Genomic DNA, 71860 nt, shown 5'->3' with positions numbered 1-71860 from the left:
TTCCCTCTCTTGCTGTGTCTCTGTCTGTCAAGTAAATAAATAAAATCTTTAAAAAAAAAAAAGAAAATTATGTCATTCTTACTAGATCTCGTATTATACAGCCTTTATAAATAACATTTATATTCCCAGGACATGGAAAGACATTTGTTTTATACTGTCAGGTATAAAAAGCCAAAACCAAATCACTGAGTGAATATAACTACGTAAGAACATTATGCATAAGAAAGAAAGACTAAAAATACATCAAAAGTATATTAATGTGGGCCATGTATCGATAATGGGATTATAGGTAACTTTTTCCCATTTTACTTCTGTATTTTCAAATTACCTTTATTTTACCTTAAAGATTTTATTTTATTTTTTTAAAAGATTTTATTTGTTTATTTTAGAGAGAGAGAACATGAATGAGGGGGAGCAAAGGGAGAAGAAAGGGGAAAGAATCTCAAGCAGACTCCATGCCCAGTGCAGAGCCTGACTGGAGGCCCAGTTCCACAACCCCAAGATCACAATCTGAGCTAAAACCAAGAGTTAGGCACTCAACCTACTGAGTCATCCAGGCACCCCTAAAGATTTTATTTAAAAAAAATTTTTGGGGGGTGCCTGGGTGGCTTAGTCTGTTAAGCATCTGCCTTCCACTCAGGTCATGATTCCAGGGTCCTGGGATTGAGTCCCGCATTGGGCTCCCTGCTCTGCAGGGAGCCTGCTCCTCCCTCTGCCTCTGCTTTTCTCTCTCTCTCTCTCTGTCTCTCATGAATAAATAAAATCTTTTAGAAAAAATTTTTTTAAGATTTTATTTATTTATTTGACAGAGAGAGACACAGCGAGAGAGGGAACATAAGCAGAGGGAGTGGAAGAGGCAGAGAGAGAAGCAGGCTCCCCGCCAAGCAGGGAGCCCCACGTGGGGCTCAATCCCAGGACCCTGGGACCATGACCTAAGCTGAAGGCAAGACGCTTAACCGACTGAGCCACCCAGGCACCCCTAAAATCTTCTATTTTTAAAAAAGATTTAAAAATTAAAAAATAAATTAAGAAGATTTTATTTATTTATCTGTCAGAGAGAGAGAGAGTACAAGCTGGGGGAGCGGCAGGCAGAGGGAGAAGCACGCTCCCCCCTGAGCAAGGAGCCTGTCGTGGGACTCGATCCCAGGACCCTGGGATCATGACCCGAGCCCAAGGCAGACGCTTAACCATCTAAGCCACTCAGGCATCCCGTATTTTTTTTTTAAGATTTTATTTATTTTTATTTTTTTATTTTTTTTTTGATTTAATTTTTTTTTTTAAGATTTTTTATTTATTTATTTGAGAGAGAGAATGAGAGAGAGCACATGAGAGGGGGGAGGGCCAGAGGGAGAAGCAGACTCCCTGCCGAGCAGGGAGCCCGATGCGGGACTCGATCCAGGGACTCCAGGATCATGACCTGAGCCGAAGGCAGTCGCTTAACCAACTGAGCCACCCAGGCACCCTATTTTTATTTTTTTAAAAGATTTTATTTATTTATTTGGCAGAGAGAGACACAGCGAGAGAGGGAACACAAGCAGGGGGAGTGGGAGAGGGAGAAGCAGGCAGGCTTCCCGCAGAGCAGGGAGCCCGATGTGGGGCTCGATCCCAGGACCCTGGGATCACGACCCGAGCCGAAGGCAGATGCCCAACAACTGAGCCACCCAGGCGCCCCCAGGCACCCCGTGTTTTTTTTTTAATTTTAAAAGATTTATTTATTTTAGGGGCGCCTGAGTGGCTCAGTCATTAAGCGTCTGCCTTCGGCTCAGGTCATGATCCCAGGGTCCTGGGATTGAGTCCTGCATCAGGCTCCCTGCTCCTCGGGAAGCCTGCTTCTCCCTCTCCCACTCCCTCTGCTTGTGTTCCCTCTCTTGCTGTGTCTCTCTCTGTCAAATAAATAAATAAAATCTTTAAAAAAAAACATGTATTTATTTTAGAGAGAGAGCAGGGGGAAGGGTCAGAGGGAGAAGAGAGAGGAATCCCAAGTAGACTCCCTGCTGAGTGTGGAGACCCATGCAGGGCTCGATCCCATGATCCTGAGCCCAAACCGAGATTTGGACACTTAACTGACTGAGCCACTCAGGTGCCCAATAAAGATTTTATTTTATTTTTTTTGTTAATTTTTAAAAGATTTTATTCATTTATTTGACAGAGAGAGAGCACAAGCAGAGGGAGAGGGAGAAGCAGGCTCCCAAGGAGCAGGGAGCCTGATGTGGGGCTCGATCCCAGGACCCCAGGATCATGACCGGAGCAGAAGGCAGTCGCTTAACCAACTGAGCCACCCAGGTGCCCTAAAAATTTTTATTTATAAGTAATCTCTACAATGTGGGACTCAAAACCACAACCCTGAGGTCAAGCGTTGCATGCTCCACTGACTGAGCCAGCCAGATGCCCCTCAAATTAACTAATACTCAGGTTTTATATATGATTTAAAAATGTTTAAACGAAATATTTAGAGTGGTACTAAAAGTTGTATGCTCTTAGAGAGGAATCCAAGACATCTGATTATAGTAACTTATGAGATGAATTATGTCACCCTCAAATTCATATGCTGAAGTACTAACCTAGTACTACAGAATGTGACTGTGTTCGGAGATAGGGTCTTTAAAGAGGTACTTAAGGTTAAATGGCATCATTGGTGTGGACGGTAATCCATTATCAGTGAGGGAGAAAAAGGAAGGACCATGTGAAGACAAAGGGAGAAGATAGCCAACTACAAGCCAAGGAGAGAGGACTCAGAAAAACAATCCTGCCAACACCTTGATCTTGGACTTCGATCCTCCAGAACTGTCAGAAAATAGATGTCTATTATTTAAGTCACCTCGTCTGTGATTCATAGAGCAATGCTAACCAACTAATACAGATGAGATGTTAGGGTTCTACTAAGCAGGAAGAATAGGGGCTGGTGAAGAATTATCTTCCTTCCTCTTGGAAGACATTATTTTAGTTCTGGTAATTCCACAGTTTGGGAAGTAGAAAGACCTAGGGCATTACTGTCTGATTAAGAATAGAACACCCCTTGGGCGCCTGGGTGGCTCAGTTGGTTAAGCGACTGCCTTCAGCTCAGGTCATGATCCCAGGGTCCTGGGATCGAGTTCTGCATCGGGCTCCCTGCTCCGCGGGAAGCCTGCTTCTCCCTCTCCCACTCCCCCTGCTTGTGTTCCCTCTCTCGCTGTGTCTCTCTCTGTCGAATAAATAAATAAAATCTTAAAAAAAAAAAAAAGAATAGAACACCCCTTAAATAAATAAAATAAAATAAAATAACTTTTTAAAAAGACTAGAACACACTTACCCCTCCACTTTGTAACCAACCTTCAGTCGTCAAAGACCTCTTTTTTTAATATATTTTACTTATTTATTTGACAGAGAGAGACACAGCAAGAGAGGGAACACAAGCAGGGGGAGTGGGAGAGGGAGAAGCAGGCTTCCGCGGAGCAGGGAGCCTGATGTGGGGCTCATTCCAGGACCCTGCGACCATGACCTGGCCGAAGGCAGACACATAACAACTGAGCCACGCAGGCGCCCCCTAAAGACCTCTTTAAACACATGAATGTTTCCTTAAAAGATGTTAGCATATCTTTTTTTTTTTTTTTTTAGGTAGGCTCCATGCCCAGCGTGGAGCCCAACTTGGGGTTTGAACTCACTATCCTGAGCTCAGGACCTGAGCTGAGATCAAGAGTCAGACACTTGGTGTCCCCGGGTGGCTCAGATGGTTAAGCAGCTGCCTTCTGCTCAGGTCATGATCTCTGGGTCTTGGGATCAGGTTCTCAACTCGGCGGGGAGTCTGCTTCTCCCTCTCGCTTTGCTTCTCCCCCTGCTTGTGCTCTCTCTCAAATGAATAAATAAGATCTTAAAAAAAAAAAAAAAGTCAGACCCTTCACCAGCTGAGCCACCCAGGCACCCCAACCTATCTTTTATAGAGTAAGTGGATTTTTTTTTTAAGATTTTATTTATTGGGTGCCTGGGTGGCTCAGTTGGTTAAACGACTGCCTTCGGCTCAGGTCATGATCCTGGAGTCCCTGGATCGAGTCCCGCATCGGGCTCCCTGCTCGGCAGGGAGCCTGCTTCTGCCTCTGACCCTCCCCCCTCTCATGTGCTCTCTCTCATTCTCTCTGTCTCAAATAAATAAATAAAATCTTAAAAAAAAAAAGATTTTATTTATTTATTAGAGAGAGAGTATGGGGGGGGGGCGTGCAGTGGGAGAGGGAGAAGCATTCCCCTGCTCAGCAGGAAGCCTTAGGTGGGGCTAGATCCAAGACCCTGGGATCATGACCCCAGCCAAAGGCAGATGCTTAACCAACTGAGCCATCCAGCCTCCCCAAGTAAGTGCATTTTTAAGATGTTTACAAAAATTGGGGCGCCTGGGTGGCTTAGTCGTTAAGCGTCTGCCTTCGGCTCAGGTCATGATCCCAGAGTCCTGGGATCCAGCCCCACATCGGGCTCCCGCTCAGCGGGAAGCCTGCTTCTTCTCCCTCTGACCCTCCCCCCTCCCATGCTGTTTCTCACTCTCTCTCAAATAAAGACAAAAAATCTTTAAAATGCTTTTAAAAAATTTATTTTTGGGGGCGCCTGGGTGGCTCAGTCGTTAAGCATCTGTCTTCGGTTCAGGTCATGATCTCAGGGTGCTGGGATCGAGCCCCGCATCGGGCTCCCTGCTCCACGGGAAGCCTGCTTCTCCCTCTCCCTGTCCCCTGCTTGTGTTCCTTCTCTCGCTATCTCTCTCTGTCAAATAAATAAATATATTTTTAAAAATTTATTTTTAAGTAATCTCTACACCCAACATGGGGTTTGAACTCACAATCTAGAAATCAAGAGTCACATGCTCTCCCAACTGAGCCAGCCAGGCACCCCCTGAAGTATTATTTTTATAATCATCATCACCCTCAGAAAGACTTAATTCAAAAATCCTAATGCTACCAAGTTGCAGAGTTAGGGGGTCAAGTCCAGGTCTCCCTAATTCTAAACACAGTGTTTTATTTTCTCCAGCATCATTGGTGTCTTTGCTTGTCTCTTCCCACTGGACTATAAGCTTCTTGAGACAGGGACTGTGTCTTTTCATGTATGTATTTCTAGCACTTAGCATAGTATCTAACAAATAATAAGCATACTCAATAAATACTTTTAAAAGGAAGAGTGATGGGACGCCTGGGTGGCTCAGTCAGTTAAGCGCCTGCTCAGGTCATGATGCCAGGATCCTGGGATCAAGCCCGCATCAGGCTCCTTGCTCAGCGGGGAGCCTGCTTCTCCCTCTGCCTCCCACTCCCCCTGCTTGTGCGCTCTCTCTCTCTCTCTGGCAAATAAATAAATAAAATCTTTTTTAAAAAATTAAAAAATTAAAATTAAAGAATAAAATGAAGAGTGATGCTTTCACATAATTATCTCATAAAATTCTGTTTTTCATTTCTACGTTTTGATTACAAAGGAGATACAGAAACCTCTACACACTCACCTGTATATTCAAATTAGAATTTAGCAAATTCTAGAGATGAGAGGAGTAAGAGGCAAATTTTATTGGATGCCTACTATGTGCCCAGCTCTATTCTGGGTGTTGTGAATAATTACAAAAAAAAAAAAAAAAAAATCCCTGACACAGTGCTTCACTACAGTAGGTGATAAATAAACATCTACTAAGAAAAGGAAAAGAGACAGGCTAGAGGGTGAGTGGCCAGATATTCCAGAAAGGCAGGAATTCCAGGCAGGGGAAACTGTGTGAACAACAGGCAGAGGGAAACAAATGCAAGGTAGGCTCAAAGACCAGGTTGGATGAAGGGAAAGTTCTTTGGAGATCAATGTAGCAGAACATAAAGTTATCAAGGTAAGTAGCATCTGGTTGTATAATGTCTTGCATGTTAGGCTAAAGAATTTTATTTCCTCCCGTTACTCATCCCTCCTAAAATGTTCTTTCCTGAGGAACTGGAATGTCAGTAGGGTTTCTAGAAGCAGAAAACCCTCCTCAGAGACACTGAGGAATTAAGCTCTCATGGTGGAATGACAGGTGGAGGGGTGGATATTTTAGATGAGGAGGCCACCCCCTCAGATCCTCTGCTGATGTCGTGCCAGTTCTGCCAACTTGAGGGTGGGCCAGCTGTGGTCACTAAATAAAGAGTATTTTCACTGAGCTCTCACTTGCATGTCAGTATTTTTTTTTTTTTTTAAGTACGCTCTATGCACAACATAGGGCTTGAACTCACAACCCGGATATGAAGAATCTCATGCTCTACCGACTGAACTAGCCAGGGATCACACATGTCAATTAAAAAAAAAAAAAGATTTATTTATTCATTTGAGAGAGAGAGCGCGCACGAGCGGGAGGGGCAGAGAAAGAGGGAGAGAGAATCCCAAGCTGACTGCACTGATTCCAGAGCTCCATGCAGGGCTCAATCCCAGGACCCTGAGATCATGACCCCAGCCAAAACCAAGAATAGGGAGCTTAACCAACTATGCCACCCAGGTGCCCCACCCACGTGCCATTTTTTAATTACCAAGTGAACTTAAGCAAAACTTTCCTGTTGAGCTTCCAAGAACATACACATGGTAGTCACCAGGACAAATCTGCTCAGATAAACATGAGTACAATTCCCGGCCTGGCTATGGAAGAAAATGCACCTCCCACAACATGCCAGAGGAGGGAAGGAGGGGGCTTAACAACGTGTTCAGCCCAGACCTTCCCTGACATTCCCTCAGCCAAATGCTAATCTCCCAGCAGCTTGGGCCACGTTCCTGCCAAAGATAGTTCGCTACGGCCTTCTGCAGGGATAGAATGGCTACACCTGTTGGCTTCTCCCCACACGCCCCCCACCCCGTTGGCTTCTTAAAGTAAGATCAAATGCCTTTTGGTTGAAGGATAAAACTGCAGTGCTTCTCAACATTTCTGATACCAGGCTCTGCCCTAGGGAAAATTGTGAAGTAGGTCATGTATCTGGGAAATGACTATGAGCTCATCAACTTCAACTTCCTGGCAGGCAAGGAAACATTAGCCTTATTTTAAAGAGGAGCTCTGAGGCCCAGAGAAATTGGCTGCTAAGCTTTCCTCTCCCTAAGCCACCCCTTAAATGAATAAAAAAAAAATTGTTGCCTACTAGATAAATGCTTGAGACTATATTAAGTGATGGGAGACAATGAATCAGATTCTATCTTCAAGGCTTTCATAATCTAGCCAGGTGACAGATATGCCAATGATTTCAAACCACCCCCCCCCCAGCTTTACTGAGATGTAGCTGACATATAACATTGTGCAAATTTAAGACATACAATATGATGATTTGATTTTTTTTATTTTCTTTATTTGACGGAGAATGACACAACGAGAGAGGGAACACAAGCAAGGGGAGTGGGAGAGGGAGAAGCAGGCTTCCCGCCGAGCTGGGAGCCCGATGTGGGGCTCGATCCCAGGACCCTGGGATCATGACCTGAGCCAAAGGCAGACACTTAACGACTGAGTCACCCAGGCGCCCCACAATATGATGATTTGATACACATACATTGCTAAATGTTTACCACAATAAGGTTAGTCAACAAATCGTTCATCTCATGTAATTACCCTTTTGTTGTCATGGTGAGAACATCAAAGCTTTATTCTCACAGCAACTTTCAGGTATACGATACGCTGTTAACGGTGCTCACCATGCTGTACCTTAGATCCTTGGTATTTATTCACCTTATGACTGGAAGTTCGTACCCTTTGACCAACATCTCCCCAGTGTAAATTCATTAAGTGTATGGAGATGGAGAATTAGTTATGCCAGAGGGGGTGAGGCACCAGCTAAGACATCAGAGAAAGAAACTATACAAGCAGGATGTGAAAAGATAGACATTTCTCTGGGTTAGAAAAGAATAGAAGGGCCTTCCTGGTAGGGACTGTAGCATAGGCAAGGTCTGCAGACGGGACAGTGTAGCGCGAGTTCAGGGAACGGGTAACTGGCCTGGTAAGGTTGGGTATGGGGGTAAGAATGGAGTGATAAAGATTAAGCTGGAAACATGAAAGGCCTAGATAAAATTTAGCATTTTATCTTGAGAGGCGCCTGGGTGGCTCAGTCGGTTAAGGGTTAAGCATCTGCCTTCCGCTCAGGTCATGATCTCAGGGTCCTGGGATTGAGCTCCCTGCTCAGTGGGGAGTCTGCTTCTCCCTCTGTCCCTCCCCCTACTCCTACTTACACTCGCTCTCTCTCTCTCAAATAAATAAGTAAAATATTTTTTTAAAAGTAGAATTTTATCTTGAAGGCTGGGAGACATGTCAGAGATGTAAGCTGAAATGTGTTTTTTAAAAATAATGATGACAGGGGCGCCTGGGTGGCTCAGTTGGTTAAGCGACTGCCTTCGGCTCAGGTCATGATCCTGGAGTCCCTGGATTGAGTCCCGCATCGGGCTCCCTGCTCGGCGGGGAGTCTGCTTCTCCCTCTGACCTTCCTCCCTCTCATGTGCTCTCTCTCTCTCTCACTCTCTCAAATAAATGAATAAATAAAATCTTTAAAAAAAATTAATAAATAAAAATAATGATGACAGGGCGCCTGGGTGGCTCAGTCGTTAAGCATCTGCCTTCGGCTCAGGTCATGATCCCAGGGTCCTGGGATCAAGTCCCATATCGGGCTCCTTGCTCCACGGGAAGCCTGCTTCTCCCTCTCCCACTCCCCCTGCTTGTGTTCCCTCTCTCGCTGTGACTCTGTCAAATAAATAAAATCTTAAAAAAAATAAAATAAAATAAAAATAAAAATAATGATGACGGTGGCACTGTGAAGGATGACTGAAGGGACAGTGTTACGGACATTCCCACTCTCCTCATCCCCAATTGGGAGATTTCAGGCCTCCCCGACCAATTTACCCCCTTCATCCAAACTTCTTCCAGATTTCTTTAGACAAGGATAAGAGTCTGACAACAGTTAAAATAGTGCTCACCCCCTACTTCGCCTTACCAAAATTTAATCAGGCTCTTTAGGTGTCAGGGAACTAAATACCAGTAAAATCACCTTCATTCATTTATTGAAGAAGCATTTATTGAGTTTGTTACATGTTATCTTCATAGAGCTTACAGTCCAGTCAGGAAACCAGGGTGTGCTGGAGCTGGCTCCTGTGGGCTCATGAGAGCCAACTGCTAAATTTTCAGGAATTTTGCAGGTTGTCAAAAATTAAATTACATACTAAAAATAAAGGTGAAAAATACTCAAATTCATTCTATTCTACTAATTTCACTATTACCTAGGCTATTGTATCTGTATAGTGGAAAACTATATACTGTGCATTCCTTCCTAACTTGTGTTCAGTGACATCATGTTGGTAGCTTGAAATAGGCTATGCTGGGATTATTTACACTACAGTAATCAGCAAATGCTACAAATCAGGGCTTGTTTCATTCATTGTCTGGACTTGGGAAAGTGAGAGAAAATACGTTAATAATGCAAATTAAACTTAAAAGTGTGTATGTCTGTAGTTATTACACTGTGAATACAGCAAACATTAAATATTTTCTTCCCAGTATTCCAAAGCTATTATTCAATTCACCAAGGAAGTTGCTCACTTAACTGATGAGTAAGTCAAGTTCTGCACTTTCGCCTCACTCTACTGTGTAATAAGGTATGTATTTGGTCCCTGGTTCCTGGCACAGAGCTCTAAAACCGTTGTCATTTCCCAGGTGATAGGAATAGTCTTTTGTTATTCATAACAAGCCTTTTCTCTTTCAACTGAGTTTATGCTAATGCTGAGTTAGGGTGGGGTCCCTACGTAGCCTCAGGATGGGGCTGGTTACCAGAAAAGACCCAGTGATTAGAGGGCTGGAACTTTCAGCTCCACCCACCGACCAGAGGGCCAAAGGGAAGATGTGATGAGCTTCATCCATCGGCCAGGAAAGGTAGTGCACTCCAGTTCACCCTTCTGGACCTCACACTGTGTACCTCTTCATCTGGCTATTCATCTGTATCCTTTAAAATATCCTTTCTACACAATAAACTGATAAACGCAAGTAAATGTTTCCCTGAGCTTTGTGAGCTATTCTAACAGAACACCGAACCCAAGGAGGAGGTCCTGGGAACCTCTGATATACAGCAGGTCCGTAAAAAGCAGAGGTGAGGGGCGCCTGGGTGGCTCAGATGGTTAAGCGTCTGCCTTCGGCTCAGGTCATGATCCCAGCGTCCTGGGATCGAGCCCCACGTCGGGCTCCCTGCTCAGTGAGGACCCTGCTTCTCCCTCTCCCTCTGCCTCTCCCCTGCTCATGCTCGCTCTCTCTCTGTATCTCTCTGTCTCAAATGAATAAATAAAATCTTTAAAAAAAAAAAAAAAGTAGAGGTGATAACCTGGACTTGCAGTTGGCATCTGAAGTGGCGGCAGTCTTGTGGGACTGACACAGGTAGATAGTGTTAACGTTGTGTTAAATTGTAGGATACCCAGCCTGTATACACCTGAAAATTAGGGAATTGCTTGGTGGTGTATGTTGGAACTACACTTACTTACTTAGTTGCAGAGATAGATGGGCTATGCTTACAAGAATATGGCAAATAACAAAAGCATTCAGTGAAAATATGGAATTTACAATAAATAGTATGTTTTGCGATTATTTGCAAATTGTGTTGTAGACATCTTTATATCAGTGAAATTTATAAATACAATTATGTGTGTATATCTATGCATTAATACTTTTCAGAGAGCTAGTTGCTAAACATTTAAACAGCACAACCTGGAAGAAACAGACAATAAACAAACAATATAATGTGAGGTGTTAAGGACTAGGAAGAAATCATAAAGCCTTCTGGGGTCAGAGTGTCAGAAGAATATGTTATTTTGCATGGGCAGTCAGGGAAGATCTCTGTAATAAGATAGCAACTGGGCAGAAACCTGAATGAACTGAGCCACATGCAGTGTCTTAAGTAGAGGAACTAGCAAGGACAAAGGCAGTGAGGTAGGAATGTTCCTGTGTTTTCAGGCGAACAGCAAGAGTCTGGTTGGGACGCCTGGGTGGCTCAGTTGGTTAAGCATCTGCCTTCAGCTCAGGTCATGATCCCAGGGTCCTGGGATCAAGTCCCGCATCGGGCTCCCTGCTCCGAGGGGAGCCTGCTTCTCCCTCTGCCTCTGTCTCTCTCTCTGTCTCTCATGAATAAAAAAAAAAAAAAAGAGTGGTTTAGCTAGAGCCTAGTAAGCCAGTGAAAAGGAGTAGATTGAGATCCAAAAGGTGGAGAGGGCCATGTAGGCCAATAGTAGAGACTTTGAGGTCAATTTTACTCTAAGAGACAGCACTGAAGAGTTTTACACGGTTGTATCATGACCTGAACTTTACTTTTTTTTTTTTTTTAAGAGAGAGAGCGAGCACACGTCACTGGGGAGAGGCAGAGAGAGAAGAAGAGAGAATCCTAAGCAGGCTCCATCTCAGGACCCTGAGATCATGACCTGAACCGAAATCAAGAGTCAGACGCTTAACTGACTGAGCCACACAGGTGCCCCTGAACTTTACAGTTTTAAAAGGGAGAGCATGTGAGTGTGAGGAAGCTGGAGACCAGTCAGGTGAGAGATGATGTGGCTTGGACCATGGAAGACAGCAGTGGAGTTGATGAGAAGCAGATTTTTAAATTTTATTTTATATATTATATACATTATATATATTTTTAGCAGTTAGATTTTTTATTTTATTTATTCTTTTATTATTATTATTTTTTTAAGATTTTATTTATTTATTTGAGAGGGAGAGAATGAGAGACAGAGAGCACGAGAGGGAAGAGGGCAGAGGGAGAAGCAGACCCCCTGCCGAGCAGGGAGCCTGATGTGGGACTCGATCCCGGGACTCCAGGATCATGACCTGAGCCGAAGGCAGTCGCTTAACCAACTGAGCCACCCAGGCGCCCTATTATTATTATTTTTAAAGATTTTATTTATTTATTTGACAGAGACACAGCGAGAGAGGGAACACAAGCAGGGGGAGTGCGAGAGGGAGAAGCAGGCCTCCCGCAGAGCAGGGAGCCTGATGCGGGGCCCGATCCCAGGACCCTGAGATCACGACCCGAGGCAGACACCCAACCGACTGAGCCACCCAGGCGCCCTTTATTTTATTTTTAAAGGTTTATTTATTTGACAGAGAGACAGCAAGAGAGGGAACATAGGCAGGGGGAGTGGGAGAGGGAGAAGCAGGCTTCCCGCTGAGCAGGGAGCCCAATGTGGGTCTCGATCCCAGGACCCAGGGATCATGACCTGAGCTGAAGGCAGACACTTAATGACTGAGCCACCCAGGCGCCCCAGCAGTTAGATTTTAGATATATTTTGAAATCTATCTGACAGAAAATGCTGATGGGTTGGATGTGGGATGTGAGAGAAAAAGGTGAGTTAAGGATGACTCCAAGGTTTTTGGTCTGACCAACTGGAAGACTGCAACACCATTTACTTGAAAGAAATCAGAAAGTGGTTGGGGAAGGGCAGGTTGGGAGCCATGATGGAAATTTATTGGTTAGAGGCTTCAATGAACTTTCTGTGGTAAAGGAAATGTTCTATGCCTTATCTGGAGAGGTGGTTGTCTGGGTGTATACACTGTGAAAACACAACGAACTGAATATTTAATAACTGCATTTTATTTTACATAAATGATGCCTAAGCAGAGCCCCCCACTGGAATTTACCATTTATTGATAATGAGGAAGCCTTAAGATAAAGGGGGTTTACTTTATTTTTTTGTTTTTTTTTTAATATTCTCCACATCCAACATGCGGCTTGAATTCATGACACTGAGATCAAGAGTTGGCATGTTCTTGGCCGCCTGGGTGGCTCAGTCGGTTAAGCATCTGCTGTTGGCTCAGGTCATGATCCCAGGGTCCTGGGATCGAGCCCCACATCGGGCTCCCTGCTCAGCGGAAAGCCTGCTTCTCCCTCTCCCACTCCCCCTGCTTGTGTTCCCTCTCTCATTGTGTCTCTCTCTGTCAAATAAATAAATAAAATCTTGAAAAAATAAACAAATAAATAAATAAATAAATAAAATCTTAAAAAAAAAGAGTTTCATGTTCTTCCAACTGAGCCAGCCAGGCACCCTGAACGGATTTTACTTTAAAGGTTACACATGGATGGAATGTCATCCATCTGGAAGCTATTGAGATCCGAGGCTGTTTTGGGGGTGATCTTCCCATCTCTTTCATGGGGTCTCTGCATCTTCCTAAGCCTCTGCATCTATATAACTTTTTTTTAAATGATTTTATTCATTTATTTGAGAGAAAGAGAGAGAAGGAGCCAGGGGAGGGGCAGAAGAAGAGGGAGAAGCAGACTCCCTGCTGGAGTGCGGAGCCCAACTTGGGGCTCGATCCCAGGACCCTGAGGTCATGACCTGGGCCAAAATCAAGAGTCAGACGCTTAACTGGCAGATCCACCCAGGCACCCCTACATCACTTTCTTAAGGCTTGATAATCAAGAAAACAAGCTCTGGGCGCTTGAGTGGCTCAGTCGTTGGGCATCTGCCTTTGGCTCAGGTCATGATCCCAGGGTCCTGGGATCGAGCCCCGCATCGGGCTCCCTGCTCCGCGGGAGGCCTACTTCTCCCTCTCCCACTCCCCCTGTTTGTGTTCCCTCTCTCGCTGTGTGTCTCTCTGTCAAATAAATAAATAAAATCTTTAAAAAATAAGAAAAAGAAAACAAACCCTGATTTGTAGCATTTGCTGATTTCTGTGACATAAATATTCCCACCATACCTATTTCAAGCTACATCAAGTTACAATATAATCCTGGTAAAGTGAGGTAATGGAGAACACAGACTCCAGTGCAGGCAAGTTTCTTTGCCCAGTGAGTTTCCTCATCTGTAAAATGAAATGGTAGTAACTAATGCTTCCTCTATAGGGCTGTTGTGAAGATTTAATGAGTTGATATATGAAAAGCACTCAGAGCAGAGCCCAACATTATGTACCTTTTAACTGTTATTAGCTCTGCTCTTAATTTATTTGTGTGATGTTGGGCAAAACCCTTCCTCTCTCTGGATCTTAGCTCCTTTATTTTAAAACAAAGAGGTTTATTATATTTAATCTTTGAAGTCCTTCCAGTTCTAGAAATCTTGGGACCATCAATGACTCCAGTTAAAGAGAAATCTCAGCCTCCCTTTCTGTTTCTTGTTTTGTTTTTGTTTTTGTTTTTGAGATCTTATTTATTTGAGACAGAAAGAGTGAGCGACAGAGAGAGAGCATGAGCGGGGTGGAGGGGCAGAGGGAAAGGGAGAAGCAGACTCCCCACTGAGCGGAGAGGCTGATGCAGGGCTCAATTCCAGGACCCTGGAACCACAAGTAGAACCAAAGGCGGACGCCTAATCGACTGAGCCACCCAGGCGCCCCACCTGGTTAAGCACTTTTCCTGAAATCACAGGTATAAGGCCCCTGAGTGGTGCAAGAGACAGCTAGGTGAATTCTATCCAAAATAAAACCAGCCCAATGTGTAGAGTTAAAATTAATGGTCAGCTTTGGTCTCAGCCTGGGAAAACTTCAGGACCAAAACTTTCCGGCAGCTGGGACTTCTTCACTCTATCTGGCAGCTCCAGGTGCTGGTCAGTTCTGGCTGCCTCATTTGTATGCCTGCCAGGTGCCTTTGTTTAAGAACTTCCTGATTCTCCCCTGCTAAGGAGGTGCGAGGGAAATGTCTTTTTTTCTTTTCTTTTCTTTGTTTTAATGGAAAGAAACAGAAATAAAAAGAAGGAAACAAATACAGAGAGACACTAGATATATAGAAATAGATTAAAAGAAATAGAGAAGTTGAGAAAAAAGCACTAGGAGAAAAAAAATTTTTTTTTAAAGACTATTTTGACAGAGAGGGACTGGGGGGGAGGGGCAGAGGGAGAGGAAGAGAGAGAATCTCAAGCCGACTCCATGCTGAGCACAGAGCCCCATGCGGGGCTCAATCCCACAACCCCGAGATCAGGATCTGAGCCAAAATCAAGAGTTGGGTGCTCAACTAAGTGACCCACCCAAGCACCCCTTTCCTACGTTTTCTAACAAAAGACGACAAATAGAGCTAAAGATAAAAGCTGATTCCTACCACAACTCTAGAGAATTTTTTGGAAACACTGTGTTCAAAATAAATATATGCAAGGGGCGCCTGGGTGGCTCAGGCATTAAGCGTCTGCCTTTGGTCATGACCCCAGGGTCCTGGGATCGAGCCCCGTATCGGGCTCCCTGCTCGGTGGGAGGCCTGCTTCTCCCTCTCCCACTCCCCCTGCTTGTGTTCCCTCTCTCACTGTGTCTCTCTCTGTCAAATAAAATCTTTAAAAAAAAAGAAAGAAAGAAAGCTACAAGTTGGGCTCCCAGCTCAGCGGGGAGTCATGCTGCTCTCCCCACTGGTGCTCTTGCTCTCTCAAATACATACATACATACATACATACATACATACATACATACATACATACATGCTTCTCCTCCCTCACCCTCAACCCGTTGTGATCTCTCTCTCAAATAAATAAATAAATTAAAAAAAAAAAAGCTCAGTTCCTGACCTTAAGGAGCCTGAGTCCAGTGTTGCGGAGAGTGAGTCTTGACCATGGACAACTGCTCCTGGAGAGCTGTGAAATGGTGACAGGCAGGGAAGACTTCTCTCTAAGAGCACAACTTCCCGGAGAATCAAAAGTGATGCAAACTATAGGAGAGACTGGAGTCTCTGTTCTGGGACCTGTGAGGAGATACGTTGGTGGAACCTCAGGGAAGTCTGGGGGACCCCCTTGTCAGAGTAAAGTTACCTGTCCAGAGATTTCCTGACTTCATGGTTCCCTTTGGCTGTATCTTGTCTCCTCCTCCCCCACCCCTCCAACTCCCTACCCTGAAGCTAAAGGAGTCTGGGGTGGAGTCAAGACTCTCAGAAGCCAGTTAAACCAGTTCCTGCAGGCCTGAACACTGCCCTGCTGAGGAATAGCCCCTGCAGAAAACTACTGTCCCCAACTGTAGCCACAGCCAGCGACAGAAGGTGCAGAGACCAGGGATGGGGAAAGAACTCAGGGAAAACACAAATCAGCACCTACTCCAAATACAGGTGGACCCAACCTGGACTTGTAGATGCCCAGTGGGGCCAAGCTGATGCTGGTCACCCCCTCACTCTGGTCAGCAATGGCAGAAGTAGGAGTATGAGAAGTATGGCACCAATGTCTTTCTCCAATTCTCCCAGCTCAGCTCTTAGCAGATTTCTTAGTGTTATCTGAGAAGCTGCCCCTCAATGTCTCAGCCCAGAGCTCTCTCCAGCGTTGCTTAGCCCCCTGTGTCTTGGGGGAAGGGCCACACATGGATTCTTAACTCCAGCATGGGCAGCCTGGCTAAGCCTCTCACCTCTCTGTGGTTAAAAGTGGAGGCTGTAACCAGGAGGGATATAGAGAGGCTCATGGTTCCTGCTTAGGTAAAAGCCTGGCTGGACGCTTGAGGACTTGAAGCTTTTTGTCAAAGTGAACACCAGCTAGTGCCCATGCTCCTGGCTGCCCCATAGTCACAATTATTTGGACTGAGCTTAAGTGAGGGAGATCTGCCATATCCCTGGGACTGTGAAATCTCAACAGATGGCTCAGGCTGTTGGGAGCCGTGGGAATGCTTTACAGTTGTGCTCTATTTCAAAGCACCTTCATATCCCTTATCGCTTTAGTTCACAATCAGCCCAGAGAGATTCAAACAGCTTACAGCCAAAGAGCTGGTTAATCATTAGAGACAGGATTTAACTAAGAACATCAGCCTCAGATCCAGCACTCCTAGCTGCCTCCTACCCAACCCTCCTTCAAGATTGATATTAAAGCTCTGCCTGTCCCTTCTCTTTCCTTCCTTAGAAAAAATGTGTATTGTGCGTATCTTTGCTCACACTCTATACTGAGTTTAGGCAGGGTTGATATCTCCGGAGTTTGGGAACTAAGTTATGGCTCCCCCTACTGGGTGGATGATGGATTCATTGGCCCAAAGGAGAATTTACCCAGTCTCCCCAGAAGTTTCTGGGTCTCTTAGGAAAATCCTGTATTTGCCTGTGCTTGGAAAGACCCCCCAAAACAAGGATCCCTGTAGAGGAGTGTGATCATGGAAGATTTTCTAGAAGATTAGGACCTGAGCTTGAAGGATTTTGACAGGAGTTTGTTGTAATTTCTTTTTTGATTGAGAGCAGTTTTGACAAGGAAAGTGCCCTATGAGTTGAGAGAATGAATGAGCTAGCTGGTTTAAGCAGAAAGTTCATATACCAAAGGAAAGGGAAGTGAGGAATTTTTGTTTTAGGTTTTTGTTTTGTCTTGTTTTAAGTAGGCTCTATGCCTGAAGTGGGGCTCAAACTCTTGACCTTGAAATCAATAGTCGTGTGTTTTATGGACTGAGCCAGCTAGATGAGTGAGTGAATGAATGAATGAATTAATAAAAACATAGCTACAATATCATTATTATACCCAGAAAAAGTAACAATCGTTACTTAAAAAAAATTTTTTTTTTTAAAGTAATCTATATGCCCAGAATGGGGCTTGAACTCACGACCTCGAGATCAAGAGTTGCATGCTGTACTGAGCCAGCCAGGTGCCCCAACAATCACTACTATTACCCAATATCCAGTCAGTGTTGATTTTCTTTTTACAGTAGCATTGTTTTGAATCAGGATGTAAACACCATCTATGCATTACATTTGCTTGATGTCTGTCTCAAATCTCAATCTATTACAGTTCTCTTTCTTCTTGCTATTTGTTGGAAAAAAAACAGGTCATTTCCCCTACATCCTGGATTTGATTGCTTGCATCCCCATTATACCATTAATATGTTCCTCTAGCCACTGTATTTTCTTAGAACTGATAGATCTGTGCTTGTTTAGATCAAGTTTGATTTTCTGGCAGGAACGCTTCTTAGGTAATGCTGTTAACTTCCTATCACAGAGGCCCCTGGCTGGCTCAGCTGGTGGAGCATGTGACTCTTGATCTCAGGGTCCTAGGTTCAAGCCCCATATGGGATATAGAGACTACTTAAAAATAAAATCTTAAAGGGGCGCCTGGGTGGCTCAGTCATTAAGCGTCTGCCTTCGGCTCAGGTCATGATCCCAGGGTCCTGGGATCGAGCCCCGCATCGGGCTCCCTGCTCGGCCAGGAGCCTGCTTCTCCCTCTCCCACTCTGCCTGCTGTGTTCCCTCTCTAGCTGTCTCTCTCTCTCTGTCAAATAAATAAAATAAAATCTTTAAAAAAAATAAAAAATAAAAAATGAATAAAATCTTAAAAACAAAAACAAAACTTCTATTGCAACCCATCAGGAGGCACAAATATCTGGTGGTCTCTCTTTTTGTGATGAGATTGACCTGCAAATTTTTTTTAAAAAATTTTATTTATTGGGGCACCTGGGTGGCTTAGTTGTTAAGCGTCTGCCTTCGGCTCAGGTCATGATCCCAGGGTCCTGGGATCGAGCCCCACATTGGGCTTCCTGCTCCACGGGAAGCCTGTTTCTCCCTCTCCCACTCCCCCTGCTTGTGTTCCCTTTCTCGCTGTGTCTGTCTCTGTCAAATAAATAAATAAAATCTTTTTTAAAAATTTATCTATCTATCTATCTATTTATTTATTTATTTATTTATTTATTTATTTATTTGTCAGAGAGAGAGAGAGAGCATGAGAGCAAGCACAAGCAGGGGAAGCAGCAGGCAGAGGGAGAAGCAGGCTTCCCGCTGAGCAAGGAGCCCTACTCGATCCTGCGACCCCAGGAACATGACCTGAGCTGAAGGCAGACGCCTAGCCAACTGAGCTACCCAGGTATCCCGACCTGCAAATATTTTAAGTAGGCTCCACACCCAGCGTGGAGCCCCACGTGGGGTTTTAACTCACGACCCTAAGTTAAAGACCTGAGCTGAGATCAAGAGTCGGATGCTTGGGGTGCCTTGGTGGCTCGGTCCATTAAACAACCAACCCTTGATTTTGGCTCAGGTCATGATCTTAGGGTTGTGTGATTGAGCCCTGCATCGGGCTCCCCGCTCGGTGAGCAGTCTCTGCTGGAGATTCTCTCCGTCTCACTCTACCCCTTCCCCTGCTCGCATGTGTGTGTGTTCTCTCTCTCAAATAAATAAATCTTAAAAAAAAGAAAACAAGTTGGAGGCTTAACCAACTGAGTCACCCAGGCACCCCATGACCTGCAAATACTTTGCATTTTCTCTTCCTTTTTCTTTTAAATTTTCCTTTAACCTTTTCCTTATCAATAGACTTAGGATACTTCCAGGTGTTTTTGTTTTTTGTAATTAATGCTATGGCAAACCATCCTTATACATCTATCTTTGGCAAAACAAATTGCCTAGAACATTTCCTAAAATTCCCAGAAGTGAAACTACTGGGTCAATGGATATAATCAACAGTTTTTCAACATAATAAATCCATTTTGACAGGCTAAGCATTCCTAATCAAGACCACAGCCACCACTTAGATTAACCAGTAGCCTAGAAACAATGAAGTCAATGCTAACTTTATCTAATGACTCATGCATCTTCCATCCTGACTCATGCATTCTCTATCCTTGACTCATGCGTGCATCCTTGATCCTTGGGGATCTTTCTCACATTCTGGCTGGTAACTCCAGCTCTGCACAGGCAGGCACAAGGCAGATCCTCTAGTAGAGCAAGTTCAGGTATGACAGGCCTTAGTTAGATCTATTATTTCCTGCTATCAAGGGGGAGTGCATTAGCTGCATGGGTTATTGGCCAATAGATTCAGGATGGGAAAACATCCTGCCTCTATAATCTGCACCGTGAAAAGATGACCTTGAGTAAAAATTAAAAATACAGACAGTTTCAGATAGGAAAAGGCAACCAGGGGTGAGCAGTTTGGGGATTACTGCCTTGGCCCTAGAAGGAACGAATCTTCCAGGCAGAATCAATTCAAGTGTGGTTCTGGGCTTTAATTTTTCTTTTAACAAGTCTTAGCTCTATTATGTGAGTACCGTTCATCTTTGTATTATCAAAAAAGAAAAATTTTCTTATATCTCAAATGTGGTTTTATAAAAATTGGTATCTGAAAATTCCTCAGAGTATTCCTATATTAGTTTGCTAAGGCTGTCAAAACAAATTGCCACAAATTTGGTGGTGTTAAAATGACAGAAATCCATTCTTTTACATTTTGGGAGGCCAGAAGTCCAGAATCAAGGCATTAGCATGGCTATGCTCCTTCCCAAGTCTCTAGGGGAGAATCTTTTCCTTGCCTCTTCCAGCTTCTGGTGGCTGTTTTATTTATTGGGGCACCTGGGTGGCTCAGTCGTTAAGCGTCTGCCTTCGGCTCAGGTCATGATCCCAGGGTCCTGAGATTGAGCCCCGCATCGGGCTCCTGGCTCAGCGGGAAGCCTGCTTCTCCCTCTCCCACTCCCCCTGCTTGTGTTCCCTTTCTCGCTGTGTCTCTCTGTCGAATAAATAAAATCTTTAAAAATGATTTTGTAGATCTTTTGCTTAGAGATAGATTTTTTAGACCTTTGCTTAGAGATACATCACTCCAATCTCTGCTTTTTTCTCTTCACATTGTCTTCTCTGTATGTTCCTGTATGTGCTTTCCTATCTTTTTTTTTTTTTTTTTAAGATTTTATTTATTTATTTGAGATAGAGAGCGAGAGTGTACGCAAGAGACACTCTCATGGCAGTTAGGGCCTACTCTAACCCAGTACGATTTCATCTTGAACCTTACCGTAGTTATATCTGCAAAGACCCTAATTCCAAATAAAGTCATGTTCTGAGGTTCCAGGTAGACTTGAATTTTGGGGAGACACTAGTTGACCCACAATTCTCAATGTTTTATTGGAAGCCATTAGAAAAATAAGACACATAACAAAATTTAACAAGCCCTGCTATAATATTTACCTACTTTGAGGACAAATTGCTTGAGGGGAGGGATTGCTTCCTATTCTTCTTAGACTTGCCTGCACTAGAATAGTTGTGGATGTTAAGGACCTCGGAAATCATCTAATGTCTAGTCTGAACTCCTCTCCTCATTGTGGAAGATGAAAAAACAACCTAAAGAGAGGAAAAGACTTGTTCAGCCATGGCCACAAGCAGCTGCAGAACTAGAAAAGAACCCATACTCTCCCCTTTTGGTCCACACTTAACCCTGAGTGATTGGTCAGCACTTGGGGGATGGCATGGATCCCCCTTGAGGGAATAGCAACAGTATCTCTCGTGATAGACTACTCCTCTCCCCTAATATGGGAAAAAGATCTAATGGGGGAGACTTAAACATGGTGGTTGGGGCAATAATTGTGTTTTTAGCAAAAGAGCCTAGAGGAGCAGAGTGTGGTGGTGGTGAAGATGAGGGATGTTTCTTACATAAGCAGTACATTACCACCACACCTCAGGCCATGGTACCCAGCACAGTGTTAATCTGCAATGGGCAAATGGCCTTGACCCTGGATCCTCATTATTATTTCCAGTCCTCTGTTTAGGCTGTCACCAGTTAAGGAAAAAGGTAGCTACAAGTGAGGGAAGTTTATTTTCTTTAAGACAGAAGTTGATCATTTGTTTTCTTCCTGTCCATAGCACTAGGGATGTTAATTACAGCTCTGAATGGTGCTTAACAAGAAATGCAGTAAACATGTGACTCTGAGCTCAGTTAATGAGTATTATTATCCTTTAAAAATTCTGACTTCAGCAATTACACACTAATCAAGAGGAGTGTTCAGATGTTAGGCTCAACCCAGCAGGAATTTGAGAGGACAGCTCACAGCCCAGTCTTGGAAAGCTGAATCATAAAAGGGCTCACAACCCCTCTGGAGTGTCTTGGTTCACACCTCTCTCTCTAGTGGTAGAATAGAAACAAATTTCTCACGTTTCTCTGGATTATTCCTTGGAGGAGTTGAATTAAGGGCAGAAGAACCAAGCTAAGAAATCCAAACTTTCTTGTCTTCATTGGTGGTTCTAGACTTAGCCTATGTCTCTACCCTTCCAAAGCTTCAAGCCGTCTCAGCACACTAGCATGAAATGAGATGTGGCTAATAGCAAGTAACACTGAGTGATTCCTCCCCAACCCCCATCCATTGTTGACTCCCAGACATCAGCCAATTGGGAAGGAATGAAAAAGCACTTGGGTCATAGGCTGACTCTTACAATTGACCCCAATGCTAAGCCAAGAGTCTTGACACCCTGACTTTTATTTTCTATGTGGTAGCTGGATCAGAGAAACCTAGATTGGGAGTCTTTATTAGAAACACTGAAGGCCAGGGCGCCTGGGTGGCTCAGTTGGTTAAGCGACTGCCTTCGGCTCAGGTCATGATCCTGGAGTCCGGAGATCGAGTCCCACATCAGGCTCCCTGCTCAGTGGGGAGTCTACTTCTCCCTCTGACCCTCTTCCCTCGCGTGCTCTGTCTCTTATTCTCTCTCAAATAAATAAATAAAATCTTAAAAAAAAACAAAAACAAACACTGAAGGCCAGATTAATATTAATCAACTCCTGGAGTGGCAAGGGTAGGGAACTCAGAGCACAAATTAGTTTCCAAAGCCTTCTGCAAAAGGATCCAAAAGAGGATGGGAGGAGCCAGTAGACCATTTGGAATGAGGTATGTGGCCTGAGGGAGAACAAGGAAGTTCTTTCATGGCCTGGGAATAGGGACTGAGGGCAGGAAAGGGAGGGACCTTATAAAGTCCACAAAGCTTTTCTGTGAGATACATACTTTGCTGGAAAACAGGAACAGGGCCAAGATTCCATGGAAAACAGCAGCCTAGGCCAGGGGCCCCCCTCCCCCATATCCCCTGTCACCTTTCTCAGAGCATGTTCCATGAACATGAGTCCCCTAGTAACCACAACCTGATTGTTGGGAAGTAAAGAAGCAGGTCTTCGTTTAAATTTACATTTCCCAGAAATAATTTGACCAAGGCACATTCTGTAAACACCCATCACTATTCCATGGATTGGGTATGCTAAAAACCTCATTTTGGGAAAGGCTCTTCTCCTCTAGGAAGCCCTCTTAATTGCTTCAACCAATTCACTTCCCCCTTCCTGTTTTACGGCCTTTGATCATACAGGTAGATAACTATATGAGTCATTCTGAACTAGTCAGCCTCTAAGGCAGGTGCAAAGGGCAGCTACATCTAGCTTGCCTCGAAAGGAACAAGTACCATGTGAGAGAGAAATATAGCACCTTGCCTGGCTCTGTGGCCCAGCCCTGATGGGTCTTCCAGAATCAGCTGTGAGGAAGATGGTATGATTCAGCAGTCTTTTTCTCAGCTACAGCCCCAAACAAGCTCTGGGAAGCGCATCACTCACTATGGTCACTGTTTCCTCCTCTTATAAAGGGCAGCTAGGAGCTATGGTGCCAACTTAAAAAAAAGATATCCTATTCCCTGGGCCCTGTGCAGCCACTTTCAGTCATTCTCAGTGAACCCTCCACTGAAGCAGACAGAGCCTATCACCGACCCTTTTGGGTGAGAGGAGCTGGTCACCTTGCTCAAATCCATAGTCATTCAGAGCAAGGACTAGCAGCTTTCCTGCTCATCTTCAGCTCGGGCATATTCGTCCTCCACTGGACCCCAGAGCAACTGATCTTGGGCCAGGGCTGGGAACCAAGAACAAGTAGGTTTTAGTGTTTGTGTGTTTGCACTTGACCTGTCTTTAACTGTGAGGGAACTCTTGTGTTCCTCTTTTGCTCCAAGCAATCCGAGCCCCCCAAGGTAACCCTCCAACCAGTCATTTGGGGCTTTTTCTCCTGCTGTCTCTTGACTATACATACTCACTCAAACCACTTTGCAACTGGAATAATATTTATTTATTTTTTTTACTTGGCAAAAAGTCAAGTGCTACATTTTTAAAAACAAAATCTCAAACAATCAAACATATTACCCATCACAGAAGAGGGTCTGGCAACAGTACAAAACATCCTACTTAAGATCTTTTTTTTTTTAATATACAAGTTGGTTTAAAATGATAGAAGTTCTGTGAGAACTAAGAAATCTACAGCTTGTAGTTTAATAATAGAAAAAAAATTAAGACAATTAAAAGATCTATAGTATCCAGCATTTTACTTAATTCCCTGTTTATAGCACCTATTTCTCTAGGTTAGAAGATGAGAATTCTAGAACCTGTGGTGTGCACCTGGTGTATCACCAAGATAGGGTGGGTTGCTGTCTCCCTTCCCCACCAGCCCCCATTATCAAGGAGAAGGCACTCTTTTTTTCAATCTCCCCACTTAGACCCAGAGCAGAGGGGGATAACTGGGCGAGCAATTTAGAAACTAGAGTGCAAGAATAATATGACTTTTCCTTTCCCCGGGATGGGCTGTTGACAGAAGCAGAGTATCTGCTTAGAATGGAGGAGGAATCTGGGGGTGGGAGCAGCTGCTATCTGCAACATGATGCGTAAAAAGCAAGGAATAACTGGACGTCATGGTCAATCAGTTGCCTGCAAGTTTCAAAACCTCAGACTAAACACAGTTCGAGGGAGGAACAAATTACTAGTCACATCAATGCCTTTACATGCGCAGTGCTGCTGGCTATAGGCCGCCCATCACCATCCCAGGGCTGAGCCAACAAAACGGGAGGCGGCTTCAACTCCAGCCCCACTAGGAAGGAAACGAACAGTCCACACACGAAGCACTCGCGACACACAGATAAACCCCCTGCTAAAAACCCCCCCCCCCCCCCCCCAACCCCCCCCCCCCCCCAAAAAAACCCCCCCCTTCCCCCCCCCCCCCCCCCGGACTGAAGCCAATTTAGAAAAGCAAAGCAAAACCCACTGGGGAGATGAGAAGGAAGGCAGAGGAGAAGTTTCTCCCCAAAGCCAAGGGGACTGAGTATGTGGATCTTAGCAGACTTAAGGCCCCCCTGCTCCGGGCCCCTGAGATACCAGACCAGGTCTTGTTTGAAGAAGGAAAAGGAAGGCTGGGATGGGGATTCTCGGTATACCAAGCTCTACCAAGCCTTCTGCAGCCTCCAGAACTGCATCCGGATGGAGACCCTGATATTTTAAGGGAGTGGCCACTGGCTAAGCAGATGGGAAATTAAAGTGGAAATGACACACAGAAGTATTCTCACCTGGGGAACACAAAGTTGGGAAGTTGGGTAGGGGACGGATCATTCCGGAGTCCTGGGATGAGCGTCACTAGGAAGCCTGCAATCTGATTCAAAGGGTTTTCCTGGTGGTGATTGTTTTTCTTTCTGTTTTTACTTCCTATAATCAGTGCTGTTAGACTTTTAAAAAACAAGATAAAGACTAGTCCCAAAGCTGACTCTGTGAATAAAGTTGTTTTTTTTATATAAATATTTTAATTACAAGTAATTCTTACTCCAGGTAATTTCAGCGACACACGGTGTTTGCAGGCACCCAAGTTCTCTCTCTCTCTCTCTCTCTCTCTCTCTCACACACACACACACACACACACACACACACACAGCCCCCAAACTTTCACAGAAAGTCTGACAGCAACCACATAATTATAAAGGAGCCCTACCTCTCAAGAATGAAGTAAGGGTGAGAATGAGTATGCCAGCCTAAAGAAGCGAAAGGGGAGAGTGTGTGTCACTTAAAGAAAAAATAAGAATTAACAATGTTTGGTTGAGAAGCCAGAAAGAAAAAAGACAGGAAAATTCGGATTACCAAAAGCAAAAGAAAAAAACCAACAACAAAACACTTCAGATTTCTGTACAGGGCTTCCTGTCAAGTGCCTAAGCCATAGGCAAACTCTCGTGTTCCCACTAAAATGAGGGCCTCACACAGTTGGAAGAAATCAAAAGAAACAAGAAAACGAAGGATGGAAGTTAGTGTAAATCTCTGCATTTTGGGAGTGAGTTAGTTGTCATTAACTCCAGAGCCCGGCATAGTTTCCATGGAGCCCTGAAGGGAGCGGTCCTCCTGCCACAAAGAGTTTCGTTCCGGACGAGTCATAGCAGTGGGTGTAAACAGCATTGGGGAAGAAATCAATGTCCGAAAAGTAATTCCTCCAGGTTTCATCATGATTCTACGGGAAGAAAACGAGACTCTGTTAGCGCCTCTAGGCCATGGGGCAGAGAAAAGGAAAGAAAGGGACAGGAATGCCTTCTGGTCTTAAGAGGAGAGGATCCTGCGTCTAATCTGATGTCAGGAGACTCTGACTGGTGCTCATGGGACTTGGAGCCTCATTTTTCCAAATGAACATTAGGGAGGAACTGAACAGGCTGAAGAACCGCTATATCAACCTAAGGTCTCAGGACGGCCAGAACCAAACTTTTTAGTAATTCAATGGCAGCCACAATGGGTGGATCCTTCACCTTCCTGCTCCATTATCACCTGCGGGGAATCCCAGTTAGCTTATCTTACTGGGCTTCAAGTTTTCCCATGGACATGTAGACACAGAAGCAAAATCAAGGGAAAGTGCCTTTCTCTGCTCTAAGGAGTGCCTCTTACCATTGAAAAATTATGTGGGTAGCTGATTTATCAGTGGGGGTGGGAGCAGGTGGGTAGACTGAAGAAAATTTTTCTGTCACTATTCAGTAACCATGTCAGGCAGGGGCTTACTCACCAGCCAGCCTCTGCCAGTAGTTAATTTAAGATTCTCCCCTGCTAGTCTGGGCTTGGACCCGTAACAAGCTGAGAGCCTCTCTTCCAGGAATCTCTGAGCTCGGATGTCATAGAACAGCAGGGAACCCTGCCCTGTGCCCACAGTGATGATGTGCTCATAAAAGCTCACTGACCGGATCCCTGAGAGAAAAGTAAACGGCAATGAGTAGGGAGAGCACACACTGACAGTCTGCTAACCTGTATTTCTCTGGCACTGAGTTCACATGGCACCTCCAAATACCAGACAGCCTTTCCCAGGTCTACGTGGCAAGTTAAGCTCATGTGAAAGCCTGAGAACCCTGGTGCCACAATGCCCATTCATACACTAACAGGAACCCTTCCATAAGCCCTAGAGAAGTACCTGAGGCCTGGTGATTCCTAAGATGCCTTTGGCCTAAGACCTTAAGTGTACCTGGAACCTTCCTCCCCTAGACTCACTAGGGAGTCATCTTTCATAACTCTAAACTCTCCTTCAGTATGTTTTCAACCTATACTGAAACAGGGTAATCTGCATATTTACAAATCATTGTATTAAAAAGGACTTCTTCCCATCTGACCTAAAACCACTACCATGGCACTGCAAGAGGTCTTTATCTGGTATTGCATCTGTGGATCAAATAAGTGCATGGGATACAAAGATGTCTCTTGGCACATAAGAGGTGCTTGATAATATCTGTGGAATCAGTATTTCCTTATTAGGCTACTCCTGTAATAATAACCAAATCTCATAAAGCTTTTTTTTTTTAAGATTTTATTTTAGGGGTGCCTGGGTGGCTCAGTTGGTTAAATATCAGACTCTTGATCTCAGCTCAGGTCCTGATCTCAGGGCTTTAAGTTCAGGCCCTGCATTGGGCTCCATGTTGGGCATGGAGCCTACTTTAAAAAAAAATCTTTAATTTTTAATTTTTTAAGATTTTTAAATTTTTTTTAAAGATTTTATTTATTTATTTGAAAAGAGAATGAGAGAGAGCGAGAGCGCACGTGCACACGAGAGGGGGGAGGGAGGGTCAGAGGGAGAAGCAGCCTCCCTGCTGAGCAGGGAGCCCAATGCCGGACTCGATCCCGGGACTCCAGGATCATGACCTGAGCCGAAGGCAGTCGCTTAACCGACTGAGCCACCCAGTGGCTTATTAAAATTAAAAAATCTTGGGGTGCCTGCGTGGCTCAGTCGGTTAAACGACTGCCTTCAGCTCAGGTCATGATCCTGGAGTCCCGGGATCGAGTCCCGCATCGGGCTCCCTGCTCGGCAGGGGGTCTGCTTCTCCCTCTGACCCTCACCCCTCTCATGCTCTCTCTCAAATAAATAAATAAAGTCTTTAAAAAAAAAAAAAAATCTCTCTACCCACCATGGGGCTCAAACTCACAATCCCAAAACAAGAATCGCATGCTACATCGACTGAGCCAGCCAGATACCCCTAAAGATTTTATTTTTAAGTAATCTCTACACCCAATATGGTACTTGAACCTAGAACTCAGAGGTCAAGAGTTGCATGCTCCACCAACTGAGCCCGCCAGGCGCCCCTCTTAAAGCTTTTTCATTATAGATGTTATTCCAGCCAAGCCTATTTATTCTTCCCCTTACAACTCTCACTGCACACATTATTCTCTCTGTTCTGCACCATGAGTGTCTTAACTATAATTGAAAACAAACCCCAAACAAAAGCCACTTTTGCAGTATCTGCATGAAAATAAACACTACTTGGAAAAGAGAGGCTAAATTGTAAACCATATTGTGGCTTTTAGGACTTCCAGGATAATACAGCCACATTTTTGCCTGAGAAGGGAAACAGTGAGATGAAGAAAATATACTTTGTTGGGGTGCCTGGGTGGCTCAGTCGTTAAGCGTCTGCCTTCGGCTCAGGTCATGATCCCAGGGTCCTGGGATCGAGCCCCGCATTGGGTTCCCTGCTCCACGGGAAGCCTGCTTCTCCCTCTCCCACTCCCCCTGCTTGTGTTCCCTCTCTCATGTGTCTCTGTCAAATAAATAAATAAAATCTTAAAAAAAAAAAAAGAAATATACTTTGTTAACCTGAATGATCTAGATTCTAGTCTATGGCTGTTATCCCACCAATCTGTATGATGTTGAGCCCGTTATTTAACTGCTCTGGGTCTCAGTCTCCTCATCTATAAAGCAGGGTTAACATTAACCTTACCTTTTCCTACCTGCTTCCCAAAGGGTTCTGGGTAAGATGAAGTAAGTTGGCAGATAAAGATATTTTGAAATCTTTTTTTTTTTAAGATTGTATTTATTTATTTGAGACAGAGAGAATGAGAGACAGAGAGCATGAGAGGGAGGAGGGTCAGAGGGAGAAGCAGACTCCCTGCCGAGCAGGGAGCCCGATGCGGGACTCGATCCCGGGACTCCAGGATCATGACCTGAGCCGAAGGCAGTCGCTTAACCAACTGAGCCACCCAGGCGCCCAAGATATTTTGAAATCTTAAAGTACAGTACAAACATAAGTCTTTTTATTCCTTGATAAAGAAAGATTGTTCTCAGAGAAAATATGTTATAAAAGATGGGAGGCTGAAGCTAAATTCACCCAGTGGTCAGAACTAAACTAAGTATTTTCTTCAGCTTTACTGAGGTATAACTGACAAACAATACACTGCACATATTTAAAGTACACAATTTAAAGTTTTAACATATATATATATATATCCACGACACTACCACCACAATCAAAATAACGAATATATCCACCATCCTCAAAAGTTTCCTCATGCCCTCAGTAAACTCCTCCTCACTGCACATCATCCCTTAGCATATATGAATTTTACAGTTCAGGCAGGGCACGAGCAAAAAATTACCACAGGACAGAAAGTCAAGATCTGTGAAAGAATATGAAAACCACCAATATCCTGACTATTGGTTTCCACTAAAGGCTTCACGTGGCCACAAATTTGCCTGTGGTGGCTTAAAGCTCTGCTGCCATTTGCAGGTTTTTAAGCTCTCTTCCTGAGTCACCAAACACCTCCACCAGGTTTCATAACCATCACTATACTTGTTTGGAAACCAATGTAGAAACTGAAAGTCAAAACCTATTTGCGGGCACCTGGGTGGCTCAGTCGTTAAGCGTCTGCCTTCGGCTCAGGTCATGATCCCGGGGTCCTGGGATCGAGTCCCGCATCGGGCTCCCTGCTCGGAGGGAAGCCTGCTTCTCCCTCTCCCACTCCCCCTGCTTGTGTTTCTGCTCTCGCTCTCTCTCTGTCAAATAAATAAATAAAATCTTAAAAAAAAAAACAAACCAAAAACCTATTTGCAATGCAGCTATAAGCCTCAGGGGCATAGTGGGACTTTTTTTTTTTTTTTGGTGCAAAATAGTGGTTTATTAAAGCACAGGGACAGGACCCACGGGCAGAAAGAGCTGCTGCCCCAGGGTCTTGAGGAGTGGCTGATTATAGACTCAGGAGTTGGGGGAAGGAAAAGGGAGGTTTCAAAAGAACTTTCATATGTTAAAGAGGACGGACCTACAAGATAGCAGAGGTCTTGCCATTGTCAAGTTAAGGCTGTTTTCCCCTCTAGCAAGGTATTAATATTAAGATAGTTGGGAGATCCCTGGAAGAATGTCACTCATGTCCCACCTAGGAGTGGGGGGTTGGGGGAGGTTGCAGGGTGTCAGCTTATGCTTTGTCTTCAGCTAGCCTTCTGCTCCCTCATCATTTCTCCCCTGAACAAATTTTTTTTTTTTTTTAGATTTTATTTATTTGACAGAGAGAGACACAGCAAGAGAGGGAACACAAGCAGAGGGAGTGGGAGAGGGAGAGGGAGAAGCAGGCCTCCCGTCAAGCAGGGAGCCGATGTGGGGCTCCATCCCAGGACCCCGGGATCATGACCTGAGCCAAAGGCAGACGCTTAATGACTGAGCCACCCAGGCGCCCCGCTCTGAACAATTTTAACCCTTAAATCTTTAAGGTTGTTGAAGGTGGAAGGTCTCATCTTCTGTAACATCTTCCTGTTGAATAGGGGCCATACCAGGACTCTTACCACTGCCTCGCTCCCTGGAGCAAACAGACTTGACGTTGTATGATGGCTGCCGTGGATCCAAGAAGGAGACATGAGCTTGGGAGCCCACTGCATATACTGACCATTCACTACCATAGGCCAGGCACACATTCTCACGGCAATACGGTAGTTTGGTGGAGAGGAGCTGAAACAGAGAAAAGAGTGATGCACCCATGGCAATACCAGAGAGCATACTACAGGGCAGTGTTCCTAGTTAGATGCCCAATTCTGTGGGCTTCCTTCATAGATAAGCCACACAAAGTCAGAGACAAAAAGACAAAAATAATGTCCTGTTCCATCACTAAGTAAATAAGAGAAAGAGAGGGTGATTGTAATATGCAATTAAGATCTCAGTACTTGAAGAGGGCTGATTAGGGGAAAAGATTAAGCTGGAATTAAATAATCAGAAGCAGAAAGGCCTAGACCTACGGCTTATTCCAGGAATAACCCCTGGGCACTAAAGCCAAGGTCACACTCTGTTCTCTGCCATGACCTTCTCTGCTACCACCCTCCTCACTGGTCTTCAGATAAAAGGGCTGATTTCTGGCTACCCTCAGCCTAGCTTCCCAATTGTACAGGAGTTGTACACTACAAAAAGCCCACTCACGGGACTGGCTCAACCTCAGCTAACAACACTCAGCCTTAACCCTGGATCCTTCTCATTCAGCCAATCTTTAGTGGCTGCCTACTGCATGTAAGGTACCAAGCAAGGTCAGTGGAGCTCAAAGGCTGCTTGACATGAAGTGGTCAGTAATTCCTGGAGCTATGCTTCCTCTTGAGAAAGAGTCTATCACAGAAGCAATAAGCAGCAAAGGCCTTTGGGACAAGAAGAGGGACTCACAGGTAGGTTTGACTTTATGCAGAGGTTGCTTGTAAAGATTATCAATATTCTCAATACCTATTATTTCAGAGATAGTTTATCTTAGTTTAATTGGTTTTCAGTTACTGGTGATTTCTAACTTCTAGGTTTTCCTGCCCTTTCAACATGCCAAATGGTCAATAATCCATAAGCAAATACTTAAATGCCTTGTGGACTGGAGGACGGCAAGCTGAAGGAGTCTCTCAGCAAGTCCTTGCAATGTTAAAGATTCTCCCCCTCCGATCTCTTTAAATGACTTTTAAGAGAGGCCTGTCAGACTCAGAATTCCATGCACTGTGCATTAACATGCCCAGACCTTTGGAAAACTGGTGCTTTAGACAAGGATGCAAAGGCTCAGAGAGAATAAAGGACTTTAACCAAAAGGTGAATTTTTAGGTAAAACCACTAAGTCATGTTCATCACACCTTAGACAGTGTATTTTCAGCCTTCCAGAGATGAAAATAACCATCCAGAGATACTGCTCCCAGTTCCTACAAGAGCAATGAAAAACAGGTTATATTTCAATCTGTAGCAACTAATAAACAGTAGTACGCAAGGAAAGATCTTGAAGGTTGGGGTCCTCCCATTCTTCATTCATTCTTATCCCCTGGGGGCCAGGGATTGTCAGCTCATCATCTCATTCTATGGAATGCAGCTGGACAGCATATTAAATCAAGGTTGCTTTTTGGGAGAACTCAAGAAGGAAGCCGGGTTCTAGCAGTAATGTAAACACCCATGATTCCAAAAGCTCTTACTATGCAATCATTCCCATGACATCCTGTTGGATAGTTCCAGCAGAGCACACACATGAAGGACAGTTTCATAAATGGCAGTATGAGAGCTTCTATGAGTGGAGGATCTAAATCTATCTCAAGGCCATAATTATGACCAGGAGATAGGAGATTAAGGGAACTACCCTTCAAAATGTAGCCTGATTCAGATTTTGGGATCTTTTCTCCTCCTTTGGCTCTGAGTCCCCATCCCAACGTTCTACTTAATACCCCCTCTTTCAGATCTGACTCAATGACTAGGTAAGACCTGCTGGCAGGTTGAGAAGAGGCAGTGAAGAATGAAAAGAAACTGAATACCAAAGAGAAAAAAGCGATAGTTTTTAGAGGCATGTATGAAAATCACACCCAAAATAGAGCACCTGCAAAGGCATGTGCAAATGAGAGACAGTCAAATCAGAGTGGCCCTAGGTGAACTCTGAGAAGCTGACCCACAAATATGGACCCTCCAGAAAAATACTGCAGAGCTCAATCCAAGGGATGGGTTCCATAATCTCAGTTGTAATTTTTTACCAGCAACCCTCAGCCTTCAATCCTCCATGGGCTCAGAACTAAGCTATGTTAGCAAGGACTGACTTGGAAGGAGAAGCCAAGTGCCAAGATGTAAGTCCAGAAGCTGAAGCAAGAGAAAGACACTTCCTCTTTGACGAGCTCATACCTTGTTCTTGTTGTTGAAGGCCAGAGCCCGGACCTTGCAGTTGTCAGGGTTTGTGTCCTCCTTGGGAATGTCCTTTAAGGCCTTGTGAGTAATGTGAGCATACACAGGGACCCGCGACACATTGTGCCTTGCATCACTTTTGGTCAACACATCGTCTGTCACCTCCCAGAGTCCCATAGAGCCATCACGTGAGCCTACAGGGCAAGGAGATCACAGATGTCAGACATACCCAACTCTCTATGGGACAGTCCTAAAGAAACCAAGATGTGCTTTCTTAGTCTAACTCTTTGTACATCATCCTCATGTGCACTAAAGCTTGGTCAGGTGGCCCACTGCAAAACAGAGAACAGTATACATTAACAGCTACAAGAGGAATGATTCAACTAAGATGTAGGACCTAAAATATAACCTTTAGCCTTTGGTGAGATTTTTTGAGAGAGAGAGTACTATACAGTTTGAGAAAGCTCAGTAATTTTCCAAGCCAAATGCTTAGGTCTCTTGGGCATGCATGCACAGGTGATGTCTGTTGGGCAGTAGGGTTTGGGACCCTCCACCTTAAATCAGTGGTGCTTAATCTCTTCTGACTGTATATGCCTCTGAGAGACCTAGGAATGTTAAAGACCCCTTTCTCTAGAGAAATACACAAAACACCACATTGTACATTCAATTTCAGTGAGGTTCATGAACCTCTTGAAGGCTTTCCATGGATCCACAGGGAACATAATTCCCATGTTAGAAATGACTGTATGGGGCACCTGGGTCAGTTGGTACAGCATGCCACTCTTGATCTCGGGGTCCTGAGTTCAAGGCCCATGTTGGATGCAGAGATTACTTAAAAAAATAAAGACTGTTCTACATAAAATGAATACTTAAAAAGTAGTCTTCCTTAGCACACAATAATGAAGCACTTAATTCCTTTCCAGGGGCACCTGGGTGGCTCAGTTGGTTAACCATCCCACTCCTGATCTCAGCTCAGGTCTTGATCTCAGGGTCCTGAGTTCAAGCCCCGCACTGGGCTCCACGCTGGGCGTGGAGCCTACCTAAAAATAACAAATAAATAGATAGATAGATAAAATAAGTAAAAATAAAATTCCTTTCCAGTAAAGTTATCTGCCAACTCTCCTTTAGACTAGAAGGTGCCCTTCCCAACACTGTAAATCTCCTGAATGCTTAGTAGTAAAATTTATCTAATGCGAGAAAAATATCATCCAATTTGTTTGCATCATAAGGCTTATGGGCAGGGATTCAAAGCAGAGGTTTTGTTACAAGTGAAATCTAGAAAACGGTTGAGAGAAGGACACATCTGGAGAACTATGCATGGTTTATTATGCAAATTAAAAAATAAAACTACACAAGTTTTATTATGAAAAATTCAAGCATACTGAAATCAACTGAAAGAATTTTACAATGAATTGTGCAATTACATCTATATCCTACAATCAACATTTTATTATACTTGGCACATTTATATATTCATCCCTCTGTATGATCCCATTTTAACCAACTAAAAAAATATGTACTGAAAAATGATTGGCAAGATATATTTCAAAATATTAACAGTGGTTATCCCTGGGTAGAGATATTGAAGATAATTCTTATTGCCTTTTTTGTTTTTCTGTATTAAAAAAATTTCTTATGGGGGGGCGCCTGGGTGGCTCAGTTGGTTAAGCGACTGCCTTCGGCTCAGATCATGATCCTGGAGTCCCGGGATCGAGTCCCGCATCGGGCTCCCTGCTCGGCAGGGAGTCTGCTTCTCCCTCTGACCCTCCTCCCTCTCATGCTCTCTGTCTCTCATTCTCTCTGTCTCAAATAAATAAATAAAAAATCTTAAAAAAAAAAAAAATTTCTTATGGGGGCGCTTGGGTGGCTCAGTTGATTAAGCGTCTGCCTTCCACTCAGGTCATGATCTCAGGGTCTTGGGATCAAGTCCTGCGTTGGGCTCCCTGCTCAGCACAGAGCCTGCTTCTCCCTCTCCCTCTGCTACTCCCCCTGCTTGTGCTTTCTGTCAAATAAATAAATCTTAAAATATATGTATAAAAAATTTATGATAAACACATATTACGTTTATAATAAGGAAAAATTATTTTTAAAATATTATTATTATTTTTCAAATATTTTATCCACCTATTTGCCAGAGAAAGAGAGAGAGGTGTGCATGCATGAGCGCACAAGCAGGGGGAGTGGAAGGCAGAATGAGAAGCAGGCTCCCTGCAGAGAGCCTGATGTGGGACTTGATCCCAGGACGCTGAGATCATGACCTGAGCCAAAGGCAGATGCCTAACCAACTGAGCCACCCAGGTGTCCCAGAAAAAATTATTTAAAGAACTAGTTTGGCAGCATCATGAAGACTGGATTGGAGGAGACAAGAATGGAAGCAGAGAAAAAATATGGAAGGATATTAGGGGTAATTCAAGATATAGATGATGAGCATGCTAGCAGAGAAGACAGAGAAGAAATTGTATCTAAGAAGTTTTTTTTGTTATGTTTTTCCTACTTATTGAAGTATAAGTGACATACAATGTTTATAAGAGATATTTCAGAAAACAGTACCAAAAAAAAAAAAAAAAAAAAAAAAGAAAACAGTATCAATGTGGCTTGGTAATCAAAGGAGACAAGATCCTAAGAGGAGTCTTAGTTTTCTGGCCGTGTACCTGTGTGGAAGGTAAAAGCAGTCACAAATGTATGCCAATGGGGGAGAGGGGATCTTGGAAGAAAGATGATGAGTATGAATATGCTGAGTCTGAGGTAGAATGTTCAGGGGTTAATACTCATCATCAAGTCTAAATATTAACATCGGTTAACAAGTATTGAGCATTTTCTTTTTTGTTGTTCTTTTTTTTTTTAGAGAGAGAGGGCAAGAGGGCAGAGGGAGGGGGAGAGAGAAAATCTTAAGCACAAGCCACGCCCAGCACAGAGCCCTACGTGAGGCTCAATCTCACAACCCTGAGATCATGACCTGGGCTGAAATCAAGAGACACTTAACTGACTGAGCCACCCAGGCGCCCCTAAGCATTTTCAAAACAGCAGCCACTATGCTGTATTTCCTCTAATCTTCTCAATGACCCTCTGAAGTATCCATGTTACAGATGAGGAAAACCAAATCTCAAAAAGCTTAAGTGGTCTTGCCCAAGACCACAGTGCTACTAAGTGGTAGGACCAGGATTCAAATTCGACCTCTAATATCAGAGCCAATGTTCTTAAAACCTGCTACACTGTTGAGAAAATGTAGACTTGGGAGTTATCAGCCTGAAAACATAGATGTTGGCAGGTTATCTGAAGGATGGGAGGCTCCCAAAGCAAAGCCAAGTCCTGGCTCCCAACAACCACATTTAATACAGGTTACTGTCATACTGAGCAAGGAGCCTAACGTGGGACTCGATCCCAGGACTCTGGGCACTAATCCCTATTATAAAGGTGACATGGGGGCACTTGGGTGGCTTAGTCATTTAAGCGTCTGCCTTCGACTCGGGTCATGATCCTGAAGTCCTGGGGTCGAGCCCCACATCGGGCTCCCTGCTCAGCGAGGAGTCTGCTTCTCCCTCTGCCCTCACCCTGCTCTTGTGCTCTCTATCAAATAAATAAAATCTTTTTTATTTTTATTTTTATTTTTTAAGATTTTATTTATTTGACAGAGAGGGAACATAAGAAGGGGGAAAGTTCTTGGAAAAGAACTGAAAGAAGAAATATTTATGTTCTCTTAGCTTTGTTAGTAGCAGTTCTTGTTTGTTTTTTTATTTAAAATGTTAATTAACATACAGTGCAATATTGGCTTCTGGAGTAGATGTTTGTTTGTTTTTAAGTTTCATTTGTTTAAGTAATCTCTACACCCAGCGTGGGGCTTGAACTCATGGCCCCAAGTTCAAGAGTCACATGCTTTTCCGACGGAGCCAGTCAGGCGCCCCTGTTGTAGCAGTACTAAGTATGGGCTTTGAAATCAGATCTGGATTCAGATCCTGATTCCACCTGTCACTATTTGTGTGGCCTCTGGCAGGTAATTATAACCTCTCAGAATTTAAATTTTCTCATTTGTGAAATGAGGCTAATAATGCAAACCTTTTAGTACTGTTCTGAAGATTATATGAAATAACATATGTGAGGCACTTAATTTAGCTACTATTATGATTATTTTTATTTGGGAATCTAGAACTGGGGGATAGTAATTTTACATATGGGTCCTGAGCAAAACTGGTTAGCACTCTGAGCCTACTTTCTAGGCTGCTGTGGGTATCCAGAAAGCATTTGTGTATCTCTAGATTACCTTCTCTACACTCATTTCCATATATTTTTTTCTGATGTCTACCACTGGGAAAGAAATTCCCCCAATCCTGTACAGCTTTCATCAACAAGAAACACACTATATAGTTGTACAGAAAATAACTACTCCTAATACTTTATATCAACTATGTCAAAACACTTTCACAACCACTGTCACAATGAAGCCCCACAAAAATGTTGTGGCTAACATGCTGTCACACATCCTTTTGGGAACAAGGCAGAGTACGAGTAATAAATGAAGAATGCTGGTAACTCCTCTTTCCAGATCAGGAATATACAAGGGAAATGACTTACCCAAGGACACACAGTAAGTAAGAGAAAGAGCCAATATTGGTAATAAGATTTCCTGGCCAATGGTCTGTTTACTGGGCTATTTCCAATCACAATACTATACCTTTCAACTTCTAGCCTCCCTCCCTCCCTGCCACATCAAAACTCCATACAAAAGGTCAATTTTACCAGACACCGCCATAGTATCACTGATCCATGCAATGGAAAAGATCCAGTCCTTGTGTCCATCCTTGGAGAGGAGTGAACGGTAGAGAGAGAGGGGGGGGAAAATTAGTAAAAAAGGATTACAACTCACACTCCTGAAAAGCATACAGTCTGACTGAAAATTATAATTCTGATCTCTGATGATCTTAACCCATAGGGCAGGATCCCACAATTTTTAACTTCTATCTTGAGGAGCTCAAAGCTGGAATGAAACTGGCATTCCTACGGGCAATGAACATGTCTGGTAGACACAGAGCTCTGGCCTTCTACATCTGGATGTCTTATTTTGGGCTCCTACATACAATCACCCACCTCTATCCCTCTAACCTCATCCTACCACTCTCCTCCGTGCTTCCTGGTACAACAGCTATACCATACCTCTTCACTGTTCCTCCTGTCTGGAACTCTTTTCCTCCGGACATCAACATGACTTGCACTCACTCTCACTTCTTCTGTCTCCCTACTCAAATGTCATTCTTATCAATGAGGACTTCCCTGACCATTTTCTGAAATAGCATTCTCCACCACTCTCTCTATCCCTTTAATCTGCCTTTACTCTTCTCCATGGCACTTATCACACTCTGACATACTGCTGGTAAATATTTATTGATCTATGTACTGGTTTATATGTCTCCCTCCACTAGAATGCAGGCTTCAAGAGGTGGGGAGCTTTATCTGTTTTATTCACTGCATGCCCCAGTGTCTAAAACAATTCCTGGACATAAAAAGCTCAATAAATAGTTGAATGATTTAATAAACTTTGCTCTCTGACTATGGGCAGTGGGAGATATATGGACACTGGATTAAAACACCAACCCACTGCTGCTGGCCCCCAAAGTATGCCACTCACCGCTTTATCAAACACACGCGCTCTCTGTCAATATACCTCCCTATGGGGGGAGTTCAGTCTCCATTCTGATATTTCTAACCTCACACCTCACCCCCATACCCTTGTAGTCAGCAGAAATCTAGAGGAAACTATTCCTTCCCAGGGGGCATGTGGGAGGAGGGTCCAAGTTACCTACCATGCTCTGCTAAAAAACAAAGCTACCTCTAACTACAGTTACTGGGGAAACTTACATCACCCACACACACAGGATCTAGTGTAGGTAGCCGGTAGATGGCAAGACTGTTGGGGTTGTCTCCTCCAGTGGCTAACAGAGTTCTAGAGGGATTCAGCTCGATGGCATGGATGCCACAGCCCTGCTGGGTCACACCTCCAGGCTCCCGGTCCTTCAGAATGGGAATCTTGGTGATCTGGCTTGTCTGCACGTCCACCACAAAGAGCTACAAGAAAATGGACACAGAAGCTGACAGTTTCTCTTTCATGTGGCTAACGCTGGGTATAAACACCCATTCACTCAATTATCCATCAAACTTTAATTAATGTCTACTACATGTTAGACCCTGGGAAATATTAAAGGCATAGTCAGGGCTATTAGTCAAATGAAATATGAAAATAAGAAAATACAACAGAGACAGGCATAATACATTACATGAACACAGATCAGCAAGCAAATTCTGCCTGGGATTTAAAGACAGCTTCAAAGAGGACGAGCATTAGACTATGGACCTAAAGAACCTGACTAAAGGTTTTCTGCCAGTTTGGACGTATTTTATGTATCTAATTCTCATCTACCCATGCACAGAAACTTATAAACAAAACAATTCCCGGGCGCCTGGGTGGCTCAGTTGGTTAAGCGACTGCCTTCGGCTCAGGTCATGATCCTGGAGTCCCGGGATCGAGTCCCGCATCGGGCTCCCTGCTCGGCAGGGAGTCTGCTTCTCCCTCTGACCCTCCTCCCTCTCATGTTCTCCGTCTCTCATTCTCTCTGTCTCAAATAAATAAATAAAATCTTTAAAAAAAAAAAAAAATTAGGTCTGCTGGAGTGACTGGAGACATGACAAGATAAGAGTTATCTGTCGCACACACACCATTCTCTTCTATGCCTCCATGTCTTTGTCATGTTGCTGCTTCTGCCTGAAATGCTCTTCTCCACCTCTTTTCCAACCTAACCCCTTTCCACTCTGCAAGATTTAACTCAGAGAAACATTTTATTGAAAAGATCAGACTCAGAGAAAGAACATTTCTGAGTCTTTATTAAACTCTTTATGGGATTAAATGATTCACTCTCTCATTCATTCAGCACCAACTAAAATACCAAGTACTGTTCTAGGTGCTAACAATGTGACCATGAACAAGAGAGAAACAATCTGTATCCTCATATACCTTAGTCTAGAAGTTAGCTTAAAATCCTCTCAGCAATTCTTGCGATGAAGCCAAATCATGTCAAATCTTTATATAAAGTAACCTACTGCTTGCACAGGAAAGAGATCTATGAAAGAAGAAACTATTCTTTCAGTTGGCTCCTTCCTCTCATCCTCTTTCTCATCACCTCTCTGGACAATTGCAACTGGTCTTTGCGCCTTCAGGCAAGGCTACCACCAAAACTATTCTCTATACTGTATTAGTCATCTTCATAAAAATGGCAATCCTCCCAATGTCAGTTAAAAATATCCATAGGTGGGACACCTGTGTGGCTGAGTCAGTAAAGCATCTGCCTTCAGTTCAGGTCATGATCCCAGGGTCCTGGGATGGAGTCCTGCATCGGGCCCCCTGCTCAGAGGAGAGCCTGCTTCTCTCTGCCCCTGCCCCAGGCTCTTGCGTGCATGCGCTCTCTCTCTCTCAAAAATAAATAAAAATACTTAAAATATATCCATAGGGGTGTATGGGTGGCTCAGTTGGTTGAGCTCTTATTTCTGCTCAGGTCATGGGCTCAGAGTCGTGGGGTTGGGCTCTGCATCAGGCTCTGCGCTCAGTGGGGAGTTGGCTTGGGGATTCTCTCTCCCCCACTCCCCCTGCCTTCATGTGCTCGCATGCACATGTTCTCTCTCTAAAATAAATCTTTAATTTGAGAGAGAGAGAGAGAGAATGAGCAGGGGGAAGGGCAGAGGGAGAGAATCTTTCAAGCAGACACCCCACTGAACAAGGAGACTGACAAGGGGCTCGATCCCACAACCCATAAGATCACCACTTGAGCTGAAACCAAGAGTCAGATGCCTAACTGAATGAGTCACCCAGGCGCCCCAATAAATAAATAAATCTTTAAAAAAGTCCACTGGTTCCTCTTTACCTAAATCTAAACTCCTTATCCTGGCATCAAGATTCCTCAATCTGGGGACGCCTGGGTGGCTCAGTCGGTTAAATGTCTGCTTTCGGCTCAGGTCATGATCCCAGGGCCCTGGGATCAAGCCCTGCATCAGGCTCCCTGCTCCACGGGAAGCCTGCTTCTCCCTCTGCCTCTGTGCTCTGTCTCGCTCTCAAATAAATAAATAAAATCTTAAAAAAAAAAAAAAGATTCCTCAATCTGGCCCCAATCTCTCTCTCTCTCTAGCTTTACATCCTGCCGTGGACCTATGCTCTAGAAATAACAGCTTAACAACTATTATTCACACACAAATTTTCAATGAAATGTAATTATTTTGTTTCATGCTCATGCTATTCACAATGCCAGAAATGCTTTTCCCTTCTTTTCTACACCCGGCCAGCTTGTACTTACCGTTCATGATTCAGTTCTGACATGTCCTCTCTGAATATCTCCTAAATATCTAGGCTGGTTAAGTTTTTCTCTTATAGGTTTTCCAGATAGCTCTCTTCTACAACACTTAGACTGTATCACGCTGCTTTAAAATCTTTGTCTCTCTCCCCCAGTAAGCTAATAACGTCCTCCCAATTCAAAGAGCAGGGGATTTATCTTATTTGCTTCTATAATCCTGCCTCAACAATGCAAAACTACGTAATAAGTGCTTGTAGAAGACACCTTTCAGGGAGGCCGCCCAACAATGTTAGGGGGACGCCACATGTAGGTGTCTGCTTGATGTAAGCCAGATCTCCAGATCAGAGATCCAGAGGTGGCCTCCTGGCTCAGGGAGGACCAGTCCAGAGGCTATACTGGGCTGATCAAATTCTCTCAGGAATGTGAAACTGGCTTGGTGGCACTAGACCAAACTGTCTGGATGGCTAATTTCTACCAAAGCCAGTCCCCAGAGAGAAGGAAACAGAAGAGAGGTAACATGAACATCCTTAGCTTCTAATGGTTTTCCAAGTCCTAGTTCTGTTTCATTCTGAGATCCAGAGATACTTCCTGCTTTTGGGGTTTGCGAACTATCCCTTCCAATAAACATGAGTGGGTTTCTTACTCTTTTAGAGCAAATGATCTCTAGACAACACAGCCCCTCAAATGTTTAATGAAGGAAAATTAACTGCCTACTTATACCTTTGTCATTTTGTGGGACAATACATCCATAACATGTTACCTTCTAGACTGATGATTCCCAAACTGATTATCACAATAACTTGGGGGAATTTTCTTTCTCAGAAAAACTATAAAACAAAAACAATTCCTAGGCCCTACCCTGAAACTCCTCCAATTAGAAATTTCTGACTTGGGGGCCTGTAAAACTGACTTTTCCTCCCAAGGATCTCCAGGTTAATCTGATGACTGCCCAGGTTTAACAAAGAACAAGTAACAGTTAATAGTAATACACTATTCTGATGTTTGTTTAGTTTCATATGGTGTAGTTTCATCTATTCTTAATGAAAAAGGGAAATGAAAAAGTTGGTAACAAGTCCAACCTCTCCAGTTTTGGGATTGGGAGACATCTAGACCCTTGCTATTCAAAGGAGCACTGGGGAACTTGTTAGAACCCAAGAATCCCAGGCCCCACCCTAGATCTGTTAAATCAGAATCTGGAGTTTCCCAAGATCTCCAGGTACACTGAAGCTTGAGAAACACTGATGTAGAGAGAATCTGCTCTGTATGCTAAGAGGAATGAATTTGGTAAGATACAAGAGTAACCTGAGCTGCAATGTGGAAAAATCCAAGTTTCTCCTATGAATTCTGAGGGCTGGCTAAAGCTTATTGTAGTCCACTGTGTTAGGCCATTCCTTTGTCTTTTTTTTTGTTTGTGTGTGTGGTGTTTTGTTTTGTTTTTTTTTTTTTTTGGCCTGTCTTAAAACAGAGCTCCATTTCTGCCATCCAGAAAATGTGTGGAGATAAGGTTTCAACTATTCATGTCCAAGAAAGTGTTAAGTCCAACCTCTCCAGTTTTGGGATTGGGAGAAATCTAGATTTGAATTTCACATTTGTTATCTATTAGCTGTGCGACCTTAGGCAAGTCAGTTAAACTTTTCAAATCCTGTTTCTTATCTATAAAACTAGAATATTTGCCTCTAGGGTTGCTAAGAGATCTAATAAAACAAAGTGCCTAGCACAGGGCTCAGCACAGATTTGGTGCTGAACAAGTAACAGTTAATAGTAATACACTATTCTGATGTTTGTTTAGTTTCATATGGTGTAGTTTCATCTATTCTTAATGAAAAAGGGAAATGAAAAAGTTGGTAACATTTGGGTCTCTAGAGGGCCCAGGAAACCAGGAGTTTACCCCCAACCTCACTCTTACAGAGGAATGACAAAGCACCACATGAAGGACAGAACCTTTTTGCTTTTTCCAAGGAAAGGAAAGGGATGGGAATGAGCAGCCACAGAGTATCTGCCCAAGCTCTCTGACAAGGGGCCAAAGCTTCATGCAGCTTCTGTAACAAATCCCAGAATGGGGCTGTTCTACATTAACCTACTGGGATTCCTGCCAGGAACTAGCAGCATGGCAAGGTAAGTTTTAGTCTCAATGGCTCCCTGCAGCCTACATTCCAGAGCAGAGGGGAAAAAAAGAAAGCAAAGTCCTTACAATCAGGAAGCTTATTAAGACTAGAAAGTACATCTCTGAATGCACTATAGTGTGCGCAGATACATGCAAAAGGAACATACATAGAAAGATCAAGGTAGCTTAATAAAATGGAGGAGCTCACAAAGTTTCTAAAACTCCAAAGTGTTTTAGCTGCAGCCTAATGAAGAAAGGAAAGCAAATCCACATAGATCACACAGACAACAAGATAAATTTTACGAAGTCAGACAGGAAAAGGCAACTAGACAGCCTAAGTCTGCTGAAAGTTGGATAAAGGGAAGACAACCGAAATTGAAGCAGAAGAATCCATTCCCTATCCCAAACCAAGAAGATGGGTAGGAGCAAAGAAGAGAGTCAGGATGAAGAAAAACAACAGAGAATGGTCAGACAATATATCAAAAATTAAACAGTGTAAACCCTACAACTTTCAATTTTAGGAACTTATGCTAAGGAAATAATGATGAGTAAACAGTTTTAACTAAAGTGCATTAATTTTGGGGCACCAGCCTGGCTCAGTCAGGTGGAGCATGTGACTCTTGATCTTGGGGTTGAGAGTTTGAGACCCACAATGGGCACATTGGGTGTAGAGATTAAAAAATTTAAAAATATATAAAATGAAGGGGCGCCTGGGTGGCTCAGTCAGTTAAGCATCTGCCTTCGGCTCAGGTCATGATCCCAGGGTCCTGGGATCGAGCCCCACATCGGGCTCCCTGCTCAGCAGGGAGCCTGCTTCTCCCTCTCCCTCAGCCTGCCACTCCCCCTGGTTGTGTTCTCTTTCTCTATCTCACTCTGTCAAATAAATAAATAAAATATTAAAAAAAATAAATGAGTATTTATTTTTTATTTACTTAGAGAGAGAGGAGGAGGGGAAGGGGGAAAGGGAGAGAATCTTAAGCAGGGTCCTTGCCCAGCACAGAGCCTGACTTGGGGCTTGATCTCACAACCCTGAGATATGACCTGAACCAAAATCAAGAGTTGGACGCTTAACCAACCAAGCCAACCGGGTGCACCTAAAATATATTTTTATTTATTTATTTGTTTTAAAGATTTTATTTGACAGAGACACAGCAAGAGAGGGAACACAAGCAGGGGGGCACCCAGGCACCCCCTAAAATAAATTTTTATTTTTTATTTTTATTTATTTATTTTTTAAAATACCATTTTATTCTTTTATTTTTTTTTAAAGATTTTATTTATTTATTTGAGAGAGAGAATGAGAGAGAGAGAGAGCACATGAGAGGGGGGAGGGTCAGAGGGAGAAGCAGACTCCCTGCCGAGCAGGGAGCCCGATGCGGGACTCCATCCAGGGACTCCAGGATCATGACCTGAGCCGAAGGCAGTCGCTTAACCAACTGAGCCACCCAGGCGCCCCTAAAATAAATTTTTAAATAGTGAAACACCACAGGAGCCTGGATATAGCCACATAACAGACTATTATAGAGCTTTTAAGAATGGGGTGCCCAGGGGTGCCTGGCTGCCTCAGTCGGAAGAACATGCCACTCTTGATCTCCAGGTGGTAAGTTCAAGCCCCACACTGGGTAAGATTACTTAATAAAAACTTAAAAGAGGAACGCCTGGGTGACTCAGTCGGTTAAGCCTCTGCTTTCGGCTCAGGTCATTATCCCAGGGTCCTGGGAACGAGTCCAGCATTGGACTCCTTGCTCAGCAGGGAGCCTGCTTTCCCCTCTCCCTCTGCTGCTCCCCCGCTTGTGCTCTCTCTCTCTCTGATAAATAAATAAAATCTTTAAAAATAAATAAATAAATAAAAGCTTAAAACAACAACAACAACAAAAGAATGGGCGCCTGGCTGGCTCAGTTAGTACAATACATGACTCTTGGGGCGCCTGGGTGGCTCAGTCGTTAAGCGTCTGCCTTCGGCTCAGGTCATGATCCCAGAGTCCTGGGATGGAGCCCCGCGTCGGGCTCACTGCTTGGCAGGAAGCCTGCTTCTCTCCCTCTCCCACTCCCCCTGCTTGTGTTCCCTCTCTCGCTGTGTCTCTGTCAAATAAATAAAATCTTTAAAAAAAAAAAAAAGAAGAACATGTGACTCTTGATCTTGGGGTCATGAATTCAAGCCCCTTGTTGGGGGTTGAGTTTACTTTAAAAAAAAAAAAGAAACGGAGTAGAGGATATTTATTAACAAGGAAAGATGTTCGGAGCGCCTAGGTGGCTTAGTCGTTAAGCATCTGCCTTCGGCATGGTCATGATCTCAGGGTCCTAGGATGGAGCCCCACATCGGGCTCTCTGCTCAGCGGGAAGCCTGCTTCTCCCTCTCCCACTCCCCCTCTTGTGTTCCCTCTCTCGCTGTGTCTCTCTCTGCCAAATAAATAAATAAAATCTTAAAAACAACAACAAAACATGGAAAGCTGTTCATGCTATGGTATTAAATGAATAAGCTTTTTTAAAAAAAATTTTTTTTTTTTAAGATTTTATTTATTTATTTGACAGAGAGAGACACAGCAAGACAGGGAACAGAAGCAGGGGGAGTGGGAGAGGGAGAAGCAGGCTTCCCGCTGAGCAGAGAGCCCAATGTGGGGCTCAATCCCAGGACCCTGGGATCATGACCGTGCCTAAGGCAGATGCTTAACGACTGAGTCACCCAGGCGCCCCAAAAAGATTTTATTTTTAAGTAATCTCCACAACCAACATGGAGCTTGAACTCACAACCCTGAGATCAAGAAGTTGCATGCTCTACTGACTGAGCCAGCCAGGTGCCCCCAATAAATTGATTTCTAATCCCTGATTCTGGAGGGCTCTGTTAAAAATGAAGTTAAGTCCTGAGGCACCTAGCTGCCTCAGTTGGTGGAGCATGCAACTATTGATCTATGAGTGTGAGTTCAAGCTCCATGTGGGGCATAGAGCCTACTAAAACAATAATAAATTAAAAAAAAAAACAAACCATAAAAGTAAGTCCCAAAGTCACCTTTAGCAAGACACCTAAGATTCTGCCTAGTACCCACCCCAAAGTCAACAAGTCTCTGACAGCATACCACAGAGGTTTAGCTATCTGAAGCACCTTGACAAACATTTGGTTAAAAAAACTCTTAGGGTGCCTGGGTGGCTCAGTTGTTGGGCATCGGTCTTCAGCTCAGGTTGTGATCCCAGGGTCCTGGGATCAAGCCCCACACTGGGCTCCCTGCTTGGCAGGGAACCTGCTTTTCCCTCTGCCTGCCACTCCCCCTGCTTGTGCTCACTACCCCCCGCCCCCCGATTTAAAAAAAAAAAAAAGAGAGAGAGAGAACCCAATTGAGTATTGCCTTTATATAATTACAAAGTCCATGCATGTCCTACTTCCAAGTGGTACCATCCAATCAGAAAAAAATAGAAGGGTACGGGCGCTTGGGTAGCTCAGTCAGTTGAGTGTCTGACTCTTGATCTCAGCTTAGGTCTTGATATCAGGGTTTTGAGTTCAAGCCCTGTGTTGGGCTCCATGCCCAGCTTAAAAAAAAATAAATGAATAAAATTAAAAAAAGAAAAATAGAAGGGTAAATAAAAGAACTGGCCTACTGTCTGATTTTACACTTGTGTAAATGCTGATTTCTATAGCACTCAAAGATGCTAATATTTATGTACAGATTATTCAGAAGAAAACAATTTTTTTAAGATTTTATTTATTTATTTGACAGAGCGAGAGAGCACAAGCAGGGGGAACAGTAAAGGGAGAGGGAGAAGCAGGCTCCCCGCCGAACAGGGAGCCCCATGCGGGGCTCGATCCCAGGACCCTGGGATCATGAAGGCAGATGCTCAAACATCTGAGCCACCCAGGCGTGCCAGAAGAAAACAATTTCTATACAAGATATTCTCAGCTTTTTCTTCCCCTACAGCATTTTTAAGTATAAAGCCATCTACTCAGAATTAGTAGGGAGCCTTATCTCTAAGCTACAAATTACTGGAGAACAGAGTTTGTAGTCACATATTAATTATTTATCTGGTATATTAAGAAATTATAAGCTTTCAATAACAGTATTAAAACAATGATAATATTATATAATCCTTTTTCTTTCACTTTTATTATCTGAGCATTATAGCACAAAGACTTAAGGATAACATGGCTGTGTTACTTGCCCACTGAGAAGCAAGATCTCTCTCTAGATGTTATTTTGAGCTCCAAAAAACTCCTTGTGTGACTCAGAAAGGAAACTCCTTTGTTATATATCCTACCACTGTATTTTATTCCCTCTCCCCAGAAGAAATGTGTAACTGTGTTCAATCTTTGTCATCAAGCAATGAATGGAAACTGAGCAAGGTCATTTCTACCACTGTTTTAGGCTAAGAAAAAAAAGATTCATCTAGCTGAAGTAACATTAAAAAAAATAAGTTTGGGGCGCCTGGGTGGCTCAGTTAAGTGTCTGCCTTCAGCTCAGGTCGTGATCCCAGGGTCCTGGGATAGAGCTGGGCATCAAGGAGCATCGGGCTCCTTGCTCGGCAGGAGGCCTGCTTCTCCCTCTCCCACTCCCCCTGCTTGTGTTCCCTCTCTTGCCGTCTCTGTCAAATGGATAAATAAAATCTTTTATTTTTTTAATATTTAAAAAAATAAATAATAATAATTTTTTAAAGATTTTATTTATCCATTTGACAGAGACAGTGAGAGCACAGCAGGAGGAGCTGCACGCAGGAGAGGGAGAAGCAGGCTCCCTGCTGAACAGGGAGCCCAATGCGGGGCTCGATCCCAGGAGCCTGAGATCATGACCTGAGCCAACAGCAGATGCTTAACCAACTGAGCCACCCAGGTGCCCCTTTTTAAAATTTTTATGAAGTAATCTCTTTGCCCAACATGGGTCTCGAACTCACGATCCCTAGAATCAAGAGTCACACGCTTCACTGACTGAGCCAGCCAGGTGCCCCCCCTCTTTTCAAATGTTTTTTCATTTGTCCAGTTCCTGTTTAGTCCTTAACCACATGCATGCATAATTGTGTATAGCTATAATAAGCACAGATAGAATTTTGTATCCTGGGCACCTGGCTGGCTCAGTCAGAGAAGCATGCAACTGTTGATCTCGAGGCTGTGAGTTCCAGCCCCACATTGGGTGTAGAGATTACTAAATAAATTAAAAAAAAAAAAAAAAAATTTTGTCTCTCATTACATTTAACATATCAAATGCTCTGTGTGTTTGGTCTCCTGGGTGGCTCAGCTGGTTAAGCAGTTGCCTTCTGCCCAGGTCATTATCCCAAGGTCCTGGGATTGAGCCCAGCATCAGGGAGCATCAGGCTCCTTGCTCGGCGGGAGGCCTGCTTCTCCCTCTCCCACTCCCCCTGCTTGTGTTCCCTCTCTCGCTGTCTCTGTCAAATGGATAAATAAAATCTTTAAAAAATGGATAAATAAAATCTTTTAAAAAATAAAAATAAAATAAAGATTTTATTCATTTATTTGACAGAGGGGGGAAAGCACAAGCAAAGGGAACAGCAGGCAGAGGGAGAGGGAGAAGTGGACCCGAGCCGAAGGCAGACGCTTAACCGAATGAGCCACCCAGGCACCCCTATTTTTTTTTTTTTTTAAGATTTTATTTATTCATTTGAGAGAGAGAGAAAGCATGAGTGAGGTATGGAGGGGCACGGAGAGAGTGAGAAGCAGAATCTCTGCTCAGCAGGGACGCAGGGCTTGATCCCAGGACAAGGAGATCATGACCTGAGCTGAAGGCTGATGCTTAGCCATCTGAGCCACCCAGGTGCTCCACTAAATAAAATCTTGGGGGGAGAAAAAAAAAAGAAAAAGCTTTGTGTGCTATTAGTACTCATAATTATGTTAATTTCTGCATAACATCATGCAGATGTGATTTACCATAAAGTACTCAAGTATTCTTTTATGTTGTTTTTTTTTTTCCAAAGATTTTATTTATTTTTTTGAGAGAGAGTGTGCTCGGGCAGGAACAGGGCGAGGGGCAGAAGGAGAGGAAGAGGGAGAAGCAGACTAACCGCTGAGCAGGGAGCCCACTCGATCCCAAGATCCCAGGATCCCACGACCCCGGGATCATGCCTTGAGCCAAACCAAATGCAGACATTTAACCAACTGAGCCACCCGGGCACCCCTCCTTTTGTTAGTATTTAGATAAAATAGCTTTCAATGATTATCTTGTTAAAAAAGACTTCTCTTCCTTTGGATAAATTCCCTGGTCTGAAAATATTAAGTCAAAGTGTATAATACTTTAAGGCCCTTCATTCAACAATATGTACCAGACTTGAAATATAATGCCAAATTACTGTCAATAAAAGGTTTTAGTGGCTACGTATACATATATATAATATATATACACACACCTGTTCCACTACATCCTTATCAGAACTAGGTATTATTATAATTTGTACACAGTAAAATATTTTGCTTTTATCTGTATTCTTTCTATAATGAAATTACATATAATTTCCTAATTGTAGTTCCTTATGTAATTACATAATATATATATTTTTTATTTGACAGAGCGAGCGAGTGGACAAGTGGGGGTGGAAGGGCAGAGGGAAAGGGAGAAGCAGACTCCCCACTGAGCAGGGAGCTTGATGTGGTGCTCAATCCCAGGACCCCAAGATCATGACTTGAGCCAAAGGCAGACATTTAACCGTCTGAGCCCCCAGAAGCCCCTAGATGAATTATTTAAAAGTGTTTAAGATACTTGGGATGTGACTGGCATACAGAAAAGAAGCCATTTATAGGATACAGAAATCCTATTTATGTTAAGCATACCTGAATCTGGCCAGAAATACACCTAAAGTCTAGAACCATCAAACCACCGCCCCACCATTAATTAGATCAACAATTTACTAAACATAAATTTTAGACACTGTGCTAACCAACATTTTATTTAATTCTGTTCATGGTCTGCTGGGCAGGTACTACTCTCTCCATTTATTTTAAAGGTGACAGAAGAAAGGCTTAGGAGAAGTATCTGGGACTTGTCCACAAGCACAAAGAAAATTAAGAAATGGGGCCCAGAATCAACATAGCAAGTCTATCATTTCTTTTTTTTTTTTTTATCGTTACGCATCTGCCTTCGGCTCAGGTCATGGTCCCAGGGTCCTGGGATCAGGCCCCACATCTGGCTCCCTGCTTGGCGGGAACCCTGCTTCTCCCTCTCCCCATCTGTGTTCCCTCTCTCGCTGTGTCTCTGTCAGATGAATACATAAAATCTTTAAAAAATAAAATAAAATAAAATCTTTCTCTAAAAGAGTCAAATACGGGTGCCTGGGTGGCTCAGTCGTTAAACGTCTGCCTTCAGCTCAGGTCATGATCCCAGGGTCCTGGGATCGAGCCCCACATCAGGCTTCCTGCTCCGCGGGAAGCCTGCTTCTCCCTCTCCCCCTGCTTGTGTTCCCTCTCTCGCTATGTCTCTCTCTGTCAAATAAATAAATCTTAAAAAAAAATAAAGTAAAGGGGCGCCTGGGTGGCTCAGTCGTTAAGCGTCTGCCTTCCGCTCAGGTCAGGATCCCAGGGTCCTGAGATTGAGCCCCGCATCGGGCTCCCTGCTCTATGGGAAGCCTGCTTCTCCCTCTCCCACTCCCCCTGCTTGTGTTCCCTCTCTCGCTGTGTCTCTCCCTGTCAAATAGATAAATAAAATCTTTAAAAAAAACAAAGTAAAATAAAAGAGTCAAATATTCTGAGGGGCGCCTGAGTGACTCAGTCAGTTAAGTGTTTGCCTTTCGCTCAGGTCAAGATCTCTGGGTCCTGGAATCGAGTCCCACATCAGGCTCCCTGCTCAGCGGGGAGCCTGCTTCTCCCTCTGCCTGCAGCTCCCCCGCTTGTGTGTGCACTCTCTATCAAATAAATAAACTCTTAAAAAAAAGTAAAAATAAAAGGCTGTAATCCCATTGGGGAAATAAAATAGTAAAATGAAGGAGCAAGAATTAAAGATCTGGTCAGAGCAAAACTCCCACACTTCACCATATTTTGTTTTCCTGTGTCTCAGACTGGATTTCATATTCTGCTTTTATCATTTCAGGAATCTGCATATGGAAACTCAGGGACAACATTACAGCTATTTTCTCAACCCTGGTGTCTACCATTCCTCTCCACACCCAAAATTAGGCTCCTCAAAAGTTCTTCTTCCTCTCATCTGACAACAAATCGCAGCCCAAACTCATTTTGTCTGCTTCATTTTTTTTTATTTTTAAGTAATTCTATCCTCAATGTGGGGCTCAAACTTCCATCCCCAATATTAAGAGTCATCTGCTCTACATAAACTGGGCCAGCCTGGCACCCCTTTTCTGCTTCATTCTAATCCACCAACTCTATCTGTGAAGTCAGCAGTATACCCGTGACCATTCATTACTTTGGAAGATGTTGAGAAAAAGCAAGCAGCCCTGACCTCTACTAGTTAGCCTGGTACTATCAGCTAGGCATTGGTGTCTTGGTAAAAATAATTTCCCAGGAAATTTTCCTGGGAAAGTCCCATTTCCTTAAGTATTCCCCCAAATCACCCTTTTAAGTCCTTTCTAACACCCTCTTACTGAGAGGTCTCATGGTTCCCTTTGGTTCAGGTTCTCTGTAGTTGCAATAAGCAATTGTATCTACTATACTAAGTTCCTGATGGTCTTTGGCTGAAGGGTATCAGTGAGTGAGAAATAAGAATCTAAAATTACGTATCTCAAACTCTGCATACATTATCACTCTATCACCATCTTTGTCTTTAAACTGCCCTCTCTCAAAATATTCCCTTTCCTTCTTTTCTAAAATTATTTTTAAGTAATCTTTATACCCAATGTGGGGCTCCAACTCACAACCCTGAGATCAAGAGTCGCAAGCTCTTCGAAGCCAGCCAGGCGCCCCAAAATAGCCCCTCCTAGTTCTCCTCTGACCTTCCTGCTCCAAGATTCTATCTTTATAGCTACCCTTTCAATATCAATGGTTCTTACCCATTTTTGGCTCACAGTACTCCTTTTGAAACTATAATGAAAACTACGGACTGCTCCCCATACCACCCCCCGAACTCATTGTGCCCAGAAAATACACATATAATGAAATTTTTCAATTTTAGGGAAGGTTTATGCAACTTAAGAGTGTCTTCTCTACAGTCTCTCAAATGGTAGTGCACTAATTTCAATAATCCCTTATACATAGACGACCATTCCCAAATCACTGACTTCAATTTTTACACCTCTTAAATTTCAACTAAGTGAAAGCACAAAACTAAACTCATTTTCTTTTTTTTTTTAAAGATTTTATTTTTTTTGACAGAGAGAGACACAGTGAGAGAGGGAACACAAGCAGGGGGAGTGGGAGAGAGAGAAGCAGGCTTCCCGCTGTGCAGGGAGCCTGATGTGGGACTCGATCCCAGGACCCTGGGATCATGACCTGAGCTGAAGGCAGACACTTAACCGACTGAGCCACTCAGGTGGCCACTAAACTCATTTTCTTTTCAAATCTGTTTAATACTCCTTCCTCTCCTGCCATCCTTCCAGTTACCCAGGTTTTCAAGACATCAGTATCAATTTTAACTTAATCCTCTGGATTATATCTGAGCATGTCACCATCTACAGATTGTACCTTTTTTTTTTTTTTAAAGATTTTATTTATTTGTCAGAGACAGAGAGAGCACAAACAGGGGGAGAGGCAGGCAGGGGGAGAAGCAGGCTTCCCGCTGAGCAGGGAGCCCCATGTGGGACTTGATCCCAGGACCCCGGAATCATGACCTGAGCCTAAGGCAGACCCTCAACCGACTGAGCCACTCAGACGTCCCTACAGATTTTACCTCTTAAAACGTATTTAAAAAAAAATTTTTTTTTTTGAAGTAGGCTCTATGCCCAACATGGGGCTCAAACTCATGATCCCAAGATCAAGGGTTTCATGCTCCATTGAATGAACCAGCCAGGTGCCTCTATTAAAATGTATCTGTCTTCTCCTCACTCTCTCCCTGCCACTATCCTGCTTTTGGTCCTCATTAGTTCATTTATACTATAGCACTAGCATCCTGTAACTGCTTTCCCTAAAGCAGTACTCCTCTCCCAGCTTAAAATCCTTGGGTCTTGTCTCTCCATTCCCCACCAAATAAGATCTTAGCTGGACACTCAATGGCTTCCATAATTTGATCCTAATGAACCTTTCCAACCTTAATCTCACAATTCTCTTCCAGATACATAAAGCTCTTGTCACACCAGATTCTCAATAACCCTCGTAAGTGGTTGATACTTTTCCCCATAAAAATCCAGATTTCCAGTTTCTCTTAAAAAAAAAAAAAAGAAAGAAATAAAGAAAATTAACAATAGGCTCAGATTCTTGCATGGCAACAACTGCTTGGAGCCAAGAATACCTTCTCTGGCTCTTTGCAGTCCCCACAACTTACTGTCTTGCGCCTGGCAAGCTTCTCTTATTAGCTTTTCTGTCTCGCTCTATAGACAATCTGACTTTGTAACCCTATACCAGAAAAATATACCTACCCATCCTGGTTTCCAGGTCCATGTTCCAATTAAGGTTATACTACGCCTTTCTCTCTTATTTTATTTGGTTTTTTAAAGATTTTATTTATTTGACAGAGAGACACAGTGAGAAAAGGAACACAAGCAGGGGGAGTGGGAGAGAGAGAAGCAGGCTCCCCGCAGAGCAGGGAGCCTGCTGTGGGGCTCGATCCCAGGTCCCCAGGATCATGACCCGAGCCGAAGGCAGACGCTTAACGACTGAGCCACCCAAGTGCCCCTACGCCTTTCTCTTTTGGTAATTTAGTAAAAATATAACCATACAAATGTTATTAATGATTAAAACAGGGGGCCTGGGTGGCTCAGTCGTTAAGCGTCTGCCTTCGGGATCCTGGATCGGGACCCCGGGATGGAGCCCCGAATCGGGCTCCCTGCTCGGCGGGAAGCCTGCTTCTCCCTCTCCCACTCCCCCTGCTTGTGTTCCCTCTCTCGCTGTGTCTCTGTCAAATAAATAAATAAAATCTTAAAAAAAAAATAAAACATACGTTGGCCATTTTTATGGTCCTTCTTGTGCTTACTGGGCCCAGAAAATTCAGGGGGTTGAATGACTGCTCCTAGTTTGAGTGTGGCAACACAGCACAGGGCAATTCTCACCTCAGATATCAAGCTACAAAGATTTACAAAACATATCTACTTCTTTTCGAAAAGGATGATCTAATGCCTCAGCAGAGGTTTCAAAACTATTGCCCCAAGCTAGTTAACTGGGAAATAACTTGGCTTTTTTTTTTTTTTTTTAAAGATTTTATTTATTTGCTTGAGAGAGAGCAAGAGAACACAGAGGGAGAAGGAGAAGCAGAGTCCGTGCTGAGCAGAGAGCCTAAAGATCCTAGGACCCTGAGATCATGACCTGAGCCTAAGGCAGACGCCCAACTGAGCCACCCAGGTGCCCCATAACCTTACTTTTTTAGCATTTGTATACATTCAGTTAAATGCCGATGAATACTAACAGCACCCAAGACAAAACAGCTTCTAACCTGAAGGTACAGGCTATCTTAGGATATAAGTAGTTGTATACTTTTCCTACCTAATACATTAAAATTGCTTCATTGATAGCAAAATTTCAATACATCAGAACTTCATTTATTATTGAGACTCCAACACAAATTCTCCCCCCCCCCAAAATCTTGACATATTATCCAAAGATAATTGTAATTGTTTAATTTTCCTCTTTCAAACTGAGGGACGTCCCAGGGAATGCGAAGAGCACTGGAAAAAGCTTTGCATTCATTATCACCACTATTTTTGCATAAGAAAGATATTGCTAACTTCAAGTATTTCCCAAGAGGTGCACGGCCACCTTCTCAGCTCTGGATATTATCACTCCCATGTTACAGATGGGAAACCAAAGGCACAGATAAGGGACTCATTTGTCCAATGTCAGAAAGTTTAAAGAGCAGCATTCCTGGTTCCCTGCTTTGGTTCTGGAAGCTAAGCAAATAACAACACAAATTATAAAGAAAACAGGCCCTCATTTAAACATGTTAGGTTATGAGGAAACAGGAAGAAAGAGGTAGGTATTTAAGAGTACATTAAATTATTACTTAACATTATGCAAACCTTCAAAATAGGGTCAATAAATTCAAGAAGGAGACTATGATTCATGTAGTTTATAATTCAACAGCATTTGCTGGGCAAAACACTAATCGTATATGTGGAGTAGAATGAATTCCTCCAAATGGGAGACTCTTTCTATTCCAAGTGACAATAATGACAGTTCTCTTAAACCATGAGTGGTGGCCTGCGAGACCAGGAAAAGGAAGTTTTGTAGAGGCTTGCCACCACTACTCAGTTTTGAAAGGCTTCTGTATGACAAGCAGCAACCTTCAACAGAAGAGGAAATGCCAGCTGGGCCCCAACCGCCAAGATTAATATTTCCTTCCTTCAAACTCATGTTTAAATCTTTGCCTATGTCCTTTATAAACAAACACTTCTAGTACTTAAGACACTCTTGATCTCTTTCAATTAATCCAAGATGTGTTTCTGTGTAAGGTGAAAACAGAGCAGTTGGGCCTATATCCCATCTTTTCTCATGCTTCATCTAGAATCATTTCCTACCTCTAGGCCCTGCCTCTTGCCATTCCTCTGACATTATTTGTATCCCTCCGTTCCAAACATATCTGCAATATCCAATCCTGGATTGACATATTTTACCTATGACTATAATTGTGCTTATTATATAGCTGATAAATTTTTCCCTTCATTCATGTATAGCTATTTTCTAACTCATTCCATGTAAAAACACTCTCCTCATGTAATAATTTTTCTCTCTTTAGAATCCTTTTCAGGAGGCTACTTTGCAAAGAACTTTACATCCTGAAATATGCCACCAAACACACATTCTCTACCCTTTCTTAAATTAAATCTTTAAGGGCGCCTGGGTGGCTCAGTTGTAAGCGCCTGCCTTCAGCTCAGGTCATGATCCCACGGTCCTGGGATCAAGCCCTGCATCAGGCTCCTGCTCAGCAGGAAGCCTGCTTCTCCCTCTCCCACTCCCCCTGCTTGTGTTCCCTCTGTCAAATAAATAAATAAAATCTTAAAAAAAAAAAAAGGAAATCTTTAATTCTACTTTGGATTCTACTCCCTAAAAAAGAATGTTTGGGGGAAAAAAAGGTTTGCTTTATTCCTATTCTGAACCAAGTGCTACTTTATTATTATTTTTTTAACATTTATTTATTTTAGAGCGAGAGCACACACACATGATTGGGAGGGGCCAAGGGAAAGAGAGAGAATCTCAAGCAGACTCCACGCTGATCACGGAGCCCAAGACAGGGCTCAATCTCATGACCCTGAGATCATGACCTGAGTCAAAATCAAGAGTCGGACGCTGAACCAACTGTGCCACCAAGGCGCCCTCCAAGTGCTACTTAAAATATTCTTACATGTGCCCTTAGCTTAGCAGGTAAGACCTAGGTTTCCACTTTTATGTATCCTGAATGATGCCCTGAGCATCATTCTTTCCTAAGTCTTTCCTCTAAAGTCTCTGACTTAAAAAGCAACATAAAAACATGAGGCCAAAGAACTCTAAAAGCAGTGGAACAGCTATACGGCAAGAGGCTTAAAGAAACAGACTCCTCTGAAGATTTATCAAGAAGATGAGGAACTGGGAAAAAGGACAGAGAGAAAGAAGTTATCAACAGATAGGAGGGAATGGAAAGCAGAGTAAGGCAATCTCCTCCCAAAAGAAACTGATGGGGAAAATGAGCAGTGAGAGAGAGGTTCTAGAGCATGTGGAGCCAAAATGTATTCAGGCCCTAGGATAAGGTTCACTTACCGCCCCCCAGATGCTTACCGTATTGCATTTTGTGCCACACACCACTTGCCTATGATTCAGCCACTGAGATGCAAACACTTTATTAAGGGTCCCAAGGTGAAACTCTCTCTCCTTCAGGAGACTGGGAAGTTGCTGTGCTGCATAGCCATGCAACACTCGAGTATAGCTGGTTTCATTCTGAAGCCTGACTTCTCGATTCTTCAGGTAGTACACTAAGGATCTCTTCACTGGGGGGAGTCTTTTCCTTTTGTGAAGTGAGTGATCCCAGCCAAACTGTGAAAAGCAACATTAGAAATTAGGGCTCTGGCTACCTTCCTTCAGAACAAGGGATCCTCCTGTATCAGAGAAATCACCAAGAACTCATCCTGCAGGATTTACATACAACAGAAATACAACAGAACAGAAATCTCAATATAGAAAGTCCAGTTTAACTCTTCCAACACTGAGAAGATACTGCTCATAGTCAAAGCTACCTATGAGAAACAAGGGCTGAAAGACAAGGAAAAGGAAGCAGAAAAGAGGTCAAAAGATTTACTAGCCCTGTTAGGGGTGCAGGCTTCAGGGCGCCTAAAGTTATCCTTGATAGGGAAGGGAATGAGGGACCAAATAATTACTACACCGACTGGCTGCATCTCTACCCAGGACCCTTCTTCCTCTCAGTCTGTACTCCCCGTGGAGCATGGAGAGTGCAGCTGGGGCCAGCCTGGAGTCCCAGGCCTTCCAGGGATGCGCTATCAGGGCGACCCCCCGTCACCAGGCCCACGCTCCCGGCGGTTGAAGAATTCGAAAAATCAAATACTAACGGAGTAGGAAGCACGGGAAATCAGAGTCCGAATACGCGTTCAACAAGAACTGCTGTTTTTTATACCGGTCCAAGAGCCAAAAAGCCCACCTCAGGGCTTGAGGTATCCAGACGGAAACTCCTTCCCTTATAAAGGACGCAATCATCTCCGCTTCCCAAAGCCCTGGAAGGGGGAATTCACTCTCCCTCCCAGTATATTCTGGGAGGTTTTGTTCCTGATTCCCCTCGATGTCGGTTTTCCTCCCTCCAAAGCCAAGATTATAGTTTCCCCTCAAGCCCCACGACCGGCTGCAGGCCTTCCGCGGAATATGCCCCGTTTCCAAGTTTCCCTTTAGCTTCTCATTCCTCTGGCTGTTCAGATCTATGAACTCCTGAGGGCCCGGCCCTGTCCCAAAAGGCTGGGGCTCCGCTCTTGCCTCACCTCTGACTACAGACCTTGGTCCCCGGTTCCGGTTCCCTGACCTTAGAACCTTATCCCCCTCTGGGTGCCTCGGCGATGTAACACGGGTCCAGGCCTCTCAGCCCTCACCTGCGGGCACTGAGCGTCGCTCCCAGCTCCTGGCGAGGCGGGCGCTTTCCGCTTCCTGCTAACTGCTTTCCGGGCCATAGTGGGCAGCGCCGCAGCGGCCCCGCAGCCACATGGGGCGGGGGTAGCGAGGGTTAGCAAGAGAGCGGGTCATATACTGGGCCCCGGGGCCGCGCACTTTTGTGCGCCTGGCCCGGAAAATGGCCCGGACCCGGGAAGGCAGGCAAAGGGAAAGGAGGGAGGGAGGACTGGGGCCGGGAAAGGGAAAGGGAAGGGACAGGGGAGGAAGGAACGAGAAGCTTTCAGACGAACGAGTCTGAAAGGACGGCGAGCGGCTAGAACCAAAACACCCCCTCCCCGTCGCCCGCGCTCCGTCACCCTTGCGCAGCCGCACTTCGCGGCTCCTCGCCGCGGAGACGCTGCCGGGCCTTCAGGGGTGGGGTTTACGGCCTGCAAGTGGAGAGTACGCGGCAGTTGTTTTGAGGCCGCCCGCTCCTTTCCAACGGTCGCCAGATGGCCGCTGGAGGTGGAAGACCTGGGGTCAGAGGAATCTGCGTTCTGGCGGTCGACCTCGGCCCCCCGCCTGCCCATCCGCAAGCACCCGGAAGTGAGGACGACTATCCTCGCTCCGGGAAGGAGTACCTCCCAGCACACGCCTTTACCCGGCAGCTGCCACTGGTTATCTCTTACTGAGCGCAGCACTTTCCCCGAACCTATCACAAACGGAGCCCTGACACCAAGGGCTGGACTCTGTGCCAGGAGGCAGGACCTTCTTCCTCCACCCTCGCAAGGTGGAGTGCGGCTCGAAATCCACGCCCGCGTGGCCAGACCTTCCCTCTGCAGAGTACCTGCCCTGCCTGGCATTACCAGCCCGGACTGCTGCCCGGGCCTCTGGCCTCTTCCCACCCCTCGAGAGCCTTCAGGCTCCATTCTCCACTCAGTCTCCTGCCTCCCTGCTGCCCACATGCCCCGCCTAATCCTCTCTCCTGCCGTAACCACAACAGCCCTCGTCATCTTTCCCTCATTTACGACCTCCTCTCCCTTTAGATTCTCATGACCTGCCGGCCACACTGTCTTTTGTGCTTTATGAAATAGACCTCACGCCTTAAAAAATTTATCTGTTTCTTACGTCTCCCATGCGGTCCTAAATTGAGGACAGGAACAGGGGACTGCCACTTCCTGCCTCTCACTGGGGACCCTGGTTGCATCCCCATGAGGGCAGATTGGGTAAAATTCTGAACCACAGGGAGTGGACGTTGCTTGTCAGTCAGTTAGATAAGGGGGCTTCTTCAGTATCACCCTTGCCTCCATTTTCAGAAGATCTGGTAGGAATTTGAGTGCTGGCTTCCACTTTCCTCAGGCGAAGAAACCCTTTAAGGAAGCAGGATGCTCTTGCTTAGGGTTGACTGGCCTCGGGCTGTAGTGCCCAGTTACCTGCTGGTTGCTTCAGGCCTCATACCTCCAGGGAGTTCTGTTGACCCATCTGAAGTTCCGCCTACAAGATTTGGATTTGTTTTCCAAGTCGAGACAAAGACCAGATTGAGACAGGGTCCTCTGCCATCCCCAGTGGGCACTGCCACTAATTTCTAATGCCACCTTGGGAAAGGCAGCCCCATCTTACTTGGTCGGCCCTATCCCTTCAGAGACATGCACAGAGTGAATGGCTCAGAAGTGGTTCACCTTCCTTTTTGAGCCTATTGTTCCAGGTCTTTCTTGCCTCACAATGCCCTTGATGATCCAGGGGCCCACTGGGCAAGAGTCTGGAATTCCTTTGAGAATCTCTAGGCTCATGCTGAGCTGCACTTGGATCCTGGTATCTGCCCATGTCAGAGGCTGCAGGCTCATCCTCAAGGTTATTGTACTTCATCTTGGCATCCCAGGAATTAGCCCCAAATGTACCTCCCAGCAGAGCTCACAATTTCTGTGGAATGAAGATTCACCTGGAAGTTTAAAAGTCCACGATTGCCTTTATTTTTTTTGTGTAAGATTTATTTATTTATTTGAGAGAGAGCACGCACACAGGTACGGAGGGGCAGAGAGAGAATCTCAAACAGACTCCCTCCTGAGCGCAGAATCCAACGTGGGGCTGGATCTCAACACCCTGAGATCACAACCTGAACCAAAACCAAGAGTCAGATGCTTAACCAACTGTGCCACCCAGGTACCATGATATCATGAGTATTTTAAAAGCAATTGTGGGAGCGCTTGGGTGGCTCAGTCATTAAGCGTCTGCCTTCGGCTCAGGTCATGATCCTAGGGTCCTGGGATCGAGCCCCGCATCGGGCTCCTGCTTGGCGGGAAGCCTGCTTCTCCCTCTCCCACTCCCCCTGCTTGTGTTCCCTCTCTCGTGCTCTCTCTCTGTCAAATAAATAAATAAAATCATTAAAAAAATAATAATAAAATAAAAGCAACTGTGGGGGGCACCTGGGTGACTCGGTTGAGTGTCCAACTCTTGACTTCAGCTCAGGTCATGATCTCAGGGTTGTGAGATTGGCCCCATGTCAGGCTCCTCGCTCAGTGTGGAGTCTGCTTGGGATTCTCTCTCCCTCTGTCCCTCCCACTCATGCTCTTTCTCCCTCTCTCTCTCTCTCTCGCTCCCTTTTACTCTCAAATAAATAAACAAATCTTAAAAACAAAACAAAAAGACTGATGATACAAAAAAAAAAAAAAAACCCAAAAAACAAAAAACCTGTTGATGATACCAAAGATTGGTAAAGAGGTAGAATGACTGGAACTCTCATATGTTGCTAGTGGGCATGTAAATTGGTATAATTTGGAAAAATCTATGGCAGTACTTACTATAGCTGAGTATGTGTACCCTATAGATCCAGAACTTCTACTTCTGGTTAAACTACAGAAATGAGGGGTGCCTGGGTGGCTCAGTTGTTAAGCGTCTGCCTTCGGCTCAGGTCATGATCCCAGGGTCCTGGGATCAAGCCCCGCATCGGGCTCCTGCTTGGCAGGAAGCCTGCTTCTCCCTCTCACACTCCCCCTGCTTGTGTTCCCTCTCTCACTGTGTCTCTCTCTGTCAAATAAATAAATAAAATCTTGGGCGCCTGGGTGGCTCAGTTGGTTAAGCGACTGCCTTCGGCTCAAGTCATGATCCTGGAGTCCCTGAATCGAGTCCCGCATCGGGCTCCCTGCTCAGCGGGGAGTCTGCTTCTCCCTCTGACCCTCTTCCCTCTCATGCTCTCTCTCATTCTCTCTCTCAAGTAAATAAAATCTTTAAAAAAAAAAAAAATAGATAAATAAATCTTTAAAAAAATAAAAAAATAAACTACAGAAATGAGCGTTTATGTCCACTAAAAGGCAAAATAATATTCATAGTTTTACTCATAACAGCCGTAGATGGGAAATAATTCAAATGTCAATCAATATAAATTGAGGGTTCCCATGATGACCTAATTAGGTTTGATAATTTGTTATAATGGCTCACAGAACTTGGGAAAATAAATACTATTACCAGTTTATTATAAAGGATATTATAGAAGATACAAATGAACAATCAGATGAAGAGGTATATTGAGTGAGGTCTGAAAAGGTCCTGAACACAGGATCTTCTGTCCCTGTGGAGTTTGGGGGGGACTACCCTCATGGCATGTAGATATATTCACGAATTTAGAAGCTCTCCAAACCCCATAGTTTAGGGTTTATATGGAGGTTCCTTTATGAAGGCATGATTCATTAAATCACTAACCTTTGGTAATTAATTAAATCCCCATTCCTTTTTCCCTTCCCAGAGGCTGGGGGGTTAAGTCTGAAAGACCTTAAGACCTGAGCTGAAGTCAAGAGTCGGACACTCAACTGAGTCACCCAGGTGCCCCCCACAGTTGCTTTTATTTTATTATTATTTTTTTAATGATTTTATTTATTTGACAGAGAGAGACAGCATGAGAGAGGGAACACAAGCAGGGGGAGTGGGAGAGGGAGAAGCAGGCTTCCCGCCAAGCAGGATTCAAACCTAGAATCACATGGTTGGTTCCTTTGGCAACCAGCCCCCATCCTGAAGCTATCTAAGGAACCATCTTGAGTCACCCATTAACATAAACTCAGGTTTGGTTGAAGACTTATAAATAACAAAAAATGTGCTTTTCACCATTATTACTTAGGAAATTACAAGAGTTTTAGGAACTCTTATGCCAGGAACCAGAACAAAGACCAAATAATGTATCTTTTATCCCAATATCATAGTCATAGAAGTCAGAGTAGGGGTGCCTGGGTGGCTCAGTCGGTTAGGTGTCTGCCTTCGGCTCAGGCCATGATCCCAGGGTCCTGGGATTGAGCTCCACATCAGGCTCCCCTGCTCTGCGGAGAGCCTGCTTCTCCCTCTCCCTTTACCTGCCACTATCCCTGCTTATGCTCTCTCTCTCTGTCAAGTAAATAAATAAAGTTTAAAAAAAAAAGTCAAAGTAGACATTACTAACTCTACTAACTTGTTACTAGCTGGGAGGAGAACACAAGGAGGCTTCTGGTGTGCAGGAAATTTTTTTCTTTAAGATTTTATTTATTGGGGCACCTGGGTGGCTCAGTCAGTTAAACGTCTGCCTTCAGCTCAGGTCATGATCTCGGGGTCCTGGAATGGAGCCCCACATCAGGCTCTCTGCTCAGTGGGGAGTCTGCTTCCCCTTCACTCTCTAACCCTCCCCCCTGGTGGTGCTTTCTCTCTCTCTCAAATAAATAAATAAATACCTTTTTAAAAAATATTTTATTTATTTGACAGAGAGAGAACAAATGGGGGGAGGGGCAGAGAAGCAGACTCCCCACTGAGCAGGAGCCCAAGGCAACATGGGGCTTGATCCCAGGACCCTGGGTATATAACCAGAGCCGAAGGCAGATAGATGCTCAACTGACTGAGCCACGCAGGCATCCCTATATATTGTTCTTGTTAAAGATGATTTCAAACTGTACTATTTTAGAGCTTTAAATAAAAACCCCAACATTTCTAATCTTGTTTACTCCCACCCCTCCAAGTCATCCTTGCAACGTTTCCCTCATGATGTGATGTGCAGAAGGAGGCCATTCATTGGCAGAGGACCCAGGACCTGCTTACCTTTTACATTCTCTTTGACTTGGTCTTGCCAGGAAGAATAAATAACAAGAAAATAGTTTAAAATACTTTGGACAGGGGTGCCAGGGTGGCTCAGTCGTTAAGCGTCTGCCTTCCACTCAGGTCATGATCCCCTCATCGGGCTCCCTGCTTGGCGGGAAGCCTGCTTCTCCCTCTCCCACTCCCCCTGCTTGTGTTCCTTCTCTCGCTGTGTCTCTCTCTGTCAAATAAATAAATAAAATCTTTAAATATATATATTTTTAAAAAATAAAATACTTTGGACAAATTTAATTATGTTATACATGCTCAGTAACAGTAATCCCTCCTGTTTATTTGCACAGATTCCTTGGAACAAACAAAGCAGATGTTGCCACAATTCCCTGTATGACTCTACCCTTAATGTGTTGGAGCTAATTAACTATCCTTGCTAGCAAAGGGCTTGGGAAGAAAGCATTTCAGTTAGGAAAAAAGATTTGGGATTTTAATTCATACAAACCATAATAAAGACAGCAAGAAGAGACCTGGAGGACATGAGAACATGAACAGGGACAGATGGTAAGCACTCAATATCTGCTCTCTGGTGATATAAAGATGTGAGACGTCTCCAATGCCTGTGAATGATAATATTTTTCAGATCCTGGGGCATATATTACTAAAGACGGAAGATATTATAGAGACAGTGCATCTCATTATTTACTCTTACAGAAAACTGAAGCCAAAAAAGTCAAGTCATGTAGTCAGACGGTGGATGAGTAAGGACTGGAACCCAGGATTTCTGCTCTAGTTTACTTTCAGTTCTGCCACATTAAATATCTGGGTCCAGTTGACGTTGTAAGTGGTCTTTATTTCAGCATTTCCTAGTACTTTCATATTTTTTCTTTTCTCAGAACCTGAAATATTTTACCTAGAGTATCAACTACTTTGAGAACAGAAATTCTATTTCTATATTTTATGTATAATTTGGTGCACACTGATAGATTTTGTGTTAAGTACAGACAATTTCTTTTTTTTTTTTTAAAGATTTATTTATTTGACACAGAGAGAGAGACAGCTAGAGAGGGGAACACAAGCAGGGGGAGTGGAAGAGGGAGAAGCAGGCTCCTGGCCGAGCAGGGAGCCCGAAGTACAGACAATTTCCAGTCCTTCAGGAACTGATTATAAAGTTTGTAAATTACCCAGTTTCCTGGTTTTTGCCTCCTGCCTCTTTTTTTTTTTTTTTAAGATTTATTTATTTATTTGAGAGAGAGAGAGAGAGTGCAAGTGAGGGGAGGTCCGAGGGACAGAGAATCCTGAAGCAGACTCCTTGCTGAGTGCAGAGCCCTATGTGGGGCTAGAACCCCAAGATCATGACCCGAGCTGAAACCAAGAGTCAGCCACTCAACCAACTGAGCTACCCAGGTGCCCCAATATTTTCTTGTAACTTGTATAAATCTAAGATTATTTAAAAATGGTAAGTTTGTGGCACCTGGCTGCCTCAGTCGGTGGAGTGTGTGAATCTTGATGTTGGGGTTGTAAGTTCGATCTCCACATTGGGTGTAGAAATTACTAAAAATAGAAATCTTGGGGCGCCTGGGTGGCTCAGTCGTTAAGCATCTGCCTTCAGCTCAGGTTGTGATCCCAGAGTCCTGGGATCAAGCCCCACATCAGGCTCCCTGCTCCACGGGAAGCCTGTTTCTCCCCCTCCCACTCCCCCTGCTTGTGTTCCGTCTCTGGTTGTGTGTCTCTCTGTCAAATAAATAAATAAAATAAAATAAAATAAAAAAATAGAAATCTTAAAAAAATAAAAATAAAAATGGAAAGTTTAGGGGTACCTGGGTGGCTCAGTTGGTTAAGGGTCCAACTCTTAATTTTGGCTCAGGTCATGATCTTAGGGTTGTGAGATTGAGCCCCTTGTGAGGCTCTGCACTGGGTGTTGAGCCTGCTTAAGATTCTCTCTTGCCCTCTCTCTCTCTGCCCCTCCCCCTGACTCTCTCCCTTTCAAAAAAAAAAAAAAAAGGAAACTTTAGGGGTGCCTGGTTGACTCAGTCTGAAGAGCACATGACTCTTGATCTTGGAGTCATGAGTTCAAGTCCCACATTGGGTATAGAGATTAATAAAAAAATAAACTTAAAAAAATTTTTAAATGGAAAGTTTAGAAAATAAATAAATGAGTCAATTAGAATTCCAAAAAGGATTTCCTAAAATGGAAAAGTACAGCTGTTGTTACTGAGTCCAAGCTTGTTCTGCTCACCATAAAAAAGACCAAGTTGAGAAGCAAGATGTTACAGCAAGGAAAGCAACTTTATTTGGAAAGCCAGCAACCCGAGGAGATGGTAGACTATTGTCACAAAGAACCATATCCCCACAGCATGAAATTCAAGCTTCTTTTCTTCTTTTATGTTAGCAAAAGGGAGAAGTGGGGATGGGGAGTTGAAATCAAAAGGTGATTGACATCTGTACACATATAAGGAAGGTCATATAACTTCTTTGTCCTTGGTCAGTTGATCTTTGTGTACAGGCAGGAATCTGGCCATGTCATTCCTATAAATCTTAAATATAGCACAGTCATTTTTTTAAAGATTTTTAAAATTTATTTGTCAAAGAGAGAGAGAGAAAGCACACAAGCAGGGGGAGTGGTAGGCAGAGGGAGAAGCAGACTCCCCGCTGAGCAGGGAGCCCAATGTGGACTCGATCCTAGGACCCTGGGATCATGACCCAAGCGGAAGGCAGACACTTAATGGACTGAGCCACCCAGGCGTCCCTAATTTTTCAACATTCTAATGATATTTCCAACTTACTCTCAAAAGGTCCATAAGAGAGAAGAGGTTTCACTAATTTAGTAATCATTTCTTAGGCCCTATTATGTGATAGTTGTGGTCAATGGCAGAGGTCTGACTTGGACCTCATCCCTGCCCTCAAGGAACTCAAAGACTAGTAGGAGAACCCATTTAACTAAAATACTAGACAGTCTAGGGCGCCTGGGTGGCTCAGATGGTTCAAGCGTCTGCCTTCGGCTCAGGTCATGATCTCAGGGTCCTGGGATCGAGTCCCGCATCGGGCTTCCTGCTCCTTGGGAGCCTGCTTCTCCCTCTGCCTCTCTCTCTGTCTCTCTCTGTCTCTCATGAATAAATAAATAAAATCTTTAAAAATAAATAAATAAATAAATAAATAAATAAATAAATAATAAAATAAAATACTAGACAGTCTAAGGACTTATGGGAGCTCAGTGGAGCAAGAGGATCTGGAATGGCTTCTTAAAAGGGGTCACATTGGGGCACCTGGGTGCTCAGTTGGTTAAGTGTCTGGCTCTTGATTTCGGCTCAGGTCATGATCTCAGGATTGTGAGATCAAGCCCAGGGCAGCTCCAGTCCGCTTGAGATTCTCTCTCTCCTTCTTCCTCTGACCCTCCCCTCTGTTCGCCTGAGTTCTCCGTCTTAAAAAAAAAAAAAAAAAAAGGAAAGAAAGAAAAGAAAAAAAAGATCACGTAAGCTAATTCTTGAAGAATGTAGAGGGTTTCAAGGGAGAACAATGGGTAGAAACTGGCTTTGATTAGAAGGGTGAAGGACAGAGGGGCACCTGGGTGGCTCAGTCGTTAAACGGCTGCCTTCGGCTCAGGTCATGATCCCAGAATCCTGGGATCGAGCCCCGAATTGAGCCCCGCATAGGGCTCCCTGCTCCGCGGGGAGCCTGCTTCTCCCTCTCCCACTCTCCCTGCTTGTGTTCCCTCTCTCGCTGTGTCTCTCTCTGTCAAATAAATACCAAAAAAAACACACAAAACTTTTGCTTTCTTGGGGCACCTGTGTGGCTCAGTCGGCTAAGTGTCTGCTTTGGGCTCAGGTCATGATCCCAGAATCCTGGGATCGAGCCCCATGTCCAGCTCTCTGCTCCGCGGGAGCCTGCTTCTCCCTCTGCCTGCCGCTACACCTGCCTGTACTTTCTCTCTGTGTCAAATAAATAAATAAGGGCGCCTGGGTGGCTCAGTTGGTTAAGCAACTGCCTTCGGCTCAGGTCATGATCCTGGAGTCCCGGGATCGAGTCCCGCATCGGGCTCCCTGCTCAGCAGGGAGTCTGCTTCTCCCTCTGACCCTCCCCCTTCTCATGCTCTCTCTAGCTCATTCTCTCTCTCAAATAAATAAATAAAATCTTTAAAATAAATAAATAAATAAATAAAATCTTAAAAACAAAAACAAAAACTTTGGCTTTATTTCCACCAAAACTGCTAACTTCTTCACATTACCTTACAGGGTCTTGTGAGGATTATTTTGATCTTCACAGTATCCGTGCTTTTGGTAACAGAGGTCTGATTTTACTCTTTTTTTTTTTTTAAAGATTTTATTTATTTGTTTGAGAGAGAGAGACACAGCGAGAGAGGGAACACAAGCAGGGGGAGTGGGAAGGGGAGAAGCAGGCCCCCTGCGGAGCAGGGAGCCCGATGTGGGACTCGATCCCAGGACTCTGGGATCATGACCTGAGCTGAAGGCAGATGCTTAACGACTGAGCCACCCAGGCGCCCATGATTTTACTCTTAATTTTAGTTCATGTTTGGCCTAGAGTTGACTCAGCCATTTGACTCTAGGGTTGGATACATAATCTAATTCTGGCCAAAGCTCGAGGTATTAGGGACAAGGCTTTCATAATGCTCTATCTTATTCCAGAAAGTATTGTCAGTCCCTTCTAGCAAAAAACTCCTTCCTCTATGTTCTGAAAATTTTGTTGTTTGGGAAAAGAGTACCACCTGGAATTTAGGGTTCTTAATCCTGCCTCCACCACTTAACAGTGAGCCTCTGAACATATCAGAGGGATAAATCTGAACCTTGCTGGTTTCTTTATCTGTCAAATGGATATATGATTATGTACACATCATTGAACTATACTGAATATCACATAAGATTACATATATAAATTGTAAAATGCTTTAAATGTGTTCAGAATTATAATAAAATGGACTTTCAGCATCTAGGAATATCCTTCTTCCTTTCCATAGCCTGATTCTGTTGTTAAATTTGGGGTGGAGTGGAACGGATATGGCCACATCATCCTCCAAAGATTCTACTAATTTATACTTTGTGAGAGTGCCCATTTTCTCACATCCTAGCCAACACTGACTATTAATTAATGTCTAAATATTTGCTAGTCTGAAAAAAAAAACCCAACTACTTGCTACATTTTAACCTGTGAATGATGCTTCCAGGCACCTGGAGATGTTTTTAAAAATACTCTAAACCAACAGCCCAAAGCCTTCAGAAAGAGCAGACCAACAAGAGCATTTCTCCTACCCAAGCACCAGCTGATTGCTCAACATGGTAGTTAGATAAAGGAGTTGGCCAGAGGCCTTTACAAGCTGTTGTAGCAACAGAAAAGAACACCTCTGCTTCTGCCTTATTTGTTGTGTGAATGAGTGAACACATATCCCCAGTGAACCTGTTAAATCATGGAACAATGATCTACATCTCTTCAAATCCATTTCAGTTCATGCTTGGTGCCTTCTGAAATCATTGCATAATCCAGTTCAACTTCCTTATGTTGGGAGTAAGCATCTGGGTAAGGGATTCATTCATACATTCAAAATATAAAAGAATGATTAGGGGAGAAGACAGATAAAATCATATTCTATTCTATTTTGTAACCCTTTATGCTTTTCAAAATATCACAGCACTTCTCTACTTGAGCCTTTCAAAAACTCTGAACAGTATTATCCCCATTCTAAACAGTAGGAATTTGAGGTTCAAAGAGGTAAGGCAACTTACAAAAGACACACAGCGAATTTCTGGCAGAGGCAGGACTAAAACCTTATCAGTTGCCATCTAATCTTTCCCCTATATCACACTGTTAGGGGCATCATTCACCCTCTGTAGTGATGCAATCAATACTCACAAAGGCCCAGGGGCACCTGGATGGCTCAGTCAGAAGACCATGCGACTCTTGATTTGGGGGTTGTGAGTTCAAGCCCCACGTTGGACATAGAGATTACTTAAAAAACAAAACAAAACAAAAAAACCCCTTGTAAAATACAAAGACCCATCACTCTCTGGGAAGTTCATTCTATGCACAAGTAGCTCTGCTAAGGTCATTTATCTCTCCTGTCCTTTGCTTTTTTGGTGGTTTTTGTTTGTTTGTTTGTTTTTGTTTTAAAGATTTTATTTATTTGAGAAAGAGAGAGAACACAAGCAGAGGGAGCGGCAGGCAGAGGGAGAAGCAGTCTCCCCAATAAACAGGGAGCCCGATGCAGGACTTGATCCCAGGATCCTGGGATCATGACCTGAGCCAAAGGCAGATGCTTAACCGCCTGAGCCACCCAGGCATCCCTCTCCTGTCCTTTGTAAGGTCCCTCTTCCTGGCCAGAGTCAAAGGGTACCTCTCACACCAGATCCTGCGCATTTATCACCGTAAGTGTATAGTCAGTGCTAGTGACAATTAGGTAAGGGTCGTGGTAGTTACCCATCACAGCTAGTTAAAGGTGGGGTCAAAATCAAGTGGTAATCACCACCCCAGGCTCCTAGGTCAAGTTGTAACATTACTGAGTTTGTTGATAATGGAGTTTTTCTACTGTTAATGGGAATTCAGCTGAAATAATCAGCAAGAACCCATAAGAAAGAAATTTCTGGCTGCAGCCAAGAGATCATATTTCAGCCAATTCTCCTCAATATATGAGCCAGATTGGGGGGGGGGGGCAGAAGAAGAGGCAAGGGATAAAATGATTCAGGAGAGGTACCTGGCTGGCTCAGTTGGTAGAGCATGTGACTCGATCTTGGGGTGGAGAGTTGGGTCCCATGTTGGGCGTAGAGTTTACTTAAAAAACAAAGCAAAGCAAAAACAAAATAAAACAAAACAAAACAACCATGATTCAGGAAATTGTAAAAAAGGAAGATGAGGGGCTGCCTGGGGGGCTCAGTTGGTTAAGCATCTGCCTTTAGCTCAGGTCATGACCTCAAGGTCCTGGGATTGAGCTCCACATTGGGCTCCCTGTTCAGCCGGGAGTCTGCTTCTCTCTCTCCCTCTGCCCCCCCACCCCTCACCCCACCTCGTGCTCTCTTGCTCTCTCTATCTGAAATAAATAAGTAAAATCTTAAAAAAAAAAAAAAAAAAAAAGGAAGATGAGAAGCCCTAGTGCTTCTGGAAAGGAATGTCAAGATGTAACATCTTGCCTAAACAAAGATTCAAAGTGCTTTTCACATCCTTCCTTCGTTCTTTTTTTTTTTTTTTAAGCAGTCTGATGTACAAGGATTAAAAATACTGGGGATTTAATTTCTCTAATTACTTCGAAGACCATCTGTGCCTTGCTTTGATGCATGAACCCCTGCTCTGGTGAAGGAACCATGTGCTAATCTGGCCAATCCTCCCTTTCTCCAGGCTTCCCTACTCCCCATCCCCTACCATCTGGCTATGGGATCACTTTTTTCAGAGGGCTGGGAGATGGAGCTCTAGGCCAAAATCTTCCCCACCTGGCTATGCCCCTGATACCCTGGGGACTGGCAAACATCAGAGAACCATTTGACATCAGCTCACTAACCAATATCCAAGAGCTGCATGTGGGTGGAAACCTACTCTGGCTGAAAAAGTGAAACACCCCCCCCCCCCGCACCGACACACACACACACACACACACACACACACCACATGGAGACTTTTGCAGCTTTATCTCCCTTTTGCAGACCTGACTTAAGTTCCAGGCTGAGTCATTAGGGTGAGGATGGGAATATCTTTTCTACACTTAAATACAGGTTAGTAACATTACAGCAGAATTCTAGTAAAGATAGTATATTGATCTGGTGAAAATTTATTCTCTATAGTGAAAAATCATGAGCAAAAATTTTCTGATTCCTATTTATCATCTAGAATGAGGAGAAAGTTGGTTTAAGTTCTTGAATTTTTTTTCTTTCTTTTTTGCCATTGAGCACCAATTTCCCCTCAATTTTATCTACTCCTCCCTAGTCTCCCAAGAATATGGGGAAGAAAGAAAATAGAGCTAAAGATGAGGGCAAGAGGAAATAGAAAAGGAAGAAAGTTGCTTGTTTCAAAAGGTGATCTGCTTTTCTTACCAACTTCTCTTTTTATATAGCACTGTTCACTCTACCTAGCCACTTCTAAGACTGATCTGCCCCCCAACCTCTCCATCCTCAGTCTTCCAGAGAGTGTCCCCCCTCCTTTTTAAAAAATAATCTCTAGGGGCGCCTGGGTGGCTCAGTCATTAAGCGTCTGCCTTCGGCTCAGGTCATGATCCCAGGGTTGTGGGATCGAGCCCTCATCGGGCTCCCTGCTCAGTGGGAGGCCTGCTTCTCCCTCTCCCACTCCCCTGCTTGTGTTCCCTCTCTGGCTGTCTCTCTCTCTGTCAAATAAATAAATAAAATCTTAAAAAAAAAAAAATCTCTAGGCCCAACATGGGACTTGAACTCACAACCCCAAGATCAAAAGTCTCATGCTCTATGAACTAAGCCAACCAGGTGTCCCTAGGAACCCCCTTCTTTACTGGAATAAGCCACACCTCTTGGTTCAGAGCTCCTGCTGGTCAGGGCACAAAGTCCATGAAGTGGGACCTTGCCCTTCCTTCTGTCTGTGTTTTACAAAAACTTCATTGTGTTTTTTAGTGTGATGCCCCCAGGGAATCAGTGTGAGCTCACAGAGT

General features: G+C 44.0%; 1 protein-coding gene across 1 annotated transcript; it reads right to left on the bottom strand.

The window, feature by feature from the left end:
* Window positions 1-25031: 25031 nt before the first annotated feature.
* On the bottom strand, window positions 25032-58829 carry DCAF12 (DDB1 and CUL4 associated factor 12). Its single transcript, XM_035016463.1, has 9 exons — window positions 58215-58829; window positions 56902-57156; window positions 38550-38756; window positions 37434-37494; window positions 32700-32893; window positions 31679-31744; window positions 30377-30539; window positions 26354-26532; window positions 25032-25813 (listed from the first exon to the last, which is right to left on the bottom strand). Exons 1-9 carry the CDS (start codon window positions 58290-58292, stop codon window positions 25655-25657), a joined length of 1362 nt encoding a protein of 453 aa, XP_034872354.1. The 5' UTR covers window positions 58293-58829; the 3' UTR covers window positions 25032-25654.
* Between the last annotated feature and the right edge of the window lie 13031 nt (window positions 58830-71860).

The sequence above is a fragment of the Mirounga leonina genome, unplaced genomic scaffold (genome assembly GCF_011800145.1).
Source record: "Mirounga leonina isolate KUSES-001 unplaced genomic scaffold, KU_Mleo_1.0 Mir_170, whole genome shotgun sequence".
Lineage (NCBI taxonomy): Eukaryota > Metazoa > Chordata > Mammalia > Carnivora > Phocidae > Mirounga > Mirounga leonina.
The sequence above is the reverse complement of the archived record's forward strand: the minus strand, read 5'-3'. Positions and strand labels throughout refer to the sequence as shown.

Coding starts and splice junctions, on each gene's coding strand:
- DCAF12 (XM_035016463.1), bottom strand. CDS start 58,292: ATGGCCCGGAAAGCAGTTAGCAGGAAGCGGAAAGCGCCCGCCTCGCCA. Junction 38,757..56,901: donor GTGGCACAAAATGCAATACG/GTAAGCATCTGG, acceptor ATTTTCTTGTAG/CTCTTTGTGGTGGACGTGCA. Junction 31,745..32,699: donor CCTTCAACAACAAGAACAAG/GTATGAGCTCGT, acceptor TTGCTCTTGTAG/GAACTGGGAGCAGTATCTCT.